A 72,089-nucleotide genomic window follows, 5' to 3' on the forward strand; every position below is an offset into this window, starting at 1 on the left:
CAAGACCCAATCCTAAACATAGCACAAGATCGTATAGTTCGTTTGCTAGAGTTTTTCCAATGTCAAGTATCTTTTGCTTAGACCATGAGATCGTGTAACTCCCGGATACCGTAGGAGTGCTTTGGGTGTACCAAACGTCACAACGTAACTGGGTGACTATAAAGGTATACTACGGGTATCTCCGAAAGTGTCTGTTGGGTTGACACGGATCAAGACTGGGATTTGTCACTCCGTATGACGGAGAGGTATCTCTGGGCCCACTTGGTAATGCATCATCATAATGAGCTCAAAGTGACCAAGTGTCTGGTCACGGGATCATGCATTACGGTACGAGTAAAGTGACTTGCCGTTAACGAGATTGAACGAGGTATTGGGATACCGACGATCGAATCTCGGGCAAGTAACGTACCGATTGACAAAGGGAATTGTATACGGGGTTGCTTGAATCCTCGACATCGTGGTTCATCCGATGAGATCATCGAGGAGCATGTGGGAGCCAACATGGGTATCCAGATCCCGCTGTTGGTTATTGACCGGAGAGTCGTCTTGGTCATGTCTACATGTCTCCCGAACCCGTAGGGTCTACACACTTAAGGTTCGGTGACGCTAGGGTTGTAGAGATATGAATATGCAGTAATCCGAAAGTTGTTCGGAGTCCCGGATGAGATCCCGGACGTCACGAGGAGTTCCGGAATGGTTCGGAGGTGAAGAATTATATATAGAAAGTGCAGTTTCGGCCATCGGGAGAATTTCGGGGTCACCGGTATTGTACCGGGACCACTGGAAGGGTCCCGGGGGTCCACCGGGTGGGGCCACCCATCTCGGTGAAGGAAATATGCCCTAGAGGCAATAATAAAGTTATTATTTATTTCCTTATATCATGATAAATGTTTATTATTCATGCTAGAATTGTATTAACCGGAAACATAATACATGTGTGAATACATAGACAAACAAAGTGTCACTAGTATGCCTCTACTTGACTAGCTCGTTAATCAAAGATGGTTATGTTTCCTAACCATGAACAAGTAGTTGTTATTTGATTAACGGGATCACATCATTAAGTGAATGATCTGATTGACATGACCCATTCCATTAGCTTAGCACCCGATCGTTTAGTATGTTGCTATTGCTTTCTTCATGACTTATACATGTTCCTATGACTATGAGATTATGCAACTCCCGTTTACCAGAGGAACACTTTGTGTACTACCAAACGTCACAACGTAACTGGGTGATTATAAAGGAGCTCTACAGGTGTCTCCAAAGGTACATGTTGGGTTGGCGTATTTTGAGATTAGGATTTGTCACTCCGATTGTCGGAGAGGTATCTCTGGGCCCTCTCGGTAATGCACATCACTTAAGCCTTCCAAGAATTGCAACTAATGAGTTAGTTGCGGGATGATGTATTACAGAATGAGTAAAGAGACTTGCCGGTAACGAGATTGAACCAGGTATTGGAATACCGACGATCGAATCTCGGGCAAGTAACATACCGATGACAAAGGGAACAACGTATGTTGTTATGCGGTCTGACCGATAAAGATCTTCGAAGAATATGTAGGAGCCAATATGAGCATCCAGGTTCCGCTATTGGTTATTGACCGGAGATGTGTCTCGGTCATGTCTACATTGTTCTCGAACCCGTAGGGTCCGCACGCTTAAGGTTACGATGACAGTTATATTATGAGTTTATGCATTTTGATGTACCGAAGTTTATTCGGAGTCCCGGATGTGATCACGGACATGACGAGGAGTCTCGAAATGGTAGAGACATAAAGATTGGTATATTGGAAGCCTATATTTGGATATCAGAAGTGTTCCGGGTGAAATCGGGATTTTATCGGAGTACCGGGAGGTTACCGGAACCCCCCGGGAGGTACATGGGCCTTAATGGGCCTTAGTGGAAGAAGAGGAGAGGCGGCCAGGGCTGGGCCGCGCGCCCCTCCCCCCTAGTCCGAATAGGACAAGGAGAGAGGGGGCCGGCGCCCCCTTCCTTCTCTCTCTCTCTTTTCCCACCTCGCGAGGTCTATTCCAACTAGGATTGGGGGAGAAGTCCTACTCCCGGAGGGAGTAGGACTCCTCCTGGCGCGCCCTATGTGGCCAGCCGGCCTCCCCCTCTTGGTTCTTTATATACAGAGGCAGGGGCACCCCAGAGAGACACAATTTGATCCACGTGATCTTATTCTTAGCCGTGTGCGGCGCCCCCAGCCACCATAGTCCTCGATAATATTGTAGCGGTGCTTAGGCGAAGCCCTGCAGCAGTAGTACATCAAGATCGTCACCACGCCGTCGTGCTGACGGAACTCTTCCCCGACACTTTGCTGGATCGGAGTCCGGGGATCGTCATCAAGCTGAACGTGTGCTAAAACTCAGAGGTGCCGTAGTTTCGGTGCTTGATCGGTCGGGCCGTGAAGACGTACGACTACATCAACCAAACGCTTCCGTTGTCGATCTACAAGGGTACGTAGATCACACTCTCCCCTCGTTGCTGTGCATCACCATGATCTTGCGTGTGCGTAGAATTTTTTTGAAATTACTACGTTCCCCAACAGTGGTATCAGAGCCTAGGTTTTATATGTTGATGTTATATGCACGAGTAGAACACAAGTGAGTTGTGGGCGATATAAGTCATACTGCTTACCAGCATGTCATACTTTGGTTCGGCGGTATTGTTGGACGAAGCGGCCCGGACCGACATTACGCGTACGCTTACGCGAGACCGGTTCTCCCGACGTGCTTTGCACATAGGTGGCTTGCGGGTGACAGTTTCTCCAACTTTAGTTGAATCGAGTGTGGCTACGCTCGGTCTTTGCAAAGGTTAAAACAGCACCAACTTGACAAACTATCGTTGTGGTTTTGATGCGTAGGTAAGATTGGTTCTTGCTTAAGCCCGTAGCAGCCACGTAAAACTTGCAACAACAAAGTAGAGGACGTCTAACTTGTTTTTGCAGGGCATGTTGTGATGTGATATGGTCAAGACATGATGCTAAATTTTATTGTATGAGATGATCATGTTTTGTAACCGAGTTATCGGCAACTGGCAGGAGCCATATGGTTGTCGCTTTATTGTATGCAATGCAATCGCGCTGTAATGCTTTACTTTATCACTAAACGGTAGCGATAGTCGTGGAAGCACAAGCTTGGCGAGACGACAACGATGCTACGATGGAGATCAAGGTGTCACGCCGGTGACGATGGTGATCACGACGGTGCTTCAGAGATGGAGATCACAAGCACAAGATGATGATGGCCATATCATATCACTTATATTGATTGCATGTGATGTTTATCTCTTATGCATCTTATCTTGCTTTGATTGACGGTAGCATTATAAGATGATCTCTCACTAATTATCAAGAAGTGTTCTCCCTGAGTATGCACCGTTGCGAAAGTTCTTCGTGCTGAGACACCACGTGATGATCGGGTGTGATAGGCTCTACGTTCAAATACAACGGGTGCAAAACAGTTGCATACGCAGAATACTCAGGTTATACTTGACGAGCCAAGCATATACAGATATGGCCTCGGAACACGGAGACCGAAAGGTCGAGCGTGAATCATATAGTAGATATGATCAACATAGTGATGTTCACCAATGAAACTACTCCATCTCACGTGATGATCGGACATGGTTTAGTTGATTTGGATCACGTAATCACTTAGAGGATTAGAGGGATGTCTATCTAAGTGGGAGTTCTTTAAGTAAATTAACTGAACTTAAATTTATCATGAAACTTAGTACCTGATAAGTATCTTGCTTGTTTATGTTTGATTGTAGATAGATGGCTCGTGCTGTTGTTCCGTTGAATTTTAATGCGTTCCTAGAGAAAACAAAGTTGAAAGATGATGGTAGCAATTACACGGACTGGGTCCGTAACTTGAGGATTATCCTCATTGCTGCACAGAAAAATTACGTCCTGGAAGCACCACTAGGTGCCAGGCCTGCTGCAGGAGCAACGCCGGATGTTATGAACGTCTGGCAGAGCAAAGCTGATGACTACTCAATAGTTCAGTGTGCCATGCTTTACGGCTTAGAATCGGGACTTCAACGACGTTTTGAACGTCATGGAGCATATGAGATGTTCCAGGAGTTGAAGTTAATATTTCAAGCAAATGCTCGGATTGAGAGATATGAAGTCTCCAATAAGTTCTATAGCTGCAAGATGGAGGAGAACAGTTCTGTCAGTGAGCATATACTCAAAATGTCTGGGTATAATAATCACTTGATTCAATTGGGAGTTAATCTTCCAGATGATTGCATCATTGACAGAATTCTCCAATCACTGCCACCAAGCTACAAGAGCTTTGTGATGAACTATAATATGCAAGGGATGAATAAGACTATTCCCGATCTCTTCGCAATGCTGAAAGCTGCGGAGGTAGAAATCAAGAAGGAGCATCAAGTGTTGATGGTCAACAAGACCACTAGTTTCAAGAAAAAGGGCAAAGGGAAGAAGAAGGGGAACTTCAAAAAGAACGGCAAGCAAGTTGCTACTCAAGAGAAGAAACCCAAACCTGGACCTAAACCTGAAACTAAGTGCTTCTATTGCAAGCAGACTGGTCACTGGAAGTGGAACTGCCCCAAGTATTTGGCGGATAAGAAGGATGGCAAGGTGAACAAAGGTATATGTGATATACATGTTATTGATGTGTACCTTACTAATGCTCGCAGTAGCACCTGGGTATTTGATACTGGTTCTGTTGCTAATATTTGCAACTCGAAACAGGGACTACGGATTAAGCGAAGATTGGCTAAGGACGAGGTGACGATGCGCGTGGGAAACGGTTCCAAAGTCGATGTGATCGCAGTCGGCACGCTACCTCTACATCTACCTTCGGGATTAATATTAGACCTAAATAATTGTTATTTGGTGCCAGCGTTAAGCATGAACATTATATCTGGATCTTGTTTGATGCGAGACGGTTATTCATTTAAATCAGAGAATAATGGTTGTTCTATTTATATGAGTAATATCTTTTATGGTCATGCACCCTTGAAGAGTGGTCTATTCTTGTTGAATCTCGATAGTAGTAACACACATATTCATAATGTTGAAGCCAAAAGATGCAGAGTTGATAATGATAGTGCAACATATTCGTGGCACTGCCGTTTAGGCCATATCGGTGTAAAGCGCATGAAGAAACTCCATACTGATGGACTTTTGGAACCACTTGATTATGAATCACTTGGTACTTGCGAACCGTGCCTCATGGGCAAGATGACCAAAACACCGTTCTCCGGTACTATGGAGAGAGCAACAGATTTGTTGGAAATCATACATACAGATGTATGTGGTCCGATGAATATTGAGGCTCGTGGCGGATATCGTTATTTTCTCACCTTCATAGATGACTTAAGCAGATATGGGTATATCTACTTAATGAAACATAAGTCTGAAACGTTTGAAAAGTTCAAAGAATTTCAGAGTGAAATTGAAAATCATCGTAACAAGAAAATAAAGTTTCTATGATCTGATCGTGGAGGAGAATATTTGAGTTACGAGTTTGGTGTACATTTGAAAAATTGTGGAATAGTTTCTCAACTCACGCCACCCGGAACACCATAGCGTAATGGTGTGTCCGAACGTCGTAATCGTACTTTACTAGATATGGTGCGATCTATGATGTCTCTTACTGATTTACCGCTATCGTTTTGGGGATACGCTCTAGAGACGGCCGCATTCACATTAAATAGGGCACCATCAAAATCCGTTGAGACGACGCCTTGTGAACTGTGGTTTGGCAAGAAACCAAAGTTGTCGTTTCTGAAAGTTTGGGGCTGCAATGCTTATGTGAAAAAGCTTCAACCTGATAAGCTCGAACCCAAATCGGAGAAATGTGTCTTCATAGGATATCCAGAGGAGACTATTGGATACACCTTCTATCACAGATCCGAAGGCAAGACTTTTGTTGCTAAATTCGGAAACTTTCTGGAGAAGGAGTTTCTCTCGAAAGAAGTGAGTGGGAGGAAAGTAGAACTTGACGAGGTAATTGTACCTGCTCCCTTATTGGAAAGTAGTACATCACAGAAAACTGTTTCTGTGACACCTACACCAGTTAGTGAGGAAGCTAATGATGATGATCATGAAACTTCAGAACAAGATACTACTGAACCTCGTAGATCAACCAGAGTAAGATCCGCGCTAGAGTGGTACGGTAATCCCGTTCTGGAAGTCATGCTACTAGATCATGATGAACCTACGAACTATGAAGAAGCGATGGTGATCCCAGATTCCGCAAAGTGGCTTGAAGCCATGAAATCTGAGATGGGATCCATGTATGAGAACAAAGTATGGACTTTGGTTGACTTGCCCGATGATCGGCAAGCAATTGAGAATAAATGGATCTTCAAGAAGAAGACTGACGCTGACGGTAATATTACTGTCTACAAAGCTCGACTTGTCGCAAAAGGTTTTCGGCAAGTTCAAGGGATTGACTACGATGAGACCTTCTCACCCGTAGCGATACTTAAGTCTGTCCGAATCATGTTAGCAATTGCCGCATTTTATGATTATGAAATTTGGCAGATGGATGTCAAAACTGCATTCCTGAATGGATTTCTGGAAGAAGAGTTGTATATGATGCAACCAGAAGGTTTTGTCGATCCAAAGGGAGCTAACAAAGTGTGCAAGCTCCAGGGATCCATTTATGGACTGGTGCAAGCCTCTCGGAGTTGGAATAAATGCTTTGATAGTGTGATCAAAGCATTTGGTTTTATATAGACTTTTGGAGAAGCCTGTATTTACAAGAAAGTGAGTGGGAGCTCTATAGCATTTCTGATATTATATGTAGATGACATATTACTAATTGGAAATAATATAGAATTTCTGGATAGCATAAAGAGATACTTGAATAAGAGTTTTTCAATGAAAGACCTCGGTGAAGCTGCTTACATATTAGGCATTAAGATCTATAGAGATAGATCAAGATGCTTAATTGGACTTTCACAAAGCACATACCTTGACAAAGTTTTGAAGAAGTTCAAAATGGATCAAGCAAAGAAAGGGTTTTTGCCTGTGTTACAAGGTGTGAAGTTGAGTAAGACTCAATGCCCGACCACTGCAGAAGATAGAGAGAAAATGAAAGACGTTCCCTATGCTTCAGCCATAGGATCTATCATGTATGCAATGCTGTGTACCAGACCTGATGTGTGCCTTGCTATAAGTCTAGCAGGGAGGTACCAAAGTAATCCAGGAGTGGATCACTGGACAGCGGTCAAGAACATCCTGAAATACCTGAAAAGGACTAAGGATATGTTTCCCATATATGGAGGTGACAAAGAGCTCATCGTAAAAGGTTACGTTGATGCAAGCTTTGACACTGATCCGGACGATTCTAAATCGCAAACCGGATACGTGTTTACATTAAACGGTGGAGCTGTCAGTTGGTGCAGTTCTAAACAAAGCGTTGTAGCGGGATCTACATGTGAAGCGGAGTACATAGCTGCTTCGGAAGCAGCAAATGAAGGAGTCTGGATGAAGGAGTTCATATCCGATCTAGGTGTCATACCTAGTGCATCGGGTCCAATGAAAATCTTTTGTGACAATACTGGTGCAATTGCCTTGGCAAAGGAATCCAGATTTCACAAGAGAACCAAGCACATCAAGAGACGCTTCAATTCCATCCGGGATCTAGTCCAGGTGGGAGACATAGAGATTTGCAAGATACATACGGATCTGAATGTTGCAGACCCATTGACTAAGCCTCTTCCACGAGCAAAACATGATCAGCACCAAGGCTCCATGGGTGTTAGAATCATTACTGTGTAATCTAGATTATTGACTCTAGTGCAAGTGGGAGACTGAAGGAAATATGCCCTAGAGGTAATAATAAAGTTATTATTTATTTCCTTATATCATGATAAATGTTTATTATTCATGCTAGAATTGTATTAACCGGAAACATAATACATGTGTGAATACATAGATAAACAAAGTGTCACTAGTATGCCTCTACTTGACTAGCTCGTTAATCAAAGATGGTTATGTTTCCTAACCATGAACAAGTAGTTGTTATTTGATTAACGGGATCACATCATTAAGTGAATGATCTGATTGACATGACCCATTCCATTAGCTTAGCACCCGATCGTTTAGTATGTTGCTATTGCTTTCTTCATGACTTATACATGTTCCTATGACTATGAGATTATGCAACTCCCGTTTACCAGAGGAACACTTTGTGTACTACCAAACGTCACAACGTAACTGGGTGATTATAAAGGAGCTCTACAGGTGTCTCCAAAGGTACATGTTGGGTTGGCGTATTTTGAGATTAGGATTTGTCACTCCGATTGTCGGAGAGGTATCTCTGGGCCCTCTCGGTAATGCACATCACTTAAGCCTTCCAAGAATTGCAACTAATGAGTTAGTTGCGGGATGATGTATTACAGAATGAGTAAAGAGACTTGCCGGTAACGAGATTGAACCAGGTATTGGAATACCGACGATCGAATCTCGGGCAAGTAACATACCGATGACAAAGGGAACAACGTATGTTGTTATGCGGTCTGACCGATAAAGATCTTCGTAGAATATGTAGGAGCCAATATGAGCATCCAGGTTCTGCTATTGGTTATTGACCGGAGACGTGTCTCGGTCATGTCTACATTGTTCTCAAACCCGTAGGGTCCGCACGCTTAAGGTTACGATGACAGTTATATTATGAGTTTATGCATTTTGATGTACCGAAGTTTATTCGGAGTCCCGGATGTGATCACGGACATGACGAGGAGTCTCGAAATGGTCGAGACATAAAGATTGGTATATTGGAAGCCTATATTTGGATATCGGAAGTGTTCCGGGTGAAATCGGGATTTTACCGGAGTACCGGGAGGTTACCGGAACCCCCCGGGAGGTACATGGGCCTTAATGGGCCTTAGTGGAAGAAGAGGAGAGGCGGCCAGGGCTGCGCCGCGCGCCCCTCCCCCCTAGTCCGAATAGGACAAGGAGAGAGGGGGCCGGCGCCCCCTTCCTTCTCTCTCTCTCTTTTCCCACCTCGCGAGTCCTATTCCAACTAGGATTGGGGGAGAAGTCCTACTCCCGGAGGGAGTAGGACTCCTCCTGGTGCGCCCTATGTGGCCGGCCGGCCTGCCCCTCTTGGTCCTTTATATACAGAGGCAGGGGCACCCCAGAGAGACACAAGTTGATCCACGTGATCTTATTCTTAGCCGTGTGCGGCGCCCCCAGCCACCATAGTCCTCGATAATATTGTAGCGGTGCTTAGGCGAAGCCCTGCAGCAGTAGTACATCAAGATCGTCACCACGCCGTCGTGCTGACGGAACTCTTCCCCGACACTTTGCTGGATCGGAGTCCGGGGATCGTCATCAAGCTGAACGTGTGCTAAAACTCGGAGGTGCCGTAGTTTCGGTGCTTGATCGGTCGGGCTGTGAAGACGTACGACTACATCAACCAAACGCTTCCATTGTCGATCTACAAGGGTACGTAGATCACACTCTCCCCTCGTTGCTGTGCATCACCATGATCTTGCATGTGCGTAGGAAAATTTTGAAATTACTACGTTCCCCAACACCCGGAGGGCCCCATGGGCTAAAGTGGGGAGGGGAACCAGCCCATAGTGGGCTGGTGCGCCCCCCTTGGCCCACCCCATGCGCCTAGGGTTGGGAACCCTAGGGTGGGGGGGCGCCCCACCTGGCTTGGGGGGCACTCCACCCCTTGGCCGCCGCCCCCCCTAGGAGATCCCATCTCCTAGGGCCGGCGCACCCCCTAGGGGGCCTATATATAGGGGGGAGGGAGGGGCGGCCGCACCCCTTGAGTCTTGGTGCCTCCCTCTTCCCTGATACACCTCTCCCTCTCGTAGTACAACGGCGAAGCCCTGCTGCGGTGACCCCTACATCCACCACCACGCCGTCGTGCTGCTGGATCTTCATCAACCTCTCATTCCCCCTTGCTGGATCAAGAAGGAGGAGACGTCACGCTGACCGTACGTGTGTTGAACGCGGAGGTGCCGTCCGTTCGGCGCTAGGATCTCCGGTGATTTGGATCACGTCGAGTATGACTTCCTCATCCCCGTTCTTTGAACGCTTCCGCGCGTGATCTACAAAGATATGTAGATGCAATCCGATCACTCGTTGCTAGATGAACTCATAGATGGATCTTGGTGAAACCATAGGAAATTTTTTGTTTTCTGCAACGTTCCCCAACAACCCCGACTTTTACATAGCTACGTCCGTCCGTTAGGGAAACTCCAACTCCGTGCATCAAAATGGACACACCAAACACCTATGGACACGTCCAGACAGTGGATAGGGGGGTGACTATCCAATCCGGTGCACCAAATTTCTGACCCTGTTTTTTTCATATGTCTGGAGCACAGAAAATAATTACAGACGAATATCATCCTTTATCCATAATCATGTTGTGCAAATATTCCAATGCAACACTAATTCAAATATAAATATTACAATCCAAACATGGAGTTTCCAATAAAATAGTACAAATTTGAATTCAACTTATTCAGACACATTTTGTAGTTCTGTCCTTGAAGTGCCCACAAATACCCAACCACTTCATTTCTAAGTTACTCATGTGATTCTGCTCCGGAAGTTGTATAAGATCACCCGAACTCCGTCACCCTCATCCTCCACAACTATGTTGTGCATGATCACACAAGTTGTCATCAACTACCACAACGTTTATTCATCCCATAGTTTTGTAGGTCCTCGAACAATCGCAAAACAAGTTCACACAAGTTGTCTACAACATTTATTCATCCAAATATCCTCTCGACATACTTTCTAGCTCCTTCTTGTCTTAGGGTTAGAGACTGTTGGAAATATGCCCTAGAGGCAATAATAAATTGATTATTATTATATTTCCTTGTTCATGATAATCGTTTATTATCCATGCTAGAATTGTATTGATAGGAAACTCAGATACATGTGTGGATACATAGACAACACCATGTCCCTAGTAAGCCTCTAGTTGACTAGCTCGTTGATCAATAGATGGTTACGGTTTCCTGACCATGGACATTGGATGTCGTTGATAACGGGATCACATCATTAGGAGAATGATGTGATGGACAAGACCCAATCCTAAGCATAGCACAAGATCGTGTAATTCGTATGCTAAAGCTTTTCTAATGTCAAGTATCTTTTCCTTAGACCATGAGATTGTGCAACTCCCGGATACTGTAGGAGTGCTTTGGGTGTGCCAAACGTCACAACGTAACTGGGTGGCTATAAAGGTACACTACGGGTATCTCCGAAAGTGTCTGTTGGGTTGGCACGAATCGAGACTGGGATTTGTCACTCCGTGTGACGGAGAGGTATCTCTGGGCCCACTCGGTAGGACATCATCATATGCGCAATGTGACCAAGGAGTTGATCACGGGATGATGTGTTCCGGGCGAGTAAATAGACTTGCCGGTAACGAGATTGAACAAGGTATCGGGATACCGACGATCGAATCTCGGGCAAGTATCGTACCGATAGATAAAGGGAATTGTATACGGGATTGATTAAGTCCTTGACATCGTGGTTCATCCGATGAGATCATCGTGGAACATGTGGGAGCCAACATGGGTATCCAGATCCCGCTGTTGGTTATTGACCGGAGAATGTCTCGGTCATGTCTGCATGTCTCCCGAACCCGTAGGGTCTACACACTTAAGGTTCGATGACGCTAGGGTTATAAAGGAAGCTTGTATGTGGTTACCGAATGTTGTTCGGAGTCCCGGATGAGATCCCGGACGTCACGAGGAGTTCCGGAATGGTCCGGAGGTAAAGATTTATATATGGGAAGTCCTGTTTTGGTCACCGGACAAGTTTCGGGGTCACCGGTATTGTACCGGGACCACCGGAAGGGTCTCGGGGGTCCACCGGGTGGGGCCACCTGCCCCGGGGGGCCACATGGGCTGTAGGGGTGTGCACCTTGGCCTATATGGGCCAAGGGCACCAGCCCCAATAGGCCCATGCGCCTAGGGTTTCAAGAAAGAAGAGTCCCACAAGGGGAAGGCACCTCCTAGGTGCCTTGGGGGGGAGGGAAACCTCCCCTGGCCGCCGCCCCTCCTCAGATGGGATCTGAGGGGGCCGGCCCCCCTCCCCTTGGGCTCCCTATATATAGTGGGGAAGGAGGGCCTCTCAAGACACACCTTTGCCTTTGGTGCAGCCCCTCCCCTCTCCCAAGTCCTTCTCCTCTCCCGCGGTGCTTGGCGAAGCCCTGCAGGATTGCCACGCTCCTCCACCACCACCACGCCGTTGTGCTGCTGCTGGATGGATTCTTCCTCAACCTCTCCCTCTCTCCTTGCTGGATCAAGGCGTGGGATACATCGTCGGGCTGTACGTGTGTTGAACGCGGAGGTGCCGTCCGTTCGGCACTAGGATCTCCGGTGATTTGGATCACGACGAGTACGACTCCATCAACCCCGTTTTCTTGAACGCTTCCGCTTAGCGATCTACAAGGGTATGTAGATGCACTCTCCTTCCCCTCGTTGCTAGTTTCTCCATAGATAGATCTTGGTGACACGTAGGAAAATTTTGAATTTCTGCTACGTTCCCCAACAGTGGCATCATGAGCTAGGTCTATTGCGTAGATTCTATGCACGAGTAGAACACAAAGTAGTTGTGGGCGTTGATTTTGTTCAATATGCTTGCCGTTACTAGTCTTATCTTGATTCGGCGGCATCGTGGGATGAAGCGGCCCGGACCGACCTTACACGTACTCTTACGTGAGACAGGTTCCACCGACTGACATGCACTAGTTGCATAAGGTGGCTAGCGGGTGCCAGTCTCTCCCACTTTATCGGATCAGATTCGATGAAAAGGGTCCTTATGAAGGGTAAATAGCAATTGGCATATCACGTTGTGGTCTTTGCGTAGGTAAGAAACGTTCTTGCTAGAAACCCGTAGCAGCCACGTAAAACAAGCAAACAACAATTAGAGGACGTCTAACTTGTTTTTGCAGGGTATGCTATGTGATGTGATATGGCCAAAGGATGTGATGAATGATATATGTGATGTATGAGATGATCATGTTCTTGTAATAGGAATCACGACTTGCATGTCGATGAATATGACAACCGGCAGGAGCCATAGGAGTTGTCTTAATTTATTTATGACCTGCGTGTCAACATAAACGTCATGTAATTACTTTACTTTATTGCTAACCGTTAGCTGTAGTAGTAGAAGTAATAGTTGACGTGACAACTTCAAGAAGACACGATGATGGAGATCATGATGATGGAGATCATGGTGTCATGCCGGTGATGATGATGATCATGGAGCCCCGAAGATGGAGATCAAAAGGAGCAATATGATATTGGCCATATCATGTCACTATTTGATTGCATGTGATGTTTATCATGTTTATACATCTTATTTGCTTAGAACGACGGTAGTAAATAAGATGATCCCTCATTAAAATTTCAAGAAAGTGTTCCCCCTAACTGTGCACCGTTGCGACAGTTCGTTGTTTCGAAGCACCACGTGATGATCGGGTGTTAGATTCTTACGTTCACATACAACGGGTGTAAGACAGATTTACACATGCAAACACTTAGGTTGACTTGACGAGCCTAGCATGTGTACAGACATGGCCTCGGAACACAGAAGACCGAAAGGTCGAGCATGAGTCGTATAGAAGATACGATCAACATGAAGATGTTCACCGATGTTGACTAGTCCGTCTCACGTGATGATCGGACACGGCCTAGTTGACTCGGATCATGTAATCACTTAGATGACTGGAGGGATGTCTATCTGAGTGGGAGTTCATAAGATGAACTTGTTTATCCTGAACATAGTCAAAAAGGATTTTGCAAATTATGTCGTAGCTCGCGCTTCAGTTCTACTGTTTAGATATGTTCTAGAGAAAATTTAGTTGAAAGTTGATAGTAGCAATTATGCGGACTGGGTCCGTAAACTGAGGATTGTCCTCATTGCTTCATAGAAGGCTTATGTCCTTAATGCACCGCTCGGTGTGCTGAACCTCGAACGTCGTCTGTGGATGTTGCGAACATCTGACATACACATTTGATAACTACGTGATAGTTCAGTTGAACGGTTTAGAGTTGAGGCACCGAAGACGTTTTTGAAACGTCGCGAAACATATGAGATGTTTCGAGGGCTGAAATTGGAATTTCAGGCTCGTGCCCACGTCAAGAGGTATAAGACCTCCGACGATTTTCTTAGCTTACAAACTAAGGGAGAAAAGCTCAATTGTTGAGCTTGTGCTCGGATTGTCTGAGTACAACAATCATTTGAATCGAGTGGGAGTTGATCTTCCAAATGAGATAGTGATGTTTTCTCCAAAGTCATTACCACCAAGCTGCTAGAGCTTCGTGATGAACTATAATATATCAGGGACATATATGATGATCCTTGAGATATTCGCGATGTTTGACACCAAAGTAGAAATCAAGAAGGAGCATCAATTGTTGATGGTTGGTGAAACCACTAGTTTCAAGAAGGGCAAGGGAAAGAAGGGATACTTCATGAAACGGCAATTCAGCTGCTGCTCTAGTGAAGAGACCCAAGGTTGAACCCAAACCCGAGACTAAGTGCTTCTGTAATAAGGGGAACAACCACTGGAGCAGAATTACCCTAGATACTTGGTAGATAAGAAGGCTGGCAAGGTCGATAGAAGTATATTGGATATACATTGTGTTGATGTGTACTTTACTAGTACTCCTAGTAGCACCAGGGTATTAGATACCGGTTTGGTTGCTAAGTGTTAGTAACTCGAAATAAAAGCTATGGGATAAACGGAGACTAGCTAAAGGTGAGCTGACGATATGTGTTGGAAGTGTTTCCAATGTTGATATGATCAAGCATCACACGCTCCCTCTACCATCGAGATTGGTGTTTGCGTTGAGCATAGACATGATTGGATTATGTCTATCGCAATACGGTTATTCATTTAAGGAGAATAATGGTTACTCTGTTTATTTGAATAATACCTTCAATGGTCTTACACCTAAAATGAATGGTTTATTGAATCTCGATCGTAGTGATACACATGTTCATGTCAAAAGATAGTAATGATAGTACCACCTACTTGTGGCACTGCCACGTAAGTCATATTGGTATAAAACGCATGAAGAAGCTCCATGTTGATGGCTCACTCATTTTTGAAAAGTTTGAGACATGCGAACCATGTCTATTGGTGTATATGCATGAAGAAACTCCATGCAAATGGACTGTTTGGACTCACTTGATTTTGAATCACTTGAGACATGCAAATCATACCACATGGGCAAGATGACTGAAAGCCTCGGTTTCAGTAAAATGGAACTAGAAAGCAACTTGTTGGAAGAAATACATTTTGATGTGTGCAGTCCAATGAGTGCTGAGGCGTGTAGTGGATATCGTTATGTTCTTACTTCACAGATGATTTGAGTAGATGTTGAGTACATTTACTTGATAAATCACGAGTCTGAATTACTGAAAGGTTCAAGTAATTTCAGGGTGAAGTTGAAAGATCGTCGTGACAAGAGGATAAAAGATCTATGATATGATCATAGAGATGAATATCTAAATTACGAGTTTGGCACAGAATTAAGACATTGTGGAAATTGTTTCACAACTAATACAGCCTGGAACACCATAGTGTGATGGTGTGTCCGAACATCATAACTGCACCCTATTGGATATGATGCATACCATGATGTCTCTTATCGAATTACCACGATAGTTTATGGGTTAGGCATTAGAGACAACCACATTCACTTTAAATAGGGCACCACGTAATTCCGATGAGATGACACCGTATGAACTATGGTTTAGAGAAACCTAAGCTGTCATTTCTTAAAAAGTTTGGGGCTGCGACGCTTATGTGAAAAAGTTTCAGGCTGATAAGCTCGAACCCAAAGCGGATAAATGCATCTTCATAGGACACCCAAAACAGTTGGGTATACCTCCTGTCTCAGATCCGAAAGCAATAAGGGATTGTTTCTAGAATCGGGTCCTTTCTCGAGGAAAAGTTTCTCTCGAAAGAATTGAGTGGGAGGATGGTGGAGACTTGATGAGGTTATTGAACCGTCTCTTCAACTAGTGTGTGGCAGGGCACAGGAAGTTGTTCCTGTGGCACCTACACCAATTGAAGTGGAAGCTTATGATAGTGATCATGAAACTTCAGATCAAGTCACTACCAAACCTCGTAGGATGACAAGGATGCGTACTACTTCAGAGTGGTACGTAATCCTGTCTTGGAAGTCATGTTGCTAGACAACAATGAACCTACGAGCCATGGAGAAGCGATGGTGGGCCCGGATTCCGATAAATGGCTCGAGGCCATAAAATCCGAGAGAGGATCCATGTATGAAAACAAAGTGTAGACTTTGGCAGAACAGCTCGATGGTCGTAAGGCTGTTGAGTACAGATGGATTTTAAAAGGAAGACGGACAATGATGGTAAGTATCACCATTAAGAAAGCTCGACTTGTCGTTAAGATGTTTTCCGGCAAGTTCAAGGAGTTGACTACGATGAGACTTTCTCACCCGTAGCGATGCTAAGAGTCTGTTGGAATTATGTTAGCGATTACTGCATTATTTATGAAATCTTGCAGATAGGATGTCAAAAACATTGTTTCCTCAACAATTTTCTTGAGGAAAGGTTGTATGTGATACAACCGGAAGGTTTTGTCAATCCTGAAAGATGCTAATAAGTATGCAAAGCTCCAGCAATCCTTCTAAGGACTGGAGTAAGCATCTCGGAGTTGGAATGTATGCTTTGATGAGATGATCAAAGATTTTGGGTGTATACAAAGTTTATGAGAAACTTGTATTTCCAAAGAAGTGAGTGGGAGCACTATAGAATTTTTGATGGGTATATGTTGTTGACATATTGTTGATTAGAAATGACGTAGAATTTCTGGAAAGCATATATGATTATTGGAAAGTGTTTTTTCAATGGAAAGCCTGGATTAAGCTACTTGAACATTGAGCATCAAGATCTATAAGGATAGATCAAAACGCTTAATGGTACTTTCAAATGAGCACATACCTTGACATGATCTTGAAGGTGTTCAAGATGGACCAGTCAAAGAAGGAGTTCTTGCCTGAGTTGTAAGGTATGAAGTTAAGACTTAAAGCTCGACCACGGCAGAATAGAGAGAAAGGACGAAGGTCGTCCCCTATGCTTAAGACGTAGGCTCTACAGTATGCTATGCTGTGTACCGCACCTGAAGTGTGCCTTGCCATGAGTCAGTCAAGGGGTACAAGAGTGATCCAAGAATGGATCACAGGACAGCGGTCAAAGTTATCCTTAGTAACTAGTGGACTAAGGAATTTTCTCGATTATGGAGGTGGTAAAAGAGTTCGTCGTAAAGGGTTACGTCGATGCAAGCTTAACACCTATCTGGATAGCTCTGAGTAGAGATACCGGATACGTATAATGGAGCAACAATTTAGAATAGCTCCAAGTAGAACAGTTATTTGGAATAGCTCCAAATAGAACGTGGTAGCTACATCTAGGAGATGACATAGAGATTTGTAAAGCACACATGGATCTGAAAGGTTCAGACCCGTTGACTAAAACCTCTCTCACAAGCAACATGATCAAACCCAGAACTCATTGAGTGCTAATCACATAGTGATGTGAACTAGATTATTGACTCTAGTAAACTCTTTGGATGTTGGTTACATGGCCATGTGACCTGTGAGTGTTAATCACATGGCGATGTGAACTAGATTATTGACTCTAGTGCAAGTGGGAGACTGTTGGAAATATGCCCTAGAGGCAATAATAAATTGATTATTATTATATTTCCTTGTTCATGATAATCGTTTATTATCCATGCTAGAATTGTATTGATAGGAAACTCAGATACATGTGTGGATACATAGACAACACCATGTCCCTAGTAAGCCTCTAGTTGACTAGCTCGTTGATCAATAGATGGTTACAGTTTCCTGACCATGGACATTGGATGTCGTTGATAACGGGATCACATCATTAGGAGAATGATGTGATGGACAAGACCCAATCCTAAGCATATCACAAGATCGTGTAGTTCGTATGCTAAAGCTTTTCTAATGTCAAGTATCTTTTCCTTAGACCATGAGATTGTGCAACTCCCGGATACCGTAGGAGTGCTTTGGGTGTGCCAAACATCACAACGTAACTGGGTGGCTATAAAGGTACACTACGGGTATCTCCGAAAGTGTCTGTTGGGTTGGCACGAATCGAGACTGGGATTTGTCACTCCGTGTGACGGAGAGGTATCTCTGGGCCCACTCGGTAGGACATCATCATATGCGCAATGTGACCAAGGAGTTGATCACGGGATGATGTGTTACGGAACGAGTAAAGAGACTTACCGGTAACGAGATTGAACAAGGTATCGGGATACCAACGATCGAATCTCGGGCAAGTATCGTACCGATAGACAAAGGGAATTGTATACGGGATTGATTAAGTCCTTGACATCGTGGTTCATCCGATGAGATCATCATGGAACATGTGGGAGCCAACATGGGTATCCAGATCCCGCTGTTGGTTATTGACCGGAGAATGTCTCGGTCATGTCTGCATGTCTCCCGAACCCGTAGGGTCTACACACTTAAGGTTCGATGACGCTAGGGTTATAAAGGAAGCTTGTATGTGGTTACCGAATGTTGTTCGGAGTCCCGGATGAGATCCCGAACGTCATGAGGAGTTCCGGAATGGTCCGGAGGTAAAGATTTATATATGGGAAGTCCTGTTTTGGTCACCGGACAAGTTTCGGGGTCACCGGTATTGTACCGGGACCACCGGAAGGGTCCCGGGAGTCCACCGGGTGGGGCCACCTGCTCCGGGGGGCCACATGGGCTGTAGGGGTGTGCACCTTGGCCTATATGGGCCAAGGGCACCAGCCCCAATAGGCCCATGCGCCTAGGGTTTCAAGAAAGAAGAGTCCCACAAGGGGAAGGCACCTCCTAGGTGCCTTGGGGGGGAGGGAAACCTCCCCTGGCCGCCGCCCCTCCTCAGATGGGATCTGAGGGGGCCGGCCCCCCTCCCCTTGGGCTCCCTATATATAGTGGGGAAGGAGGGCCTCTCAAGACACACCTTTGCCTTTGGTGCAGCCCCTCCCCTCTCCCAAGTCCTTCTCCTCTCCCGCGGTGCTTGGCGAAGCCCTGCAGGATTGCCACGCTCCTCCACCACCACCACGCCGTTGTGCTGCTACTGGATGGAGTCTTCCTCAACCTCTCCCTCTCTCCTTGCTGGATCAAGGCGTGGGAGACATCGTCGGGTTGTACGTGTGTTGAACGCGGAGGTGCCGTCCGTTCGGCACTAGGATCTCCGGTGATTTGGATCACGACGAGTACGACTCCATCAACCCCGTTCTCTTGAACGCTTCCGCTTAGCGATCTACAAGGGTATGTAGATGCACTCTCCTTCCCCTCGTTGCTAGTTTCTCCATAGATAGATCTTGGTGACACGTAGGAAAATTTTGAATTTCTGCTACGTTCCCCAACAGAGACGGTCTTGACGAAATTCGTTCACGTAGGATAGATACCATCACAAAGATAATAGCCCATGTTGTAGGAATGGCCATTGATGATATAGTTGAATGGAGTAGCTTCTCCCGCACACAACCTTGCAACCAATGGAGACCGCTCCAGCATGTTGATGTCATTATGAGACCTAAGCATCCCAAAGAAAGAGTGCCAAACCCACTTGCTTTAGGAATGATGGTGAGCTTCTTACAATGGCTCTGATATTGCCCTTGTAGAGCATATGGGCAATTCTTCCATTGCTAGTGCATGCAATCTAGGGATCCGAGCATACTTGGCCACCCACTTGCTTTCGACACTGCCATGAGCCTTGCGGTGTCTTCAACAACTGGTTCTCTCAAGCACCCCGATCCAAACACCATGGCCACCGTAGTAGCAAACCTGACCATTTCGAGACATGGGCTTTCAGACATCTGAAGGTACTCGTCCCACGAATCTGTGCCCGTGCCATAGGCAAGCATTCTCCATGCATCCATGCACTCTGGTGACCAAAGAATCCAATGTTTCCAGCGACATCCTTCTTCAAAATGAAGAAGTCATCATATGCCCAGACACCATTGTAGAGCGCGGTCGAGCACAGTTCGCCGGATCCGGAATCAACGACGAAATAGATCTCAAATAACGCACCGGGGAGAAATTAGCCGTCTATCAGCACCATATGCCACCGTGCCCTATTCCGGTTCATCCCTCGTTGTTCCAGGATTGGTCCATTAAAATTGAGAACATGCTCCTCCGCACGTTGGGCATCTTCATTAACCCCCTGCATCATTGTTGTTTCATCCTCATATTTGTTCTCATCTGACAAGGACGTATCAATGAACTCGACGTAGAAGTACTTCACATATGAATCCAACGTGTTTGCTTCAAGTAAACAACAAAATGTCAATACATTTGGCTATGGCCTTTGGTCGAACACTTGGCGGACGTGGTGTCCGTCATGGATTGAAAAATGTGCATGGGCGGTACCTGGGCGGCGACTGGACCAGGGGTGGAAGGGAGGCGTAAGCAAATCAGGGCTGGAGCTCAGGTTGCGTGGCAAAGGTTCGACAAGGCCTATGCAGCCGAGTGGGTGGTATGGCAGTAGCGTCGGTCTCGAACTACGCGGATACATAGTAAGAGGGAGGGATGGAATGAGAAAATCGGGGCTCCAAGTGAGGTTTTTGGGTTGGCCGAGGGGTGTCGAAGGCTCGGACGCTCTCCAACTTCCTCCAGCTTTGCTTCTGATTTGTTTGATTTTGAACTTCCAAACCATATCACAGACGTTTGATACTACCTTCGCCCTGATTTATTGGTCCTCTTTGTATCTTGTGTTAAATTTTGACCTCAGATTTAACTAAGAAAAATATTAATGCATGTCATCAAAAAAAAATACTTGGATTCATATTTGAACATAGTTTTCAATAATATTATTTTTGGTGACATGCATTAATATTTTGTAGTTAAAATTAAGATCAAAATTTGGCACAAAATATGAAGGGAACCAATAAACCAGGACGGAGGTAGTACATGACATTGGCTGACAAAAATGTTTGGGATTTTTACGGGGCTTTGATGCACGGTTTTTTTTGAGGAATATCATGCTTTATTGATCAAGTATAATCAAAAGAGAGTGCCTCGCGGATACAATCCGGGGTTACATGAAAAATAGTCACTAGAGGACTCACAAGATCTAGCTAGAATATGTGTCACGACATTTGACAAACGATTTACATGACTAAAGCGAACATACAAGAAGACCGACGCCAACTCCTTGATATCAGCCGTGATGAGCCCCACCGGCGAGCGATCAACCGTCGAAGCATTGGTTCTTTGAATAATTAACAAATAGTCTAAATGAAAAAGGCTTTTGAAAATCCTTCCTCACGGGTGAGAGCCACCGCACGCCGTAGCGGCAGTGCTTCAGCTAATTCTGGGCGGTAACCTCGTCAACATGCTCGCGGCAAGCCAACAAGCAATCTTTGATGTGGTTCCTGATTACCACGCCAATTCCCATCGGTCAAGACTCCTTAAAGAGTGCAGCATCCACATTAACGGCCACTGCATCTGCCGGCAGCGGAACCCATTTAACAGGACATACTGGGTATCATGCCTTATAGCAAATGTAGTCCTACCACAATTCTGCACAATGAAGTCAATATAGGTTGGAGTTGCCCCTAAACCTCATTTTTATCTACTCACATGCCAGGTGTCCCGCATGCCGTGCATATGACTAGAAAGAGTTAAATACATTGGAGGTGCCTCAACTTGTCTTGCGCGATTAGTTTAGTGCCTAAAGTTGTAAAATACATAAAACTGGTGCTTGAACTTGTCCGACTATGCAAATACGGTGCCTTCATCGTATCCAGATGTACGTCCAGCCTGCGTGGCGTGCCCACGTGCTGGTGGCCCACCCAGACGTGAGCTTTTTTTAGAAAACCCCTCATATTTTATTTAATCACATATGAAAGCCCCACAAATTTACAGATTGTGTTGCACGCACAGGCTGTCCACCAGGCTATACTGTGGTTAGTAGATATAGACTAGGTATTGCGTTGCAATGCAAAATATAATTTTGAAGCACCGGCATATTGTGCTCTTTTTCCGAAAGTCAAATAAACGGATTTCTACAGCTAAAAAACTCCGGACATTTTTTTGTAAATGCACACATAGAAGTGCAATATATCCATGTGATTTTTTTTATCAAAATCTGTATTTGTTTGTGAGAGATACAAAAAAGGTAAAATAAATGCAAAATTCAGTTTTTTGCCTGATTTATTTTCTTCTTTTTTGCAGGGTATAATATAACAAAATTTCAAAAAAAACTTGAAAGTCACTTAGAGCACAGGCATACATTTTTTGTGAAATTTTTGAAATTTGTATGAAACTTTTAAGTGCTAATTTTAAATTTTTTAAGAAAAAACATGCTCAGTGGCCACCATGCTCCAAAATTCTGCTTTGGTTGCTATGTACCTCTCAAAAAAATCAAGTTCTTTTTTTATTTTCATATTATTTTTACCATTTTAAAAGAAAATTATAAGAACAAAATACAACTTCCATAAACTTCAAGAAAGTGTTAGTGCATTTGAAAAATGTCAACATGTTTTTGGAAAATGTTTCACATGTATTATAAAATTATAACGCTTTTTTGAAAAATGTTCGTCATGCATTAAAAAAGTTTACAACATGTATTTTTAAAAGAGTTCAACATGTGTGAAAAAGTTATTGTGTAAATTATCCTTATATTTATACAAACACAGTTGACATTTTTTATTCTTAAATTTAGACAATAATTCCTAATATAAGTTTTTTCTTTAGACACAAGCGCTCATATACACGCGCATACACTCACCCCTATGAACGTCAGGAATAAATGCGAGCACCAGAATTTGAACCCTGGTGGGATGGGGATACCACAGTCCCTTCGCAATTCTTAATACAGGTTAAAATATTTAAATCCACATAAATTAAGTTCATGTCTGCCTCTTCGAAGCACAATAATGAAAATTAAAAAAATATTTAAAATATAAAGTAATAGCATATTGATAATTATATTTTTCATATGGATCATATGGAAAAATTTATGTGTTATGAAACTAAATAGGAACTTGGAAAAAAATAAAAAGAAGAAAATTGCAGAGCGATACATGGATTGTATAGCTTTCTAGGTAGGAGTTGAATTTGAAGCATAGTCCGGCCGTCTGGCCAGATCGTGCCGTTGTTATGGAGTTTTTTTTTCATGTTATTTCTCGCTATCACACAATGTATTTAGTGGCTTTTATATTGAGTAAGTAAAAATGAGGGTTTTTTTGTAAAACATATTCACGCGTGGGCCACCGGGCGCATCTTAGCCACTGTTACGTTTGTACGCCGTACGTAGGTCTGGATAGAATGAAGGCACCGTATTTAGAACAAGTTTGAGCACCAGTTTTACGTATTTTACAACTTTAGGCACTAAACTGACCATGTAAAAAACAAGTTGAGGCACCTCCACCGGAGGCTCCAGCGTCCCATGCCGTCAGACACTTGGGTCCAAGACAAGTAGACAGGCACTGCCCGTCCCATTAATTTAACAAATCCAAAACCACGCAAGCAAGCGAGCGAATCGCTCAAGAAGAGATGCTGTCCCCGTGCACCCGCAGGATCTCATCTCCACTCCTCGCCTCCCTCTCCCACTCCCGCTTCCACTCCCACCAGCGCGAGTACCGGGGCAGTCCACTCGCCCCTCGTCTCCCTCCTCCTCCTCTCAGGTTCGTTCCTCCGATCGACTTCGATCCCTCTTCCGGCTCCAGCGTCGATCCGCGATTCCGGTCTGGACCCCTCACCGCGCTGAGCTCATTGCAGGTGCTTCCGCGGGAGTCCTCCGCCTGCGGCCGCGGCGGGGGCGGTGGCGACGATGGCCGCGCCCGTCGGGGAGATGGTCTGGGTGCCCGTGCTGGAGGAGGGGGTGTTCCGGTTCGACGCGTCGGAGGAGGCGCGGTCCGCCGCCGGGCCCAGCCTGTCGTTCGTCGAGCCGCGGCGGCGGGAGGAGCCGCGCGAGGGCGGGGATCGTCCCGCGGTCGTGCCGGCGTGCGAGGTGGCGGGGAACGTCCAGAAGGTTGTGATTAAGGTATGCGTGCTTCGCACAGGCAGTGCTACTGTTTTGCGGTGAGTCTCTGGCTGGTGGATGAGAAGCATGTGAGTGATACTGATGCGCGGGTGCGGTATTGATTTTGGCAATGTCGATGCTTACGGACACCGTAGATTTGTTGCGACATAAGATGCTTTTATGTGTTTGATCTGCGGTGTGGTATTGATTTTGTTAATGTCATGCTTAGGGATACTGTAAAATTGTTGCGGGACGATTTATGTGTTCATTTAAATTTGGTCTTTCACCAAAAAAAAGATCCCCTGATCGACAGAACGTTTCGCTACTAATAACACTTGAAAAAGCTGCTTTCAAGGTATTGTCTCTTCGGTGAATCACTCGGGCCCTGATACATTTACACTTTCTTCGAAGGAAGGCTGCTTCCAGGCCCAACCCCTGGCTGTCATCACCCGATCACTTTCTTTTCCACTAAGTGATCACTCAAGGACCTTAGCCAAAGCAGCCAAAGTTTAGCGAAATGTGGGAATTTCAGAATGAAAACCAAATGAGTTGAAATTTTGAATATAAAAAAAGAACCATTCAAAAAATGTTGCTAAATCTTGGAGTTAAACCCAATAACTTCAATAGGCTGCCCACACCGCTTACATTTGGATAGAGATGTCAATTTATTGAGTTGCACTTCTGAGGCTTTTCGTATGTTTACAGCTTGAGCAGCCAAGCTATTTTGAGCGATTTTTTTTTACCAACGAAATTTGCTGAAACTTTGGAATGAAGCCTGGAACCATGGATATTTGATGGTTTTGGCCTTTTGAGGTAAAGAAGCTACACGTTCTTCCCAGAAGGGAAAATAAGCCCGGGTGTTGATTTATGATTTCCCATTGTTTTCTGTTACCCGCTACAAGTACGTCAGTATTAGCAGTTCATGCTACAAAGTCAGCATGCTAGTTATTTAACTACCAGACAAGATAGGTTAGAAACTGATAGACATATACTAGTTACTTTTGGAAACAAGGGGGAAAAAGTTAGGTAAGTCCAAGGAAAAATTCGGTAGTAGCCAATCCTCGAGTGTATCAATTGGAGCTCATCTGCGTTGGATTGCCTTTGCATGTGCCCTTGTCACTGGTCCAACGAGTCCTTCCTTGCTTGGCATGGTGATGTCCGAGGAACCTGGCGCATCATCTCTCTGCTTGGCATGGCGATGTCCGAGGAATCTGGCGACTGGCGTATCATCTCTCCCTTCTTGAAAATTAGTCGGCCTCGACTCTAAAGGCTTATCACCATGACAGGGAGAGAGATCGGTGGCGTTGAACGTGTCGCCCACGGAGTACTTGTCCTTGGGAAGGTCGATTTTGTAGGCATTGTCATTGATGCGTTGAAGGATTTGGGAACGTCCGTCTCCTCTAGGCATAAGCTTGGACTTCCTCTCCTCTGGGAATTGCTCCGGATGAAGGTGTACCCAAACGAGATCACCTGGGTTGAAGATCATCGGACATCGACGCTTGTTAACCTTGGCAGCTTGGCGTTGTACTTGGTTCTCGATGTTGGCCTTGGTGGTCTCATGGAGCTTCTTGATGTACTCGGCTCATTTGCTGGCATCCATACGTGTCCTCTCTCAGAATGGTAGTGGAAGTAGATCGATGGGTGTGAGTGGGTTGAAGCCACACACCACCTCAAATGGACTCTTGCGGGATGTTGAGTGGAGATCGCGATTGTAGGTGGATGCATTTCTTCTTATGCCTTCAAGTTCTTTATCAAAACACGGCGATGTATGGTGGTGCAGTGCTTACGTTGTGAGCAGCGTTTGGTGGTTCTAGTCCTCGACACCATTGGCAGTCGGAAGCCTGTGGTCCACGATGCCATTGACTTGCTTCTCCAAAGTGGAAGAGGCCCAATTTTGGTCTTCTCTACAGTCAGATTCTCTTTTCCTATGGCGGGGCTTTGGTAGGTTTAGTGCGCTTGAGCTTCTGTGGATGTTATCTAGGCCAGGGTTGTTTCGTGGGTCGGTTGGAATGTCTGTCTGCCTGCTGTTTGTCATGGTCTTGTCATGAGTGTTTGATTGTTTGGCCCAGTCTTCGGCTTGAACAGTTGTAGTTCTATTCTTTCCATCAATGTATCGAGGTGCAAGCTTTTGTTTTCTCAAAAAATAAACAAATAATGAACATTTAGTTTGGATAGAAGGTGGTAAGTGAACTTTTTTTAGAGTTTAGGGGTTTCTGCTGAAAAGTTATTGGGGTTTATGCTTTATCTATAAACTCAGCCCATATTTCAGGAGGGCAATGTGCATTATCTCTTAACATAATCATGATGTGTTTACTGCTTTACGCGCTCTAATACCATCTCCTTGCAACTGTAATATTGTTCAAATAATGAACGTATGTAGTTTATATACTAACTTGAATATCCTTTCAACAAGCAGCTTCCTTCTGGGACGTCTTTCTACGGTACAGGAGAAGCTAGTGGTCCACTTGAACGAACTGGGAAACGAGTATGGGCCTTTGATGAACGTATAATTATGTCCCATTCCTGCTTCTTCAACAAATGAAATAATTTCCTCTCATGGTCTCTTGGTATCTTCCCATTAGGTTTTCACTTGGAACACAGATGCATGGGGTTTTGGGCCAGGGACCACTTCATTATATCAATCACACCCTTGGGTGTTGGCTGTCCTCCCTGACGGGAAGGCATTCGGCGTCCTAGCTGACACCACACGACGATGTGAAGTATGTTCCCTGCATTTCTCTGTAGCTTATGTTTTGAACTGATCTGTTTCTCTTAACTTAATTATCGTGTGCTATATCAGATTGACTTGAGACAAGAATGTACTATCAAGTTTTCTGCCCCATCTGCTTACCCTATCATTACTTTTGGACCATATAATTCTCCAGCTGAAGTTATGATGTCATTGTCCCATGCAATAGGTATTTCTCATCTCATAATCAATCTCTTCCCCTACTAAATGTTTATCAGATGTACCTTTCATGTCCAATGTTTTGAACTTTAACATCATACATACTGTATAGAAACTCTGGAGTTGTATATCTCTGCTCTAGTATGAAAGTAGGCGTGTTTTCTATAAAATTTACAATTCCATTTTGACAAGAAAAAGTGTATAAGTTATGGTACTGGTGAGCAAAATATTCAGTTCTAAGTCTTAACTGATTTTGCACTATTAGTTGGCACTTGGCACTGTTAAAATATATTTGAAGAGAGTTATTCTTTAGAGCAATTGAGCCACTGGAAAATCGAAGTGTTGTAGTAGCTCTTTGGTGGGATCATAGTTCTGTATTGTGTCTGCAGTTTGCTCCCAAAAGCCATGCGCTATCTAGCACATTTTTGTTGCTTCATTTTGCTAATTATTAATTACATTTATATCTAATAGGTCATAGCATAACCCAGAATTGGAACTTAGATGTGGATATGTTACTCCCTCCAATTCGATAAATGTTTTGAATGTCATAAGTAGTCAAAGTTTTGAAAGCTTGACTTTGCCTTTGTCCAAAATAATGACATTTAGGGAACCGAGTATTTAACTTGACCTCCACTTAAAAGTATAAATACAAAAATATCCATTGCAGGGACTGTGGCCATGCCCCCAAAATGGTCTCTTGGCTATCATCAATGTCGTTGGAGCTATGATTCTTCTGAGAAAGTACTCAAGGTATTTTTCTTGACAGAGTGGTTGTTTATTTTCTACATGCATTATTTTCTGAAGGAAATACTAGGGGCAACAATTCCTACCCTTCAGTAAGATGAATAAAAGTGTAATAGTTATTACTGTTTAAGTAATGTCCAGTTCACTATCTTGCATGTCGTGCACATGTGAACTAAGAAGCAGCAGGTGGCGCCTGCTGCAAGAGAGTTCAGTGTAGACTCCATATGTGTTGAGGCTATTCTCTGATTGTTAATGCATAAGTATACAAAAATAGGATTTGCCCACATATTATCTATAATGTTTCCATCTCTTGTAAACCCATTGATGATTGATCTAATCTATGATGGTGCATCATTGTTTCGCCAAAAAGGGGAAAACACAAAAAGTTTGTAATCAAGGTTATCCAAAATGCTTAGTACCTCTTTGGTTCGCAGGATTTGTAAAACGCAGGAATAGGAAAAACACAGGAATGGAGTGGCATATCATCTTCAATACTACAGGATTAGTACGGGTGTTTAAAAGTACGCAGGAGAAACATAGGATTCTTCACATGAGGTTGGAATGGATGAAAAATCTCACATTAAAACTGGTACAGATGAATACCAAGGAAAAATTCATACGGATTATAATCCTACGAGCCAAACAACCCAGATAGGGAAAATTCCTATGGACTAGAATCCTCCAGAATTCCTTTAGAAATCCTTTGAATCAAAGAGGCCCTTAGTGGAAAGACCTCAGATGTCGCATGGTGGGTGGGAGGGGGTAAGTGTTATGAAAACAATTACAACTTAGGCAATGTTTAATTGTGGAATATAACCAACCAGATTTTTGTAAGTTCAGATCCTAAAAAACTAGGCTGAACTAAGTGCACCAACAAGCCAAGTCTACAAAGATATGCAATCATACGAAGCTAAGCAATTGAATCACTATCTACACAAGGCAGTTTCACAAGTAAGAATATGAAGATATGCAATGCAAGTAAGTAGAGGAGACAAGGGAGGGAGATGGACGATGTTTGTTACCGAAGTTCAGAGATCCACTGATATCGTACCTTCATTGAGGAGGCTTTCAGGTCACAAAGACCAAGGACACAGAGTCTTAGCCGTCTCTGAATTGAGCTCTTCCCTTGGGATCCAAGCATGTAACAAGGACTGCTCACTATGGCTAGCTTGTTCCTCCACTCAGGAGATGGTGAGCTCCACAACCACTCTCGGGCCTCTTCATAACCTTCTTAGAGAAGATCAGCGAGCTCGCAACCACCAAGCCATCTAGGAGGCAGTGGCCTCCATCTAGGACGCAATCAACGTGGAGGCTATTAGGTGTGACTGTTGGACACACATGAACCTATCCCGACACCGTATGGGACAGTGTTGGCATTTCTGAAATGCACTCTGCAAAAACCAAAGGGCAAACTTGGAGCTACTGAGTTTGAATCTTGGTTTTACTGAGATAAACAACACATCCCACAGAGAAGAGCCTCGGGATCACCGAGAAGAATTCCCCAGAGCAAACTTTGGTTGCCCGCCTCATAACGGAGGTTTAAACCAACTCACTATAGAGGTTAAAACTGCCCTAACAAAAAGGGGCACAACATAACCAAAACTCGGTACCTCAGAGAAAATTCCCAAACCACCGAGTTTGCGGTTCAAACCACCACAACACTTCTGTTTTAAGCGACCTCACCGAGTGGTGCAAGACATAACCACATCTCGGTCCATTTGCTTGGCTTATATTTTTACATTATTTATTTCTGTCAAGAGGTTCAGTTGCGGAGCATAGTTGTCGGATAGTTGGTCCAACTGTCACTACCATAAATAAATGGTCTCATGTTTCTTGAGCACACACACTCTCTCTCTCTGAATGCACTTTCAGGCATTATTTTTTTGTGCTATTTCCACAGGTTATCAGAACTTTTAGAGAGAAAGGCATTCCTTGCGATGTGATTTGGATGGATATTGATTATATGGATGGTTTTAGATGCTTCACATTTGATGGTGTAAGTATTTCCCGTTCAATCATAATTGCTACATGAAAATAGTATGACAAACTGCATTAACTCCCCCTTCATGTTAAATATGCATATTGCTTGAAAATGCCAAATAGGGCATGTAATTTGCGATCTTGTTTGGGTTGATATTAAAAATATGGATGGTTTTAGATGCTTCACAATTGGTAGTGTAAGTACTTCATGTTCTATCATAATTGGTACATGAAAGTAGTGGTGGATCTAAGGGGGGGGGGGGGGGGGCATGGGTGCCATGGCACCCCCTCTGAAATTGCTAAATAGTATAGATGTATCTAGACATGTTTTAGTATATAGGTACATCCATTTTTGGACAAATGGAAGTCAAGTATTTTGGAACGGAGGGAGTAACAACTTAATGCTAATTTATTTGTTTAGATTATGATAAGATTTAGACCTAATTACACTATTTGTAGTGTAAATTTTGACAATTTTTTATTGTGGCACCCCCACCCCCAATTATAAGGTTCTAGGTCCGCCACTGCATGAAAGTAGTATCGGTGAAAACCTGTATTAGCTTCATCTGCATGTTAAAAATACATATTGCTTCAAAATGGCAAATACGGCATGTACTTTGTTCTGCCTAGTGCTGTATGAATTGCCATGGAGCAATCTTTTCATAATGTGAACCAGAGAATGGTATTCTGAGTGCATTTTGACATGTTTTTTCCGTGGCCATTGACTGTCTTTGCGTGATATTTTGTTTGCTTTTGTCTGAGTAATTTGGCATCTTATCATATTTTACAGAACCGTTTTCCTGATCCGAAATCTATGGCTGATGATCTCCATTCCATCGGTTGCAAATCAATCTGGATGCTTGATCCAGGAATCAAGAAAGAGAAGGGTTACTTTGTATATGATAGTGGTTCAGAAACTGATGTTTGGATTAAAAAGGCAGATGGCAGTCCATTCATTGGTACATTTCATGACTTAAATAAGCTCCTTTGGTCATCTTGATGAACTTATCAGTAAAAGATCCCTCATGAACTTTAAATCCAGGCGAGGTATGGCCCGGTGATTGTGTTTTTCCTGATTTTACCTGTGAAAGAACATGCACCTGGTGGGCTAGTTTGGTCAGGGATTTTGTCTCCAATGGCGTTGATGGAATATGGAATGATATGAATGAGCCTGCTGTCTTCAAAGTATATGTTCTATCATAATTCATTCTTTTTGCCATATGCTTAGTCATAGCTCCTTATTTTATATCCTATTATTTCATTTTGTCCCATGTAACCAAAAGTGATGGTGTCAACTTGCAGACAACTACAAAAACAATGCCGGAAAGCAATATACATAGAGGCGATGCAGATATTGGTGGTGTCCAGAATCATTCTTACTATCATAATGTATCATTTTATTCCTTTATCAGTAAAAGTAATGGAATGCAGTCAAATAGTTTGGCTACTTTACGTGTTTTATGCTTTGATCTTTATAAATTTTCAGGTCTATGGAATGCTAATGGCAAGGTCTACATATGAAGGAATGGCGATGGCTAGTACAGACAAACGACCATTTGTTCTTACACGAGCTGGTTTTATAGGAAGCCAGCGTTATGCTGCAACATGGACTGGTGATAATCTGTCAAACTGGGAGCATATGCATATGAGTCTGCCAATGGTTCTTCAATTGGTAAGTGAAATATTTATCCTAGTCCCAATAGTTCCATCTAAAAAATGTACCAAAACCTAGTCCTCTTCCGTCTTTGACAGTATCCCAGTTCACCTTAAATCATGCTCAGTTATTCTAATAAACAAATTAACAATCAAGCAGTCTATGAATTAATTGTGTTGTGAATATAATCTTCTGACCTAAAAGCAACATACAAGTTTTGTTTGTATTACGCTTGAAAACCGTTGTTTCCTGTATTAGTTTAAAAAGTCGGTTCTTTAGTAAATTGTAGTTCTATTTTTATGACAAGTCTGTTTCTTAGTATGTCATTCGTAATCTGTTGCATAAGTAATTGCAGCATTTTTAGTATATTTTTACATGAAAAACTATCACTGTGTCAAACTTACTATTACTGGTGTGATTTTGAGGAGACAGTAGCATACATTTCTAGGAATCTAACTATGCGGTTATCTTGTCAGGGTCTTAGTGGTCAGCCACTGTCAGGTCCTGATATTGGTGGGTTTGCTGGAAATGCCACTCCAAAACTTTTTGGGAGATGGATGGGAGTTGGTGCATTGTTTCCATTTTCACGTGGTCATTCTGAAACTGGAAGCATTGACCATGAGCCATGGTCCTTCGGTGAAGAGGTACTATTTTTTTTTTCTTTTTTGCGAGAGGTACTGTTTTCATGCCTGCGGCCCCCACCAATGCACATAAAGAAGCCTAGATCTCTTTGCATGATGCTTTTCTGCATTTTACTTGCCATGATGTATGAATTGCTAGCGAAGGTATTTTTCTATTAATATCTTTTTGCTTAGTTGACATGCCAGCCTTGTTAAAAAAAATGCCAGATCTATAAGTGAGTTCTCTTGATATTGAGGTACTATACATTTCCTTCAGCAATCCATTTTGTTGGGTCAGTCAATTAGCCACCCATAACCTTAAGTTTTTGATTCGATAATTGATACTCCCTCTGTAAACTAATATAAGAGCGTTTAGATCATTAAAATAGTGGTCTAAACACTCTTATATTAGTTTACGGAGGGAGTATTACATTATGGGGCCAACTTTTTCTTCAGAAAATGGGTTACTGTCTAGGGACTTTTTCTCATTGTGTATGTTGCATACAATCATGGGTCACTAACCTTGTGATCATTTTAATCTTTTTGGGCTTGTTCCATGGAAGTAATAATATGTTTGGACAGTTTTTCAATTTATTTTCTAATAATAGTTAACAAATAATCATGTGTGATTATTAATCTTTTTGGGCTTGTTCCATTGGAGTAATATATGTTAGTTTTAATTTTTTCCAATAATAGTTAACATATAAATCATATGTGATCATTTTACTCTTTTTGGGATTGTTCCATGGAAGTAATAATATGTTTGGACACTTTCCATTTATTTTCCAATAATGGTTAGCATATACTCCCTCCGTCCGGAAATACTTGTCCTAGAAATGGTTGTATCTAGACTTATTTTAGTTATAGATACATTCGCTTTATCCATTTCTAGGACAAGTATTTTCGGACGGAGGGAGTAAATCATATGTGGTCATTTTAATCTTTTTGGGCTTGTTCCATGGAAGTAATAATATGTTTGGACAGTTTACATTTGGCCCTAAAGAACTCCGGCAGAAAGTCCACAGCTTTACCTTTAAACTCTAAAACCATTTAGATCTTAACTACGCTTGTTCCAATCTGGCACAGTTTCGAGCCATCTAGATCTCAACTCCATGGACTAGTGGACCATAAATTACCTAGCTTACACCTCCTAAGTACCACCTAAAGGGTAGCCTTGTCATTTGTCAATGATCCCTAAGGCTATAAATAGCCCCCATGAGCATGTACTCTCATTCACTCTCACATAAATCAACAAGGGAGAGGCACCCCCCTCCAAGGGGACCTTGTAAGTCTTGGAGCTGGGTGTCGGGATCCGAGGGACCTTTTAAGTCTCGGATCATCAAGAGAAGGGGAGCTTCGGAAATGGCTACGTCTACGGACTTCTGACGAGCTAAGCACTTCTATCGTTGCATCTCCTAACGTGGGAGTACGTCATGCCCCACGAGGTAACTGAACCTATTTAAAGAAACATTGATGTGTCAACTTTGTCCGTATACGGCGACCTTTGCATAAGGCCCCCCTACACACCCACACTAGCTTCACTTTGCAAGTACTAACTGTATCACATCATTATAAAATCTTAGTGAAGGGTTAGTCTGAAAGACTAAAAGAGAGTAAACGCCCAAGCCAACACACTCGGCACTAGAGTGACTTACATTAATCGGAGAAATCTTGTCTATTTTGAGCCTTGATATGATGAGAGATCAGCTGAGTATCCTTCAAGAATTTAGCTTTCCAACTCGCAAACTTCGACCTTGGTATGATAAGAGATCAGCTGAAGATCCTTCAAGAATTTAGCTTTCCAGGTTTGCAACTTCAGAGGGTTGTGTATTGGAGTGTCAGGGCAATACTCTTCTCCACTGTGCTATTGTTTGAAGTTGAACAGGTCTCGTGTGTCAGCGTCTGAGAACCTGAACTGAAGTTGACATGCAAGTTACCTTCTTTTGGTTGTCATGTTGATTTTAGCTAATTTAAAGTCAAGCCCCTTCGATTTCTGGCACTGCTAATTTCTAACAGCTCATATATATTTCAGTGTGAGGAAGTTTGTCGTCTTGCGCTGCTAAGACGGTATCGCCTACTGCCACATATCTACACTCTATTTTACCTTTCACATAAGAAGGGTGCTCCAGTTGCTGCTCCACTTTTCTTTGCTGGTAATAATTGCTGTCTCACTGTCCCACTAATGTATCTAAGTAGCGGATACCCATTTTCTAAGTCACATCCTTTGGTTGCTGAACTGCAGAATACGTTTGTTTGGAGAAATCTTTTCTGATTCTAACCAATGCCAGCTATTTGAATTCTGATGCAAAATTAGATATCTAAAAAAATCCACCCTTTGTCTTCTTCCTTACTAAGACTGTCTCATTGGTGGGCTGATAGAAAGTAATCTTGTTAGGATGGATTTATTTTGTGATACTAAATCATATCCCTTGTTTTCCTTGTAGACTCACAAGACCCAGGATTGAGGAAAATAGAGACTTCCTTTCTCCTGGGACCACTTTTAATCTGCGCAAGGTAACGATTTCACGTCAATGTGCTTACAACAAACTTCTTGCTCCTGATTTTCTTCTGTATATGTGCTTGAATGTTATTGTGCCAATGGGCTTGTCTGCAATCTGATTTTGCATTGTTGGCTGTAAAATACTTGATTTTCTGTCATGTGTTATCATGTATACTGAAATAATAGCGAAATAATTTGTATTTTCCGCCTATGCTTTGGTGTGACTTCAGTTGCTCTGGTATTTTGGCAGCACTTCACCTGATAAAGGTGCTCATGAATGTGCACATAAGTTGCCGAAGGGTGTTTGGTCACGTTTTGATTTTGGAGATTCACATCCTGTAAGTTGGTTGGTAAACTTTCATTGTGCTGTTTTTTTAGGAATCTTTCATTGTGCTGTCATGAGTGCTAGTCTGGAGCTGAACTGATTTTAGTTACAATTGAATGATTATACAGGATCTGCCGGTGATGTATTTACAGGGTGGAGCCATACTTCCTGTAGGCCGTCCTATTAAGCATGTTGGTGAAGCAAGTTTAGATGATGATTTATCACTAATTGTTTCACTAGATGAAAATGGTATGTACTACACACATCATGCATGTTGTTCCTTTAAGTTTTGTCTGGAACGATTTATTTTTTTGGTTTGTTGCGCATCGGAGATTGGTTATGTTTAAGGGAAAATCTAAGTGGGGCATGTTCCCACTTAGTCTACATAGCTAGTGGCCTTACTTTGGTTAAGTCTGTCCTTGTCGCTATGCCTCTCCATCAGCTGGTGGTTCTAGAGCTCAACAAGAAGGCTCAGAAGATCGACAAGATCCTTCGGGGCTTTCTTTGGGCGGGCAGGAGGGCCGTAGTGGGCGGTCACTACCATGTCGATTGTGTCGACCCCTATGGCTTGGGGGTTTCGGTGTTTCGGATCTAGGTAGGATGGCAATCATTCTTAGGGTTCGTTGGTTGTGGAGGATGTGCACTGACCCCATCCGTCCTTGGAGGGGCCCCGACATGCAATTCTCTCGAGAAGAGCACGCGGTGTTTGCTGCATCCACCAGGATGGTAGTTGGCAACAGAGCCTCAACCTTATTCTGGGAGGATCACTGGCTTGATGGCTGCGCTATTTGAGATTGCGCCTGAGCTATTGCTTCTAGTCTTTGGGCGCATCTGAAAGCGGTGGACCATCCAGGATGCCTTGGTAGACCGCCGATGGATCTCTCACATCAGGGGTGCCTTAGCCCTATTGCCTTAGGGCATCTCTAACCGATCCCCAATAACCGAAAAAGGTTTTTTTTGCCAAAAAAGAACCGATCCCCAATAAAGCGTTAGAGGAGGAAAAATCTGGTTTTCCTTCTCTAACCAGGAACTAACCGAACCCCTAAAATCGTTAGTGGAGTAAAAAAATTACTCCATGGTGGCCGCGACTCTTAAATATTCTCGACCAGCCGGCCATGGAGTAAAAATTCTCCACCCCATTCCGCCTCACCTCCCACTGCCCCCGCCGTCCAATCCATGCCGGAGCGCACGCACCTCACCCACATCCACTCTGCAACCGATAATGGCCAGATCCAGCCGCCGCCAACCCATTCCCAACATGAATCCATGCCGCCACAAGTGTCGCCGTGCCGACACTTCCTCCTGCGCCGATGTATCCCGTATCCCCCATCTGCTATCCAAAATACATAGGCGTGCGACAATGCCGGTAGGGGACATGGTTCGCAGAGGTCACCGGCCGTGACACCCACAAGCGGATTTTGGATTGGCTCCTTCCACTCCACAGTGCGCATAGCACGTGAGTACGACATCATGTTAGTCCGCCTCCACTGTGCCAACGCCCGGTGCAACTTCCCCCACGGCCTGCCGCGGTTGGAGCCGGTCGACCCTCGGGTGCCACTGCACAGGAGATGCGGGATGACCGGGAGGTCCGCGAGCGTGTCGAGGCGGAGCAAGCCAGCAAGGCCTACATGGTGGAGCTTCGCCGCCACTGCTCTGTGATGAGCACAAGTCACTAGATCAGGATCCGGGCATCGCCACTGCCGCGACAGAGAATGAGCCCGAGCCCTCCATTGCTACACCCCTCGTCGTCCAGACGACCAAGAGACATAGCCACTATCGTCGCTATGAAGCTAACCATGTGAACCATCACCCAGGGCACCCAACCATGGTAGGAGTGGAAAACCTCCTCCATTCCTAGCTCGGCATCAGACATCAGGTCTGGGGCGCCTCCACGGTAGGAAGCGCCCCCACCCGCCTCACCAGCCAATCTTGGTGGACTGGGGGCATACAACCCAATGACTGCCGACGGCCGTCGCCAAGCAAGCTCGAACGCCACCATGCCTGTGGCCGCCGGCGCCAATCCGTCCAACGACACGACAACGCATGGAAAGACCAACTCGGATTGACACCACCAACATGCAACAGACAAGAGCACAACGCGAAGGCAACCAACCCGGACAAAGTCGGCCCTTGAATCCGCGCGCTGCCGGACGTCACCCAGCACCACGAACCAGATCTACGCCGCCCACCGAAGACGCCAACGACCTGGATCGCGCCGCTGCCAAACCACAACAACCACACCGCCCGAAGGATCCTGGCCCGAAGGATCCCGGCACGTCGTCACCGACTGCCACCCGGACCGAGCCCACCTTCGCCTACTCGGAAAGGAAGCCCCGACTCGCCTTGGGCCTAGATCTGGCCCACTAAAGCACGAACCCTAGGTCAAAACCACCTTCGTTCTGTGAACAGCCTGCGCGCCGCCGGCTCGGACCAAGGAGAAGGACACCACCACCGTCCGCACCCCTCCGCCGAACACCTGCAACCGACGAATCGATGCAACCACTATGACTCAATAGAATCAGATCGGGGCAGAGCTGCCGCCACGGACGAGCGCTCCACCACGACCCAGCCTATCGCCAGACAGGCCGGTGCAGCCGCCGTGCCACTACCATCCCCGTCGCCATGACGCAAGATGGCTGCCACATGAGCCCAGCACCCATGCCCAAGCCAGCCGTCGCGAGGGGAAAGATGCCCCGCCGCCATCCACTGTGAAGGGCTTTGCCCTGGTGGCCCCGTTCGGCTGTGACGGCGCCGCTACCCGCGGGGGGCCTACGCACGGGCTAGGGTTGGGGATGCATACTCACCGGCGGTATGGGTGGAAGATTTTGGCCAATATACTTCCAAGAGCTGCTATGATGTAGTATTTCATGGAGGGTCGATTCGAGCTCTTGGAAGCTTGACTGGAAGACTAGGGCTCCCGTGGAGTCAAGTTCTTCGTGTGGCCAGCTTGCCAGGATAGTTGCTACATCATTGAGCGGCTTGCGTGCTCTGCGATCAGTCGGGTGAGGCGATGGCCCATTTCCTCACTAGTTGCTCCTTTTCGTGGACAGTGTGGCACGAGGTGCACTCCTAGATCTAATCGACCCCTCCCCCCCCCTCGTTCTGGAAAGTCAACGGCTATAGTCCAGGTGGTCGGTGCATCTGAAGCATCACAACACTATCATCTTCGTCAACGCCCAAGCAATAGGCTGCAGCAAATGTGAGGGTTCTCGTGGCTTTGCTTTCGATGGTGGTGGCGTTTAGCGGCATCGTGTTATAAACTCCGGGCATTGCCCTTCTTAGGGCTTGTACAAACTCTTCTTTCTACCAATGCATCAAAACTCAAGGCTTTTGCGTATTCTAGAAAAAAAAACCTCCCACTTTCTCTTTGTGAAGATCATATCTAGTTACATATAGTAATCTGCAGATACTCGTGTATTTTTCTGGGATAAACTAGCAAAAGAGCCTGTGCGTTGCAACGGGAGAAAAACATAACACACGCTCTTAACCCAACAACCATCACTCAAGACCACAATAGGTCCACCCCCTTCATTTTAGCGAGGCATCATATTGTGTTGCCGCTTATCCTCCTTCTCACCCTCGCCGGCGGTGGCCTCAGTGTTCACACAAACCAAAACGTGTTTGAATGTGGTTAATCCTAAGGCGTCTCTCTCTCTCTCGCTTTCTCTCTCTCGTCATGAGAAACCTGTTGTTTTCCCGTACGACGTTTGTCAGAGGTATGCATGTGTAGTTATCGATGTTTTCTTTTCCCTATATGGTTATAGTGGGCGTTTATTTGCAATCCGGATCGCCGCCGGTACGAAAGAAAAATGGATCACGCGCTATAGATTATAAGTTTGCTTCCAAAACAACATTTTAAAAATATTTAACAAGTAAAATTAACATCATATTCAGATTCCACACATTTTTCTAATCAAATTTCATATATAACATGTTAAAATCGGAGTTACGGTTTAAAAGATACGGATAATTTAGAAAATCATTTGTTTGACTTAAATATCTTCTTAACAGGTAAAAATAATCTCATATTCATATTCTACATATTTTTCTAATCAAATTTCATATAAAACATGTTCAAATCGGAGTTATGGTTTAAAAGATATGGATGATTTAGAAAAGCATTTGTTTGACTTAAATATGATCCGCGGATGAATTACCTAAAAGGTCAGGGGGTTTTCATAAAAATGTAAAATAACGGTTCAGGTGTGACTTAAGTCCGGACTGCGGGTTGATTTTAAGAAAACACAGTTTTTTTTTTGCAAGACGGACCGGCAGAACCAATCCATGCTTTATTATTAGGTATAGATAATCGAATATGCTGTCAATCTATTTAATTTGTATTTCCATCATCTCTTATGTGTTGCTGCATTGGTTAGCCCATTTTCTGCGTTCAAGCGACTGATTTAAAACATGGTCATACTGAATGATTCACCCTGCTTTGCACCATGACTGACTTGTTTTATAGGTAAAGCTGAAGGTGTCCTATTCGAAGATGCTGGGGATGGGTACGGGTTCACACAGGGGAACTACCTTTTGACATATTATGTTGCCCAAGTCCACTCATCAGTGGTTTCTGTGAAAGTTCTGAAAACCGAAGGATCCTGGAACAGACCAAAACGTAACTTAAACATAAGTATATTACTTGGTGGAGGTGCTATGGTATGTCTATTGACTTGTTTCTTATTTCTCACTTGATAAATAAACAAATGTTGGCTGTAGGGTTTTAATGACTTCTTGCGAACTCAGATAAGTTCACATGGTGTCGATGGCGAAGAACTACATATTACGATGCCTTCGGGGTCTGAAGTGTCCAGCTTAGTCGCAACAAGTGAACTTGAGCTCAAGAAACGTTTGGGTATCGATCCCACTATTTTGCCATGGATATAATGTTTTAGATCTAGAAGGGCTTATGTCTGAACTTGTCTTATATTGCTATCTTGTGATGATCGTGCAGAGATGATTTCGCCTATACCTGATATAGATGAACCGTCAGGACAGGAAGGTGCTGAACTCTCAAAAATACCTATTGATTTGAAGAGCGGGGACTGGCTGCTTAAGGTTGTACCATGGATTGGTGGTCGTATTATTTCGATGACACATCTTCCTACTGGTATGGTTCACCTCTATTATATTATTAATGTGCTCAGGCCAGGTTTACAATCTCATTGTTACTGATAGGATGTATATGCGGTCAAATAGAGATTGCCCTGAATTGCTGTTGACCAGTACATCTGTTGCAAAAGAGTAGTTTAAGGTTATTCTGAGATGCTTCAACATTTGAGTAATGTTCTTGCAGTCCTAGTATGCCATTGATGATTGCGAATGGATTCTACATTGACCCAAGTCTTGTTATTGTTAACTTACGTATGGTTTATGCTTGATCACTACAGATTCCCAGTGGCTTCATAGCAGGATTGAAATAAATGGTTATGAAGAATACAGTGGGACTGAATATAGGTCTGCTGGGTGCACAGAAGAGTACACAGTCGTTAGGTAAAATAAAACATCATTTAGACTGTTTCTTACTTCTGTTTGATGCTCTTTGACTTGTGGGTGAATAGTTGTGTAGCTCCACTTTTGGCAACAAAATAACTGTTAGTTGAAAAAATACAGGAGGTATCTTGAGCAATCAGGAGAGGAGGAATCTATTTGTTTGGAAGGTGATATTGGGGGTGGTCTTGTTCTTCAGCGCCACATATCCATTTTGAAAGACAACCCAAAGATTGTTCAGATTAACTCTAGCATTCAAGCAAGAAGTGTTGGAGCTGGCTCTGGTGGGTTTTCGAGGTGAGTGCTAAGTTTTATAAAAAAGTAATGTTTGTAATCCTTGATCAGGAATTGTGCAGCTGCGACTTATTAATTACACAATACAGAACGCTCATGTGAATGCCCACACAGATTGCATTGGTGCCACAAAACAAAATGCTTTCAGATTCTATTAAATCTTAGATTTGCTGGCATATGTTCTTTTTCTCCTGGGTATGCTTTGTTCTACCGTTCGGCAAGTTTTATAATTATTCCGATCCAACTTGAGTTAAAATTTTAGGCAGAGGTATCTTTGATTATTCAGAGTGAAATAGTATCTCGGAAAACTGAAGTATGTTCCTCCTGTGAAGGTTGGTATGTTTGCGAGTTCATCCTACTTTCACCCTTCTGCACCCAACTGAGGTGGTTGTTGCTTTTACGGCCATCAATGGCTCAAAGCAAGAGTTCTCTCCAGAATCTGGAGAAGTGACATTAGAGGGAGACCTCCGGCCAAACGGTAAATTAAGCTGTCCAAAGTTCTGAGGTTATTTAACTGATCAGCATTTTTTGCCCTTGATTTGGTTACTTTTCTGAGATTATTTGTTTCATTTGTTATCTTGTAAACTACCAGGGGAATGGATGCTAGTGGACAAATGTGTAGGGGTGAGCTTGGTAAATACTTTTGATCCCAGTCAGGTTAGCAAATGCTTGGTACATTGGGGAACAGGTGATTTGAACATGGAGCTTTGGTCGGAGGAAAGGCCAGTTTCCAAGGACACGCCGTTGACAATTTGCCACCAGTACGAGCTGAGACAAACATGCTAAACCTTGCATTGGGATTTTCAGCATGCATCTTTCTTTGGTGTGTCGGCGTCACCTAGCACCCATGTGTTTAGAACTACTACTACTGGACATCATTGTCGAACCAATGTTTTAAAACTACTGGGCAACATTGTCAAGGTTGGAATTTTCGGACAAAGTGCGCTCTGGTGATGAAACCTAGCTTGTTCATCATTAATAAAGTATAATAAAGTAGAGGCTGCGATCTCACTTGTTTTCTTCCTCTTCAATAGCACAGTGGCCCATTGGATCATTTTAGAGCATCTCTCAAATAAATCATCCCAGTAGGTTCAACATCATTTGAAATCCATACTTTATGAAATTTAATTCAAATATAACTACAACAAATGATGCATATATGGATTGCATAACAATTTCATCGTCGTGGAAAAACAACTCAACAAGGGAGCTTATGTGCACAATATACATGTTCAATCACAATGACTTTTAACAAACTGAATATATTACTCAAAGATAAGGAAAACCGGATCGAAAACCTTAACAAATTGACCTCGTTTATAAGGAAAACCGGGCCGAAAACCGTACAAGGCACGGCCTAGCTGACAGATATAAGACCATAATCATGAGAGATACAGGTAGATGTGGGGTGTCGTCAAGAGATCACAATATCAGGACTTTGCAAACAGCCAAACGCATTGGCGGGTATATCGGCCCCATGGCACAACTGAGGAGCATCCACAATCAACGAGTGTCATCCCAGACATGAACCTTGACTGGGACTCCGCCACAGAAAAACGGAACGAATTGAAAGGCATCTTGCGCCATCCTTGAGCAAAGATGAGCCGAGACAACTCCAAGAGCACCAAGCTCGCCGCAACACAACGGTAACCATGAGAGGGTCTTGAGCAACCATTACCAACCTGAGCCGCACGAGAACACCACCACCGTAGACGAATAGCTCCAATCACCCGAGACCATCCATGATGTCTCAAGGCTATTGGTGCAGCCGAAGGGCAACGAGCGATCGAGTCCACACCCGGACGAAGAGTCACACGCAGCCGAGTCTACATCACAGCAGTGGCACCGCCGGCGAAGCCGAAGGGCATCAAGGAGCCGAGTCTACACCCGGATCGCTTCTCCGAGCAGACCAGCGCAAGCCGACCGCGCCACCACCACCGTCCAACCCGCAGTGAGCAGCCACCACACAATCCACCAACACTACAGGAATCCAGTACTTTGCCGTCTGCCATGGCGGGCAGCAAAGGCAGGGACGGCTGACGGCAAAGCACTTTGCCGTCCGCGGCGGACGGCAAACAGTGACGGCAAAGATATGGTCGACAAACAGGTCCTTCACCGTCTGCTTTTTATGGCGGACGGCAAAGAGCCCTTTGCCTACAGCGGCTGACGGCAAAGAGGGAGGACGAAAAAATGTTGCACGTCCGCCAGCGTTACTCCGTTAGGCGGCTAACGGCGGCCTTTGCCGTCCGCCAGCGGACGGCAAATTTGAGCGCCTCTTTGCCGTCCGCCAGACGACGTCAGCTATACGTCAGCGCCCGCTCTTTTTTGCCGTCCGCCCGGCGGACGGCAAAGGCAAAGTCTTTGCCATCAGCTTTGCTTTGCCGTCTGCCACCGACGGCAAAGGGGTCTTTGCCGTCTGCCGCGGACGGCAAAGAGCCTGCACTGCCTCTTTTTTGTTCTGTTTTTCTTATATCCAACAATTATCACAACAAATATTTCACAACACATATATATCCATCACATAAATATCCAGCACATATATATCCAACATAATAAATATCCAGCACATATATATCCATCCATACATACATAGTAGGTTGCACATAGTTCCATCGATCCATACATATTACAATATGCAAAGTTTCATCATAGCAAGCGAGTAGAATACAAGAAGTGCATCAAATGAAAAAACAGGAAAAAGCAAGCAATCCATCATAGGAAGCTGGCTTCCGTGAAGTGAATGAAACCTGCAAAATGACAAATAAGAAAGTTAGAAAAAGAAGACTAGAAGAAGAATTAGACTAGAAGAAAAAGAATAGAAGAAGAAGAAGACTAGAAGAAGAAGTATATGCCATATATTAGCTAACTTAGGTGAAATGTATCGTTTATGAGCTAACCTAGGTGAAATGGGTAGTTTATGAGCTATCCTAGGTGAAATGGATCATTTTGGAGCTAAGTTAGGTGAAATGGGTCGTTTATGAGCAAACCTAGGTGAAATGGGTTGTTTATGAGCAAACCTAGGTGAAATGGGTCGTTTATGAGCAAACCTAGGTGAAATGAGTCATTTATGAGCAAACCTAGGTGAAATGGGTCGTTTATGAGCTAAGTTAGGTGAAATGAGTCGTTTATGAGCAAACCTAGGTGAAATGGGTCGTTTATGAGCTAACCTAGGTGAAATAGGTTGTTTATGAGCTAACCTAGGTGAAATGGGTCATTTATGAGCTAACCTAGGTCAAATGGGTCGTTTATGAGGTAACCTAGGTGAAATGGGTCATTTATGAGCTAACCTAGGTGAAATTAATCATTTTGGAGCTAACTTAGTTGAAATGGGTCGTTTATGAGCTAACTAAGGTGAAATGCCACGTTTTTGAGCTAACTAAGGTAAAATGGATCGTTTTTGAGCTAACTTAGGTGAAATGGGTCATTTTGGAGCTAACCTAGGTGAAATGGGTCATTTTGGAGCTAACCTAGGTGAAATGGGTCATTTTAAAGCTAACGTAGGTAAAATGGATCATTTAGGAGCTAATCTACGTAAAATGGGTCATTTTAGAGCTAAGTTGGATAAATTGGATCACTTGTAAGTTAACTAAGGTAAAATGAGTCATTTTAGAGCTAACTTAGGTAGAATGGATGGTTTATGAGGTCAGTAAGCTTATTAAGTTATTTTGGAGGAAAAGAAGCTAACTCTAGGTCATTATGGTAAGCATATTGGAGGAAATAAAGCTAAGTCTAGGTCTTTATGCATTTGTTAAGCAAAACACTAGAGAAACTTACCGTGATCACGGAGGTGTAGGAGCGGGCTGGCTCGCACCGGTAGCTGGAGAAGGAGCGGGCTGGCTCGCGCCGGTAGCTGGAGAAGGATCGTGCGATGCGTTTCTGGAGTTAAGCTGCACCAAAGATCATTTCCAATGTCTCGTTAGCATTATGACACTCAAATGTTAAGACTAGCAAGTAATGTCCATTCAAATTAAACTCACCGTGCTCCTAGGAGCAATCACTGGCATCGGCGGAGCGGTCTGACCGGACTTCTTGCACACAGACTGCACATTTGGTTTTCACAACAGAGTCATACTAGTTAGTAATGAGACTCAAATGTTAAGACTAGCAAGTAATCTGCAGAAGAAACTTACCACAAGGAGCTCGTACATGGACCTTGCCTGCATGTCATTCCGTGCCCTCTCCTGCTCCAACATCTTTGTCGTCTTCTCCTCCAACTCCCGCTGCCTCTCCGCTGCCTCCGCCAGAAGTTTCTCCGTTCTATCTCTCTCACTCTGTATAGCAGCCTGCAGCACCACTCACATGACCATTTGTAATCATTGATGGAAGCGCACACAATGTAATGGAGAAAGATAGCTGAGTACGTATAACTAACCTTGAAGGCGAGTTGGACTGGCCGTTCACGAGGCCTTATCTTAGAAGCGGAGCTCGACTGGCGCGCCTTGATCTCCGGGAGAGTGCTAGGACAACAGATAAGTCCATCTCCCATGGCTATGGAACCATGGGACCTCCCGCCACCAGATATCATCAGCAGCTCTGTATCAATGGGACCCTGGCTCGGGTTAAAGTCCTCCCCTTTCCTCGCCTTCCCCTGATCTCTATATTGCACGAGCTTGTCGTGGGCGGAGATGTTGGTGAAGTTCTTTGGATCATCGAGGTCAGACGCGGAGAATGCCTTGACTTTCTTGTAAGGGCCAGTGTGGGCCATGGTATACAGGTCGTACACCTCTGGCACCTTATCCGCCTTATTGTAGCGTGCCTGAAAGAGAGAAACAAAGTAAATTAGTAATTAAAGGGCTAAAGCTAGCATGATGAATGAATTGCATGAATCATGAAGCAAACCACATACCCAGTTCCGCCCGTACTGAAATAAGTTGGAGCTGCCTTGGTGGTGTGGCACACCTTCCATTTGGGCACGTTTATCCTTGGCCTCTTTGTGGGTGGCCAGCCATTCTTTTGAGCACCACGCACTGACCAACACCTCCCAACAATCCATCCAATCCGCACACCATCTCGAAGGGGCCTAAGTTAGCAAATAGAAACTTGAGCGCTACGGCTATGAATTACTAAATGAAGGAAGTAAGTACAAGGCCTTAAGAATTACCTTCATGTACTTCTCCTTACTCAAGAACTTATCGCGGCACTCCTGCTTGGGCTTCTTGATACCACGCCCGGCGTAGTAGTCTCGAACAGCCTGCACCCGAACCTCATGCCGTAAGTTCTGAAGTAGGCGCTTGCACTCCTTGTGGATAACATGATCCGCCTCCTCCTCGTATCCCTCCTCACACCTGTAGAATGTCTGCAATCAAATGAGACAATATTGATTAGTACAATTAATAACTAGCTAGTTGAAGATTTTTAATTGTGTAAAGGAGCAATTACCCAGAACTTTCTGATCACGACATCTGCCCTCGTCTTGCACAAGACACCGTCGATAATCTCACCCGGCGGGGACGGGGCAGCCAAGTAGTGCTCCCAAGTCAATCTAACCTCTGGAAGCCGACCCTCACCAGGCAACGTGACAAACCCCGGGAAGTTTTGCCGAATCAGAACTCCAAGGACGGAGTTGGGCCGGCGGACACTTTCATGGTGGTCCCAACCCCTGCAGCATGACAAGGCCAACACATCAGTTATTTGAAGAAACGTGAATGCAGAAGGTACAAAAAGATTAAATGCACTTACCTCTCCCCATCAGGGAAAATCAACCACCTCTGCTCGCGGGTCGCCGGCACGGACGGGAGCCGTGTAGCACCACGCTGGTAGACGTTGCCCCCCTCCTCCCCCTCCTCATCAGTCGGCTCCCCGCCATCATCAGCATGGCCACTCGGCTCCCTGCCATCATCAGCGTGGCCACTCGGCTCCTCAGGCTGACCCGACTAGGTACCCCATCCAGACGTGTGCTCCTCCGGGGTCTCGTGGGCCCAAGGCCCGTCGACCCGAGGCTCGTGGGCCGAAGACCCGTGGACCGGAGTCCGTGCAGCCTCCTCCTCAGACGAGTCCACCCTAGCAGTCACGTGCTCGGGTGAAACAGCTGGGGGCAGCGGCGAGGAAGGCGCCGTAAGAGTCACCCTACCTCCTCTCCCGCGACCACGTGCTGCACCTCCTCTCTTCTTCTTACCTCGTCCCCTGCTGGGCACCGCGGTCGACGAAGAAGGGCCCAGCGGTGTTGCCATACTGTCTAGCAACGCTCGGCGGAGAGGTGCGTGTGGAATGGAAGACCTCGCACCACGCGCCGACGAAGAAGGGGCCTCGGCGCGCTCCCGACCAGCGCCCACCATCTTTCAACACCTGCCATGACAAAGAATAAACGAAATTAGTACAACATAAAAAAAGTACCGACATGAATAATAATATGTATACCACTTAAGTGTATCATCATCAAGTACAACATAAAAAAATTGAATACCTAACACTACTAATAATCTCGATCAGTATCATCAATAAATGCATAATCATCATCATCATCATCACTATAATCAATGATGGGCTCATAGGGTTCATTGGCATCAACATGTGCAAGTCCACCTTGACGTAATCAGTCAAGCATTGACAGGTCATCCGCAGCAGTAACCTCTTCTTGTTCCGGCTCTTCTTGTTCCTCCTCTAGGGTGATGTCGGATTCATTGTCGCTGTCTACTTCAATGTTTTGGGGTGAAGTATAGCGGTTCTTGAAACACTTTTTGGAAAGACGTGTCTCTTGGAAGATTTCTCCTTCATATGTGTCTGGGTTAATGTGAGGTTCATAATCCTCTTCCTTTGGGGGAGAAAGTCTAGCACGTGGCGGCACTTCATAAACGACATCCCAACCTTTCAGATTTGGATTAGTTTGGCAGGCCCACGGTAGATAGAATACTTGGGTCGCCTGTTGAGCCGTAATATAGACATTAGGAACATCTAAATGGGTGCTTTGGTTGATTTCAACTAGCCCTATATGTTCATGAGTCCTTCTAGTCTCCTTCGGCTGAAACCAATAACATTTGAAGACTACGACATTCGGTGGGTTTTCACCATAGAACAGAAGTTCATAAATTGCTTCAACTCTCCCATAATACTCGGTACCTCCTTCGCCGATAGTAGATACACAACAATTTGTAGACTTTCGGTCGGCCATAGATAGCTCTTTGCCATAGGTACGAAAGCGATACCCGTTGATGTCGTACTTGTCAAATGAACATACCTTATAGTCAAAACCATTAGCGACTTGTCTCAATTCGGCGTCCATAGACTCTGAATTAGCCTACAAGTTTAATATGAAAGGATTGTTGCATTATGCACAAATTAGCGAATGAAATGAAATTATCTAATAGAAATTACCGTTTGTTTGAACCAAGAGATGAAACCGGGATAGCCGCCTCCTTGCTTTGCGAGAAGCTCATACTCTTCGATGGAATCCTTTTGGATCTCCGCTCCATACAAGAATATGGCGACGTATCGACTGTATGACATATCCAGGAATAAGAGCAGTTCAAAGGAAATAGAAGTTGCGAAACAATGTACCGTGAACTTACTCGATGTACGGCCGCACTTCTATCAGGTTGTTGAAGATATACAATGAAATGGTCCGCCATTCTTCGTTATCCAAAGATATTGGATGTGAAACACTAGCTGGTGCGAGATTCCCTTTGAATAGGCTGAGGTTGGATCCACCCTTTTTAGGCTCGTCAGCATTGTACCGAGGCTTCGGATTATGCAAATGACGATTTTTGGCTTCGTAGTGCGCTGTTACGAAGTTTGCCGCCTTCTTTGTGATGAATGCCTCAGCCATCGATGCTTCAATTCTACGTTTATTTTTACATTTTTCTTGAAGCGTCTTCTGCATCCTCTCAGTTGGGTAGCACCAACGATTTTGCACGGCCCCCCCAATCTTGCCTCGGTCGGGAGATGCAAAATCAAATGCTGCATTGGATTAAAGAAGCCCGGTGGAAAGATCTTCTCTAACTTGCAGATCAACTCCGGCGCCAACTCTTCCATTTCTTCTAGCACGCCAAGCGATAGTTCTTTCGCACAAAGAACACGGAAGAAATAGCTGAGTTCCTCTTCTTCTTCTTCTTCTTTCCTAAACCTAAACTAAACCTAAACCTAAAACTAAAAAAACAGAAAAAGGAAAAAACTAAATCTAAACCTAAAACTAAACTAAAACTAAACCTATAAACCTAAAACTAATCCTAAAACTAAAACTAAATCTAAACTAAACATAAACCTAAAACTAAAAAACAGAAAGTAGAAAAAAAGGAGGCAGAGAGCTCACCTGGGTGGAGGAGGGGGGCGGGGCGGCCTGGGGCGGCGGAGGAGGGGGGGCGGGGCGGCCTGGGGCGGCGGCGCCGGGCGGCAGTGGCGACGGGGACGGGCCCGGCCGGGGCGGCGGGGCACGGGGGTGCCGGGGCGCCGGGGCGTGGCGGCGCCCAGACGGCAGGGCGGCGAGGGTGGCGGGGGCGACGGGGGCGGGGGGGGGGGGGGGGGCGCCGGGGCGGCGGCGGGGTGGTGGGGCGACGGGGCGGGAGGGCGCTGGGGCGGCGGCGGGGTGGTGGGGCGACGGGGCAGCGGCAAGTAACTGGGGAGAGAAAGAGAGAGAGGGGCGGGGTGGGGCGCGGCCGTTAACGTTAGTGGGGCCCTCCCTCTTTGCCGTCCGCTAGCGGACGACAAAGAGGGGGGGCCGTTAGGTTTTTTTTAGCAGCTCGTCAGTGGGGCCCCTCCCTCTTTGCCGTCCGCTAGCCGACGGCAAAGAATCTTTGCCGTCTGCTAGCCGACGGCAAAGAACTGGCTGATGGCAAATTAGATCTCCCTCCACCGCGCGACCCAGCCGGGATCGCCGCCCAACCGCCGCCACGACACACCAGATTCACCCACGGCCGCGGCCGCCGGCGGAGCAGCGACGCCAGGGGAAAACCGGCCGCAGCCAGAGCAGTCCCACTGCTGCCAGCACCGCACGGGCTTTGCCCGGCGGCGCACGCCGGCGGCGGCGGGGGAGGGAAGGGGAGGTTTGGCCGAGGGTTTCTAGGTTTGGGCGCCCCGGTGCCGCTCGGGAGCGGCACGGGAGCGGGAGCGCTCTCCTCAGATTTGTTACAATGGTCAATTATTTATTTTTTGACGTGATGATGTGGGCAAACCATAGGGGTGGCCCAATCTTCTCGAAGAGGTGGATTTGAGAAAGAACACGAAAAATCATGAGGTAGCACAAGAGAAACTAGTACAAATGAGCACACAAGTGGAGGGGCTAGGTCATGAATTCCCAGCTTATAGACGAGTCGGTTCATCCTGTATTCGCGATCAACCGCTAGTAAATGCATGACTCGGATTCTAAAACCCTACACACAACATGCACTTTATAAACATACATGCATCATGCACAATGTGTGTTAGACACTATATTTTTTTAGAAGAACACCGCACTTTATTTCATTCAATAATGTTTAAAGGGATACAAATGTGATCCGGTGGATCAATAAGCCATACACGTCTACCAATACAAAGTGTACTGGATGATCTAGCTAATCTGTGTGCCTCATCATTACTTGTGCGGTGTTCGTGGACAAACTCGCAACTCTGTAGTCTCGTCTTTCTATCGTCAATCTCTCTAAGGATCATGCAGTACTCCCCTAAGTTCCGCTCGCTCTTTAGGTCGTTTATGACTCTTAGACAGTCAGATGCAATGCGTGCTTTTGAGACGGCCAGGTCCTCCGCAAGAGCTAAAGCTTCTCTACACGCGCACGCCTCCAGAGTAGCAGGTTCTGTCACACCTTGAAATACTACCGCGGACGCCCCCAGGAATACGCCACGGTCACTTCGACAGACCACACCAACAGCACCAATGTTAGAAGATTTCGCCACCGCTGCATTAAAATTCATTTTAACTTCCCCAATGCTTGACGGTAACCATTCTGTACCTCGCGAGCTAGGTGTTGCGTTTGTTATACATCCGGTTCATCGCTTGGGTAGTTCATGTATCTCCTGCAAGTATCGCTCAATAAATAAATGTGTCGACAATGGACTCTGGAACTCGTGTTCATGGATAGCCCTTCTTCTTGCCCACCAGATTGCCCATAGTGTGGCTAGGACAGAGATGAATTTATCCTTGCTCAATGTATTACACAGACTGAAAAGCCAAAGCTTGGGGTCCAGTGTCTCGTCTCCATAGACCGGGAGTAGTGCATCATCATCCCAGAGTGACCACACTCCTTTGGCCATGTTACAGTTGAGGAGAGCATGCCTCCATGAGTCGACAGCAGCCAAACAGATCGGACATGTTGCATCTTCTGTCATATACCTCCTCCCCGCAAAAAAAAACCTCCTCACCCGTTCTTGGCCCGTCGGGAGAGACGCCCGGGCCATGTGTTAGACACTATATGAACTCTACGACTGAAACATCTAAGGTATACCTGGCCATGGGCAGCCCTACCCGAAAAAGCCGGACCCGGTCCAACCCGACCTTGCCCACGGGCCGGGCCTGTGCCTAGATTTTGAGCCCGATGGTCGGGCCGGGCCCATCGTATTTGTTGTTTAAGGAAGAGGCCCGAAGCCCGACAGGCTTTTTAACTGATGGGTCTGGCTTGGGCCTGATTTGTAGGCCTGACGGTCAGGCCAAGGTTTTTTGTGTCGGGCTTTGGTAGGCCCAACCCGAAGCCCGGCCCGGACCAACGGATGGCCAGGTATAATCTAAGGCTCTTAGAAGAGCAAACATAGCAGTTTAATATACACATAGGTCACATGACCCAGCATGCACATGCAACAATGAAAGCGAACTATTGTGAAACAGACCAAGTTAACAAAAACTTAAGACGCTTAAAAGGAAGAGACAACGACCCTCCCAAGGCACTAGACTACCATCTAGGACCTCCAAGCTACTCGTCAACGTCGATCTTCACGTAGAAATCACCCTTGGGTGCGGTGGCTTCCCTCTACAACAAAAATCAACGAAAGCAAGGGTGAGTACAAATTAAAAATCAACGAAAGCAAGGGTGCGGTGGCTTCCCTCTCGGGCAAGGGTGAGTACTACAAATGTAATTTTTTGCGGGGAGAGTATAAATGTACTCTCCCTTTTTTGCACTGAGAGTATAAATGTTCCAGTGTCAAAGAGGGTGTATGTGAACTAGCTTCACATAACGCCAGTTTTACCCTTGAAGGCTACTTTAGGCTATACCGAAAAAGGCTTTCGCCCCATTTTATATATAAAGCACCGATCAACGAGCACCCAGTACAAACGCACCCCACCACTACACACGCACACACCCAAGGTAGGATACAAAGGCGCTGAGCGCAGCAACACCACCCCTAGCACTACCACTATGAAGAGATGAAGCTACATATGACGATCCATGAGTTCCAAGGCGGCGCCTTCAGGAAGGGTACGACACCGGCGCGCCGCCACCGCCCGATCCAAGGATCAGAGTTTCCCCTGGGGCTGCATGATGGGCAATGAGAGCCGCGACGATGCCTTCAAGAAGGGAACGATCTTCGCCACCGCCGGTCCGTCCGAAGATAGAACAGGTTTTCACCTCGGCCAACACTCACCGCCACCGAATGCCACACCCAGGCTACCACGCCGCCCACACGGCCATGGCGAGCGGGCAGCACCAAGCAACGGGCTCTGTCCAAGAGCACCGCGCTACCACCACCAGGGCCGCCGCCCCGGCATCCAAGACCTTGACACCACCTCACCCGAGACCCGTCGCTACCCCAACCAAAGAGACGAGCGGAAAGGTCCCACCTTTCGCACCACCGGGCGACCCCCATCGTCGAGACCCGATAGGCCGGCCAGAACTGGCATCCATCAGCCCGTCCTGCAGCCCCGAGCGCGAGACGAACTCGATCCTGCAGCACCGTGAGGGGGACAAGGTCAGTCCTACTGCACCGTGCGCGAGACGAGCTCGGTCCTGCTGCACTGTGCGCGAGATGAGCTCGATCCTGCCGCACCGGACGCGAGACAAGCGATGGACCACGGCTGGGAGAGGGCCAGCCCTTCGATGGAAGTAGTGCCCGGACGACGAGGAGATGGGGCGAAGGTCAAGACGGTCCGAACGCGGACGAGCCGACGCCGGAGAAGCCGACCGTCGCCGCAGTCAGAGCCGCCGAGCCACCGTGAAGCCGCCACGACACCGAGAGGCCACCACCAACGCCGGACCTCCCGCGCCGCCGCCCACGGCCAGAGCAACGGCCACGCCCGGCTGCTGCCCACCCGCGTCACCCCACAAGCTCCAAGCGTCGGAGCAGCCGAGCACGCACCACCGATGCCACACGCCGGAGCGCCAGCCACCACCACAGAGCATGCGCATCCACGCCCTGGCCAACACCACCGAAAGCCCCACCACCCCACCGGAGAAGCACAGCCACCAGTAGCACCACCACCACCTTAGCAGGGCCGCCAGCCGTCCCCGCCGCCACCAACCCCCAACACCAACCAGATCTGGGCAGAGCCACCCAGATCCGCCGCCAGAGCAACCCGCCTCCTCGGATCCCCACAAGCCGCCGCTGGAGGGAGGAGAGGGGGGCACTCCTGCGGGCCACCACGACGCCAGAGAGGGGAGGGAGCCGGAGCAGAGGAGAGCCGCTGCCCGATGCCGACGGGCAGGAGGGGGCGCCCCGCGACGCCGGCAACCTGCGCGCGGGAGGAGACGCCCCGCCGCCGCCTGCGCCACGCGGCCTTTGGCCGGTGACGCCGCCGGCGGCAGCGAGGGAGGAGAGGCTGAGGCGAGGGGCTGGGGCGGCGGCGCTAGGGAAGCCGCCCGGAGTCGCCCGCGGGAGCGACTCGGGGGCGGAGCGACTCAGGGGCTCTAGGGACGCTTTAGGCTATGACTACAAGTAGTTTTGCAACAGGGGTAGGAAGGCATCTAACTCGAGTCCATCTAGCTTAATCATCACATCAATACACCACAATGAATCCTCCCTCGACTCAACCATGAGGAATCAATCCATGTCAGACACACTTATTTTGGCAATGTTAAGTTAGATGTTAAAGTTGTCTAGTCCAAGCTTAGATCACCAAGTAGTCACATGGACATAACCATGGACACGACCATTCGAATAGATTTAACAGTACATGGGTGAAACTTTGCCCACAACATGTCGACCATCTCGTAATGCTGGTACCATTAGCACACTTCACATTGTGTTCCAACAGAGGGTGATGGGCCATGACCCTGACCTTAATTACACTCGAATCTAGTCCATGGAGTCGCCCATATGAATTCTATCCATAATCGCGAGTCCGACCGAGTATCTCCGATGCAGACTCAATGTCGCGAGACACGACCCAAGCCTGTTGTATAGGATAGTTTGTCCACTTGACAAGCTAGCCCACTCCTAAACATGATATGCTTAGTATATATTCCATGTATATGCCGAATGGAAAGTACAAATCTTGGTGCAACTCATGGACCAGTCCAAGGAAAGTTAGTAGGTCGAGAGGGGACCGGTTTGCCCTCGTGTAAGTAGTGCACTTAGTCTTGGATCAAAGAAATGAGAACTCGGGTCCTAAGAGCGGAGCAAATGAGACAACCCACCATGTTCTCCAAATGGACTCTCATGTTCACCTTAAGTCATATTCTATACCGCACCCTTTTTAACTCCTCTATCATGAACATGACAACTACCACCTTCGATTCATTGTCCATGATGGAACAAGACTTGCACAACACCAAGCATGGCTAAGCACGACAATAAGTAGGGCTACATCATGAATGTATCAAGCAACTCCTAATCATGCTAGGATCATTAGTAAAGCCATATGTGGTTACAAGGATTGGTCATGCGGAGGATAGGTTCCATCTAGCTATCGAACAAGAAGTAGTTGAATCAATAAACCTAATGCTATTGAACGGGTGAAGGAAATATGTCCTAGAGGCAATAATAAAGTTGTTATTTTATATTTCCTTATTCATGGTAAAGGTTTATTATTCATGCTATAATTGTATTGATTGGAAACCTAAATACATGTGTGAATACATAAACAAATACCGTGTCCCTAGTAAGCCTCTACTAGACTAGCTCATTGATCAAAGATGGTTAAGGTTTCCTAACCATAGACATGTGTTGTCATTTGATAATAGGATCACATCATTAGAAGAATGATGTGATGGACAAGAACCATCCGTTAGCTTAGCATAATGATCATTCCGTTTATTGCTATTGCTTTCTTCATGTCAAATACTTATTCCTTCGACTATGAGATTATGCATCTCCCGGATACAGATGTGTGCTATCAAACGTCACAACATAACTGAGTGATCATAAAGATGCTCTACAGGTACCTCCGAAGGTGTTTGTTGAGTTGGCATAAATCAAGATTATGATTTGTCACTCCGAGTTTCGGAGAGGTATCTCTGGGCCCTCTCGGTAATACACAACATAAGAAGCCTTGCAAGCAAATGAGTAATGAGTTAGTTACAAGATGATGTATTACGGAACGAGTAAAGAGACTTGCCGGTGACGAGATTGAACTAGGTATAGAGATACCGACGATCGAATCTCGGGCAAGTAACATACCGATGGACAAAGGGAATTATGTATGTTGTCATAAGGTTCGACCGATAAAGATTTTCGTAGAATATGTAGGAGCCAATATGGGCATCCAGGTTCCGCTATTGGTTATTGACCGGAGAGGTGTCTTGGTCATGTCTACATAATTCTCGAACCTGTAGGGTCCGCACGCTTAACGTTCGTTGACGATATAATATTATATGAGTTATGTATGTTGGTGACCGAATGTTGTTCGGAAGTCCCGGATGAGATCACGGACATGACGAGGAGGTCTGGAATGGTCCGAAGGTAAAGATTGATATATAGGATGATATGGTTAGGCCAAGGGGTTAAGCCAACGGGGCTTTAGGTCGGTGCAAAAGGAGTTTTGCGGAGGCCAGGGGGCCAAACGCCAGAGACCCTGGCGTCTGGCCCTGGGCCAAATGCTGAGGCCCATGGCGTCTGGGCCAGACGCCAAGGACTGTGGCGTCTGGTCCTGGAAGTCCGAGAAGCACTACAAAAAAGACACACTTCCGTGATGATACGTGTTTGTCACAGTAGGTCGCATTTTTTGTCATGCATGTACATCCATGACAAATTTATGACAGAATCAAGATAGTCATACCTGTGCTGTCGTAGAAGTGTTCCATGACATTACCAAAATTATCATCACGGAAGTGTCCACTTCCATGACGATAAATCGCGCGTCACAGAAGTGCTTTCGTCAAGGGTGACCGACACGTGGCATCCACCGTAACAGAACGCCGTTAAGCTATCGGGTCGGGTTTTGGATCCGATAACCCGTTAAAAGCCCCGACCAATAGGGATTTTCCATGTGTAAAATCATCATTGGCTGGAGGAGACACGTGTCAGGTCCGCGTTGGCACAGGTGTCACTCATCCAATGGGCGAGACGCGCCTATTGTATGTTGACACATGGACCGGCCCATCAAGTTTAAATGGGCCGGCCCAACTAAAGGCCCACAAGTTTTTGCGGACCATAATGGGCCGGCCCAGCTAAAGGCCCACGAGATTTTGCGGACCATAATGGGCTGGCCCAGCTAAAGGCCCACAAGATTTTGCGGGCCATAATGGGCCGGCCCAGGTAAAGGCCCACAAGATTTTTGTGTGCCATAATGGGCCGGCCCAGGTAAAGGCCCACAAGATTCTTGCGGATCATAATGGGCCGGCCCAGCTAAAGGCCCACGAGATTTTTGCTGACATTAATGGGCCGACCCAGCTGTAGGCCCACAAGATTTTGAGGACCCTAGTAGGCCGGCCCATTAACTGGCTGCCATGTTTTGGGCCAAATGCCGACCCATATTTGATCCGGTCCATTAATGGCCTGCCATGCTCCGGGCCTAATAGTGGCCCATATGAGATCCGGCCCGTTAAAAGCCTACCACGTTTTGGGCCAAATTACGGCCCAGATCAGGTCCGGCCCTTTAAGAGGCTTTGGGCTCAATTATGGCCCATATCAGATTCGGCCCGTCAACTGGACACTATGCTTTTGGGCCCACTTGCTAAAGGCCCACTTAGTAATTCGTCCTGATATTAGTTTTGGCCTGTTAAGGGCCCGTTTAACATTTCAGCCCTATATTAATTTCGGCCTGTTAAAAGCCCGTCATATAGTTGGGCCTAACTACGGCCCGGTTTGCATCCGGCCTGCTCGCAGCCGATATCTGATTGGGCCAAACAAGGACCGAGACAACTTTGGCCTGTTAAAAGCCCGTGATTTGATTCGCACAATCATGGGCCTAGGTTCATTTCGGGCTGCTGCCAGCCCGTGAGCTGTTCGGCACGTTTCAGGCCCAACCTACATCGTGATTGCATGACGGCCCGATTATGTACCGTAATTTTACGGTTTGGCCGGTTTACTGCGAAGACAGGATATATATACAGTAAAATAACTGCAGCATCGTGAATAAGAAAAAACCTAGACTATACAATAAAGAAATTATGGCATATTACATCCACTGGGCATCAAAGTTCGCCACTATGATAATAAAGCACAAGCAGAGAACAGATTACATACACTGGGCATCAAAGATCGCCACCAGTGCAAATAAACACGCCGACAAAATAATATACAAAACCGACAACACTTCAATAGAGTTCAAGAAAGGTTAGCCCTGCTGGGGAGCTGCAGCGCAAGCAGCTGAGCAAGATGATGAGACTGCGCTTGTTCAACACTTATATCTTCCTCACTCTGAAAGATAAACAAGCAGACAGATGACAGGTTTTGCACATAAAAGTATCAGTGCTGACAATTCATCACATTTCTTACTGACGAATAAAGTGACACAGTTTAAAATTGCATTAACACAATATGGTATTGTTTAGGTCAAGACATGGCAGGAAATGACATTGTGAAGGAGTTGGCAGCTTCACGACACCACTGGATTACAGATCAAGAACTCATAAGTATCAATGGTTAGTGTGCTGTCAATTTATACCATTTCAGATTGGCAAATAAAGAGACGGTTTAAATAATAGTAGAATGATATGACATTGTTCATAGTTAAGACATTGCAGAATATGGCATTGTGCTGTAGTGGGTAGGTTCACCACACCACTGGATTACGGATGAAGAATAGAAGCATACATGCAGTGCAAAAGAAGATCACTTGCTATGTATAGTTTAATTTACATGGTATGAAGAAGGAACTTGGTTGTACAACTGAAAACTTAAATTGAGAAAGGACAAACTTTTGTTTATGAACTACATAATAAACTTTAAACAAGCAATTTGATGCAAACACCAAAAATAAACAACTATTGCAGTCATGCCTAACCAAATATATACAACAAAGTTTGAAGGCTTGAGATGGACAAACTTACATTATTGGTGAAGACAGGCTCTATAAAGGCCTTGTCCATGCTGATGGGGGGGGCAATTCAAGAAGTTTACCACAGAATCTTCTTCAAAAGCATTGCCTTTATTCTACATTTTGTTAAGAGTAAATATAGATGTGATAATATACGAAAAATGGAGAATATTTAAGATAAGACGAAGAGTGATGCTACATAACCAAGTAGCTATAAATGTAAGTGCAGTGATATAGGCGAAAGGTACAGCCAAGAGCAATGCACAGCTAAACTTCTTTAGTACCAACCTTATGGTAAGAGTAAATATAGATCTGATGTGTAGAAAATGGAGGGCAAAGGAAAATAAGCTGCAGAGTGATGGTACATTAACAACTACCTGTTATTATAAGTACACTGATAAAGGACAGCATGTACTTACAAGAACAATGCAGAGCTAAAAAAACATTGGCATTGGATATATTCTACACTAATGTAACCATTCATACAGATCAGATAATTTGGAACGAACAATTGATAAGCAAGCTATCATGGATACTGCTGTCACATAATGAACCAGGTATGTATGCAAGTACAATGATACAGGACAATAGGTACTAACAAGAGCAAAGCAGCGGGCAACATATTTGCATATCCTATCATTCTTGTCAAACCAGAATTCTTCTTCGAGCAGATTTCCTGCAAAAAAGATCCGTAAGGCACATGCGGAAAAGTAGAAGTTCAAATTGTCATGTGATTTCATAGACAGTATCTCATCCTGGGAACGAGACCAGTGCATAACAAGGTTTTTCCATTCAATGTCTTGTAAATTTAGCAGAGGAGACTTCGCCAAAAATTCGTTTATAGACTTGCCATCAAAGTGTGATTTCCTCAGGTAACACCGATACTGCTGCAATGCTTCCTTGAAAAGCACAAGCAAGCTTTGCTCGTCATGACTATCCAGATTGACCCTCGCCTAGTTACAACAATGTAATGTAAATCATTGATGTGTTCAATCAGCAGAAAACAGGAAAATAATAACCATGAATAATAGCACTTACACGTAAGTTGGACAGGAAGATGTGAAAATGGTGTTTGTCTTCACAATAATCTTCCCATGATGGGAATATATGCACGTAGTCCCTAACAACATTGAAAGCATTGCCTTTTAAACTGGGAATAAATGGAATGGGGTTCCAATCTGCACGAATTGGCCGTCTCTGCAGTTGGGATAGGTCTTCGGCTGGTGGACTTGCTATACTTTTTGCTGGAGTGAGATTTTTCTGTGGTACAGCTGGTGCTATGGCAAATGAAATCGGTATACCTTTTGCTGGAGTGCAGGTCCTGTGTGGTGGGGCTAGTGGTGTGGCCAGTGAAGTATGGGTACAGTCTGCTGGAGTCGGTCCTACGTTTTGTCGGTCCTACGTTTTGTGTCACTGGTTGTACATCCAGTATAAGTGGGGTGCTGTCTGATTTCTCCGGCACCACCACATTTTTCAAGGACTTTGCTGGTGCTCCTTCAGGTTCGGCAATCACCCTCTTCCTTTTTGATGTATGATGCACAAGAACATCATTTGAGTGGAAAAACATGGAATGATGAAAGATGGAATATGTATTGATAATGGATGGGCATGGCATCTCGACATATATGATGAGTAAACTAAGCAGGTGGCGGTGCAACAAAGTAGATGAAATGCAAGACAACATATGAAAGATACCCGCAATCAATAAAACATTGCCAAATTAGAATAGGCACCTTGATGGGTGAACAGGACAGACCATCTGCCTTTGACTCCTCGAGGTTAGAATAGTCATTAGGATCATATTCTGAACAAGAATCAACAGGTGGGGAGCGTATGAGTTTCATTGCATCCAGAATGGCACTCAATGCCTTGGTGCCAATTTTGTAAGTCATTGTAGTGTTTAGCTTCAAGAGTGGACTGCTGCTAGTGCAACACAAAGCAGCTACACAGATCATAGTGTAGATATAACGGGAAAACCTTAAGCATCAGAGTAAAATCAGCAAAGTGGAACTTGCTGGAATATATGTGCTAGTATTGCCGGTACAGCTAGAAAGGCTTCGGATACCAGCTCTCTTGAAGTGAAGGTGCGGTACTGTTAATATCAGTGTAACTCTCAAAGGCGACACAGCTCCCCGCATTTCCTTGCTATTCTTATAGGATTCAAGTGGGCAGGCCATTACAAATCCTATTCCTATGTTTACAAGATCCTACGAATCAAAGAGGCTCAAAGTGTCCATCACAACCGACCATATAGACCTCTACACTGCAAATGTCCCTGCTCATCTTCAGTACAAGAAACATACTGTACTACTATCATACTCCCTCCGTTCCAAAATATAAGTCTTGGTAGAGATTTCCATTATGGATCACATACAGATGTATCCAGATACATTTTAGAGTGTAGATTCACTCATTTTGCTCCATATGTAGTCCATAGTGGAATCTATACAAAGACTTGTATTTAGGAACGGAGAGAGTACATATTAAAGAAGAACGGAAGAGGAACATGGTAAAGAAGAGCAAGCAGATTTTGGATAATAAAATGTTGGTTGCGCAGTGCCCACACATGATGAACCAGAGCGCATTAAGAATGCAACTCCCAGCTGTCTCTTGACCATTTCAGGCGGTTGGATGAAGATCCTACGTCTCCTAACCCTTCTTCTTCCCCGTCTCTGATTCTTCCCATACAGAACACCGCACGGGCCGCCAGCCGGACCATCGGCCCCCACCGCCTGTGTTCCTCCGCCACCCCCACCCCCAGCCCCGCCCCAACCCCCACCCGCGTCGAGTTTTCTTCGTTCGGCGAGGCCCCACAACCACCCGAGCCCCTTCGATCGCACCGACGAACTCCGGCGAGCTCTGAAAAATTGACTGACCCAATTTTGAAATTTAGTCTACTGTGATTTAACTAGTGTGGAATGTAAAAGGGGAAAACCATAAGCATTGGGAGTATAGTGTTGAGCGTGCCATGGAGGATCTGAAGGTGCAAACCGGACAAAGGCAACTTCGCAACCAAGACAAGAAATCAGAGTAAAGCAGTGGCGATCTATTTTCTTGCTGCGATAAATAAGTTGAGCAGATACAAAAGAGTACCGCCTCTGGTGCGGCGCCGTGTACGCATCTGCTGAGAATTTGACGGTGCTGCGGTAGCGATGGCTGTTGGCGGTGTGGAAGCAGATCTAGGAGGGTAGACGGTGGCGGCAGGGCGCGGTGGACGAGACGGTCGTAGGAGCGGCGCCGGCAAGGTGGACGACGGCGGGGATGAAGCGAGAGGACAGGATGCAAGGATCCCGGTTGTAGGATCGAAAGTATGTCTAGAGGGGGGTGATTAGACTACTTGACCAAATAAAAACTTAACCTTTTCCCAATTTTAGTTCTTGGCAGATTTTAGCTATTGTAGGACAAGTCAAGCAATCATCACACAATTCAAGCAAGCATGCAAAGAGTATATTGGCAGCGGAAAGTAAAGCATGCAACTTGCAAGAATGTAAAGGGAAGGGTTTGGAGAATTCAAACGCAATTGGAGACACGGATGTTTTTCCCGTGGTTCGGATAGGTGGTGCTATCCTACATCCACGTTGATGGAGACTTCAACCCACGAAGGGTAACGGTTGCGCGAGTCCACGGAGGGCTCCACCCACGAAGGGTAATGGTTGCGCGAGTCCACGGAGGGCTCCACCCACGAAGGGTCCACGAAGAAGCAACCACCCACGAAGGGTCCACGAAGAAGCAACCTTGTCTATCCCACCATGGCCATCGCCCACGAAGGACTTGCCTCACTAGCGGTAGATCTTCACGAAGTAGGCGATCTCCTTGCCCTTACAAACTCCTTGGTTCAACTCCACAATCTTGTCGGAGGCTCCCAAGTAACACCTAGCCAATCTAGGAGACACCACTCTCCAAGAAGTAACAAATGGTGTGTTGATGATGAACTCCTTGCTCTTGTGCTTCAAATGATAGTCTCCCCAACACTCAACTCTCTCTCATAGGATTTGGATTTTGTGGAAAGAAGATTTGAGTGGAAAGCAACTTGGGGAAGGCTAGAGATCAAGATTCATATGGTAGGAATGGAATATCTTGGTCTCAACACATGAGTAGGTGGTTCTCTCTCAGAACATATGAGTTGGAATTGTGTATGTGTTCTGATGGCTCTCTCCACGAATGAAGAGGAGGTGGAGGGGTATATATAGCCTCCACACAAAATCCAACTGTTACACACAGTTTTCCAATCTCGGTGGGACCGAATCAACAAACTCGGTCGGACCAAAAAGGTAAACCTAGTGACCGTTAGAGATTTTCGGTGGGACTGACATGCAACTCGGTAGGACCGATATGGTTAGGGTTTGGGCATAACGTAATCTCGGTGAGACCGATTACACAAACTCGGTGAGACCGAGTTTGGTAATAAGCTAACCAGAGAGTTGGTTAGGTAAACTCGGTGGGACCGATTCGCTCTTTCGGTGAGACCGAAAAGTTACAAAAAGGAAATAGAGAGTTTACATTGCAATCTCGGTGGGACCGATTCGCTCTTTCGGTGAGACCGAAAAGTTACGAAAGGGAAACAGAGAGTTTGCAATCCCATCTCGGTGAGACCGAGATCCCTATCGGTAGAACCGAATTGCTAGGGTTTGGCAGTGGCTTATGACAAGTGAAACTCGGTGGCGCCGGATAGAAAGAGTCGGTAGGACCGAGTTTGGCTTAGGGTTTAGGTCATATGTGGATATGGGAAAGTAGTTGAGGGTTTTGGAGCATATCACTAAGCACATGAAGCAAGAGGCTCATTAAGCAACACCTCATCCCTCCTTGATAGTATTGGCTTTTCCTAAAGACTCAATGTGATCTTGGATCACTAAAATATAAAATGAAGAGTCTTGAGCTTTTGAGCTTGAGCCAATCCTTTGTCCTTAGCATTTTGAGGGTTCCACTTTCACATCCATGCCATGCCAATCATTGAGCTTTCCTGAAATAGTCATCTTGGAATAGCATTAGCTCAATGAGCTATATGTTGTTATGATTTACCAAAACCACCTAGGGATAGTTGCACTTTCAATCTCCCCCTTTTTGGTAATTGATGACAACATATAGATCAAAGCTTCGACAAATTATAATAAGCATGAAATATATCGTCGCTTTGAGAAGTATGTGACAAGTAAGAGCTCCCCCTAAATTTGTGCATATTTAAAATTTGCTTTGGACTGCAAATGCACAAAGAGTTAGAGTCATGGGTTACTCTTCCATGTCACATACATCTTGGTGGAGCGCTTAAAATGATAAGAATGAAATACATGCACTCATCACCAAGAATAGTGAATGATCACATAAGATAGATAAGATGATAATATTAAGCAAACATTAAGTGTAGCTTATGATCAAACACATGATCATCAATGTCTCATGAGCAATGACATAGTATCTCACACAAAAGCAAACAAAGTTCGAAAGACCACCAAATAAAACAAGAGAGAATAAAAGCAACACTCTCTCTCGAAGCCTATGATCTATACATTTTCTCCCCCTTTGGCAACAAGTTACCAAAAAGTTCCTAGAAAATGCATAGTGCTAAGTCGACACTCAGGCTTGATCTTCAGGTGGTGGTGGAGTCCGGAGCACTCCAAGGACGAAGCCTTCTGTAGACGTGGTCGGAGTCGAGGCTGAAGTGGACGCTGGAGCTAGTGGAACTGAGGCTGTAGCTGGTGCAGACGTGGTGGCTCTGGGGTCAGCAACTGGCACTGCAGACGACCTCGGACCTCGTGGCACTCTGGCAAAGGCATCAGTTGTAGTCTTGCCTCTCCTCTCCCGCATGTCATCCTGGAGCTGCTCCACTGCAGTCTGAATCTCTGTCACTTTGACATCCAAGTCATAGAACTTTTGTTCCATGATCCTCTCTAAGCTTGCCTGGTTCTGAGTTAGGGTGGCTAGTACTTGCTCAATCCGTAGGGTGGATGCAATCAAGTAACCAAGCTGCTCTTGTTTGGTTTTCAGGAAATATTCAGATGCCTCCTCTTGAGTAGGCATCTTGGCAGCTTTCTCCTTCCTCGCCTTCTCCTTCTTGGCTTGTGCTTGGGCAGATGATGTCTCATTCTCAGTCATGACCACTTGATTATCTTCAAAGTCTGGACGGATGGGCAGGTGTTCCTTGTCCAATAAGTATATGCCCGTGCCCATCTTACAGTTGATGAGCTCCTGAATCTATGGGGCATATCCACAGCTCCTCTTCTGGTCTGCTGCTGTCCTCTTGATTGTTTCAATCATAAGGCTCATGACTTTGAATTTCTGTGGCACGTCAAAGATATGAAGCAAGTTGATCGCGTGGCCCCTGATCATCTTGTGATCTCCAGACTTGGGCAATAGGGTGTGCCTAAGAATCCAGTTGATGGTTGGCAGCCCTGACAGAAGATAGTGTACTGAGCCAAACTTGAACGTATCAAGTTCTTCATTTGGAATCTCCTTGTACATGTTTGACATTGAGTTGTGGTCCATCTTCTTCTTGGCATAAATGTCCAAGTCATCGTCATGCTCTTCTGGGGCATTAATTAGCTGAGCCCATTCAGCAACTGTAGACTGGTACCTCGTACCCTCTGACATCCATACAATCCTGCCATCTGGATAGAAATGGGCTGTGGAGTAGAACTGCATGATGAGTTCCTCGTTCCACTTTGTGAGCTTCTGCCCAACAAAGTCCTCTACTCCACATGCCTTGAAGCTGTCCTGCACTCCAGGGTAGTACTCTTCGTTGTCCTTGATGTATTGCCAATCAACCCATCTCATATCACAGACAATTGGCTTCTTGTCTAGCAGCACTGTCTCATAAAAGTCTTGCTGCTCCTTGGTGTGAAACCTGTAGTCAACTGCAGTCCTTCTCCTTGAAGCATACGGGTCTGCTTCTCTCCACTTCCGGAGCCCTGAATCTCTCCTGAGTTTCATATCCTCAGCCACAGGATGAGCATCGTTGTGGTCTGGGATCTTGGGCTTGAGCTTTCTAAGAACATTCTCTTCTTCTTCTTCTTCTGCAGCTTCAGGCACTGGGGCCTTGTTCTTCTCAGTAGCTGGGATGCTTCTTGTGTTCCTCTTTGGCTTTGGCTTTGGAGCTGGCTTGGCCTTGGAAGCAGTTGCCCCTGATCTTATGGCATCACCCATCAGCTTGGGTGCCTTAGGTGCTGGTGCAGCCACCTCTTCTTCTTCCTCTAGGGTTGACATGGAACTGGGGACCCTCGACACACAAACACACCCCTAGTTGCGAGTCGACGGTTGACATGCAACTGGGGACCCTCGACAAACACACACAGACACACACCCTAGTTGCGAGTCGATGGTCGGCTTGCAACAGGGGGCCCCGACAAACACAAAACACCCTTAGTTGCGAGTCGATGGTTGGCTTGCAACTGGCAGCCCCAACACACACACACACACACACTCTAATTGCGAGTCGATGGTCGACATGCAACTAGGTACCCTTGACAAAACACACACTCCCCTAGTTGCGAGTCGATAGTTGACATGCAACTGGGGACCCTCGACAACCACGGACACCCCTAGTTGTGAGTCGATGGGTGACTTGCAACCAGGTACCATGACAAAACATGCAACTGGGGACCACGACAAACACACACACACACACACACACTAGTTCTGAGTCGATGGATGACTTGCAACTGGGGACCCTCGACAAATACACACACACCCGCTAATTGCGAGTTGATGGTCAACATGCTACTGGGGACCCTCGACAAACAGACACTCCCCGTAGTTGCGAGTCAGTGGTTGACATGCAACTGGGGACACTCGACAAACATAAACACCCCTAGCTCTGAGTCGATGGTTGGCTTGCAACTAGGGACCATGACAAACACACACACACAAACACAAACACACACACACACACCCTAGTTGCGAGTTGATGGTCAACATGCAATTGGGGATCCTCGACAAACACACACTCCCCATAGTTGCGAGTCGATGGTTAACATGCAACTGGGGATCCTCGACAAAACACAAACACCCTTAATTATGAGTCGATGGTCGGCTAGCAACTAGGGGCCATGACAAAACATGCAAATGGGGACCATGACAAACACACACACCCCCTAGTTGCGAGTTGATGGTCAACATGCAACTGGGGACCCTCGACAACACACACTCCCCGTAGTCGTGAGTCGATGGTCGGCTTGCAACTAGGGGCCATGAAAAAATATGCAACTAGGGACCACGACAAACACACACACCCCTAGTTGCGAGTCGATAGTCGGCTTGTAACTGGGGGGCCCTCGATAAACACACACACACACACCCTTAGCTGCGAGTGGGGGCCTCGACAAACACACACACCCCCTAGTTGCGAGTCGATGGTCAACATGCAACTCGGGACCATCGACAAACACACACACCCTTAGTTCCGAGTCGATGGTTGACTTGCAAGTGGGGATCCTCGACAAAACAAAAACACCCCTTAGTTGCATGTCGATGGTCAACTTGCAACTAGGGGCCATGACAAAACATGCAACTGGGGACCATGAAAAACACACACACCCTGTAGAAGCGAGACGATGGTCGGCATGCAATTGGGGACCCTCGACAATTGACACCTAAATAGTCGCGAGTCGATAATTGACACCTAAATATCCAACTGCAAAAAACTAGTGGCGAAATGATGGTGAAAAAACTAGTGGCGAAACACTTAAAAAAATTTATAGTATAGAAAAAAAAGAATAAAAGAACACAATGACATAACAAAAATATCCAAAGCACACAGACAAGTCAGGTCGTCTTCTTCTTCAGATTTCGAAACAAATTAGTGGCAGAACACTTATAGAAAACTAGTGGCGAAAGGAAAGCAAAAAACTAGTGGCGAAACTCTTACAATTTTTTATAGTATAGAAAAAAAGAATAAAAGAACACAGTAACATAAAAGAACACAGTAACATAAAAGCACACAGACAGGTCAGGTCATCTTCTTCTTCAGATTTTGAAACAATAACAAACAGAAAAATGGAAGAACAATGGAGGGAACGGGAGAACAGGGGAAGTGGAACAGGCGAAAGGAGAGTGACAACTCGGTGGTGGCTAACGTATCGATCTATTGTACTCTGGGGCTATACTCTGCGTATATTCAAAAAAGCCCATATCAAACAAAGGAGACGCCGGCCCAACAAAAAAACAAGAAAACAATTCCTCTCCGTTGTAGGCCTCCCGGCCCGACAAGACGATACGAGGATCAATAGCGATGCGGACAAACACTCGATCAAAACAAAGCAAACAGATCGGAAGGCTCGACATTTAGATGTGAGATCACTAAAAAACATCTAGATGTGAATTAGTCATTCTGATAGTATTATGCAATTATGTTTGGACAACGCTAACGCCCATATGTCTGGTGGAAGCCAAACCCATCCACACGCCCTATAGCACACAGACTACGCCATGTCACCGCATGCATGCATGTGGATTTTTTTTGGATTTTCTGTTTTTAAAATATTTTATCTCTCAAATGAAAAATCCGATTGAAGATCCGTTTTCACCATTAAATCCCTCGCGACGAGATATTTGAAACTAGATCTCATATCAGTATATTTCGATGATTTTTTTGGTTAAAAGTTGCTGTGTCCATTGCACATGAATTGCCATGATGTTTACACGGAAGTTGCCATGATATGTTTTAGCTATTTTCTTCTACATTTAAAAGTAAATTTTGACATATTATAAAACGGGAAATTAAGAAACTAGACTTGCCATGCACCATAAATTAAAATTGCCACGATACATGCACTTAAAATTGCCATGGTTCTGTAGCGACCCGACCCGAATGGGTCAAGTAGTCGAAGGATTTATAACAGAGGTAAATCACATGTATAGAGTAACGTAAATACTATTACCTCAATCCATATAGCGGAAGCAACAAGGTTGTGGATTCCCATCAACACCAACGGCAAAGTTGAGTGTAGAAATCGTAACCCTAACGTATCACTTACTCGTCGTAAGATAACCTGCAACATAAGACGTTGCAGCCCGAAACGGGTCAGTACATTGAATGTACTGGCAAAATTCACACCATAGAGAATGATGAATAAAGACTATCACTACATGCATATTTGGCTGGTGGAAAAGCTCTATGGTTTATAAGGTTTTTGCAAAAAGCCAATTTTTCCCTACTGCAAAGGAATAAATTTATTTAACTATCATGGTGGTTGTTGAACATTGAGAATGGTTGACAGCATTCTCAATCCCAATTAAGTAACATCATTAAAACCCAACAATATTCATTTAAAGTAACGTGATGAGATCAACAGGATAATCCAAGAACTAGATACTCAAGATGTCCATAACCGGGGACACGGCTAATCATGATTAGTTTGTACACTCTGCAGAGGTTTGCGCACTTTTCCCCACAAGACTCGATCGCCTCCGTTTGGTTTCTCGCACTACAGGGTGTTTGAGAAGACGGATGACCGAGACATAGTCTTTCAGAAGCGCTAGCACCTTACGATCGGGTAGACCGTACCACCTACATCCCCTACATCTGCTAGTCTACCACTGTAAGAGTTCGCACAACTTAGTCAACTATGCCAGAGCCCATAATGGCTTGTGGCTGCACACGGAAGTTTCTAGTATGAATAATCTCATGATCCCTTTGAGCCTGGGTGGCGGTCCAAAGAAAAATAGGCAAGTCCTGATAGACATCAGGTGCCTCAATCCACCCAGATGTGTGTTTAAGTTGCCACCTTAGATAAACCATTAATTAACAATACTCACATCTGTCATGGATATCACTCACCCAATCCACGTCTACTAGCATAGCATGGCATAATAAGCAAACGTAGAAGTAACTCCCAAAGGTTTAATAATAAAACAGGTAATAGGTACTACCTCATCTACTTCCCATCCCACAATTTAATTAGATCCTAATCATGCAATGTGTGAGGATTGATCTAATGCAATAAAACTGGGTTGTAGAAAAAGGTATGATCAAAGTGTGAACTTGCCTGCAATGTTGATGAAGATGATTCGCACTCAAAACTATTGATAGATCTACTCGTCACACTCCGGTCAATCTATCGTAAGCAAGCAATAGTAACCACACATAAGCAATCACTCAAAAGATCAGAAAGAACGAAGAAAACAATTCGGAAAACATCGAAACCAAGCAAATAACTCTTGCAACATAAAACAATTTCTAACAGTACCAAAATTATATGAATTTGGCCTTATCAGAATGTTTAGGTCAAGAGCTTCGATTTGCAAAAAGAATCAACTCAAACGGAGCTACGAAACTCAAGTTATGATCAAACGAAGTTTGAATTCAAATCTGATCTAATTCAAATTTTAAACTTTTCAAAAACATGTTTGAGTTGGATTACTGGATAGAGGGGATCATAACGAAGACGTGGGCATTGGTTTCATCTAATTCCGACTAACGAGCAAAAAGTTAGGGTCGTTTGAAAACCAGGGGCTGATCTGTAAATAATTATATTCACGGATAGGTCCCTGATGAAATTAAAACAGAAAAGAAAAAGACTAAATAGCGGACGTTCGTTACCGAACGCTAGCGAACGAAAACCGTTCGCTACAAACCCTAAACTAGCGAGCGTTCTCTAATTAGATCTAACTAAAAGAACTAAACCAGTTTTTTTTAACAAAAACCAAACCCTAAAAAAAACCGGCGAACCGGGCGGTTTTATTACCGGTTCGGCAGCGGGTCGTCGGCGGCGGCAGATCGGCGACGGCGGCTTCCGGCGAGGCGAGGAGAGCGGCCACGGCGGCGCGCGGCAAGCGGCGCGAGGCAGCGTGGGCGAAGCAAGGCGGCGGCGCAGGCTAGCGGGCAGCGCAGCAGCAGCGGCGAAGGGCGCGGCGAGGCGGCGGGCAGCGGCGCGGATCTGTGGCGGCGCGGCGGCGGCGAGATGCGGGGCGGCGCGGCGAGTTGCGGGAGGGGGCGGCGGCGCGAGCAGCGAGAGGGGTCGGGGTCGGCCTTAAAAAGGGCGAGGGGAGGCGTGGAGGAGGGGCGACGGCGCCGTGGAGGCGGCGGACTCCGGCGAAGTCCCGGTCGTGCACGGGAGGGAAGAGGCGGCGGCGAATTGGGCCGGCTGGCTGGGCTTCGGCCCAGTTGGCCCGGGGATTTTTTTTAAGAAAAACATTTTCCAGACAAATTAAAATAAAAACAAATTAAATGAAAATATTATATAGGCATATAATATATCAAAATTTTTAGAAAAAGATTTCCTACAACGTGAACATTTTTGTAGCACCAAATAAAATACGCACAAATTCAGATAAATCAAAGAGTGCTACTGGTCTATTAAAATCCAACAAAAATCATTTTAAAAATACCAAAATGATTTCAAATTAATTTTTCTCCAATTTTCTGTTGTAGGGAATCATGTTACCCTAATTTCCATATATTTTATTTTTGGAGAAAAATAATTTGAATAAAACTCAAATAAATCCAAATTGAAAAATTAATTCCAAAAGGACTTGAAATTGATTCTTTGAAACTCCCAACTCATATTTCATAATTTGAAGAAGTCATTTTATCTTCTCTCGTGAAAATCATTGAGTTACATAAAGTTTCTGAAGTGGAAAATATTTCCCAATTGAATTCAAATATTTTTCAAACACCCTTTTCATTTTAAATGGAAGAAGTCATGTCATCTTCTCTCTAGGGCTTTGTGTTGAAAAGAATTTGAATTCATGGAGATCAGAAAGCAAATATGAAAGTTTGGGAAAGTCCTTTTATTCCCTCTCATTTAACTTTCAAAAGTTTCGAATTCACTCACTTTCAGACAATCAATCAAACAATCAATCAAATCTATCTATTTATTATAACATTCCAAAATTTAGAATTTTGGGATGTTACAAACCTACCACCCTTAAAAGGAATCTCGTCCTCGAGATTCGGAGAGGCTAGCAAGAAAAAGGTTAGGGTTTGGGGTCTTCTAAAAATCCATCAATCATCAACGGGGTCTGGGGTGCTACCACCCTTAGAAGCATGGTTACTGTTCCATCAAAACTCATATACTCCATCCTTATTCTTGACAGTGTCGGTCTTCTTAGATCTTCAGGATAATTCCTTATCTAGCCCTTCCGGTAGTGGCATAACCTTTTCCTCAATTCTTCTGTCCTTTCCTCTTGGTAAGGTTATTCCGAGATTGGGTCTTCTTAGCTGACGGGTCTGGCGCCAAGACTAAACAACTATCGATATCTCATGGTGGTCAACAATTTATGGTTTCTCCTGCAGGAAATGGGTCTGGGTTGATCCTCACCGTATAACCTACGGTTGGCAAAGCTGCCGTGTACAAGGGAAAAATTCTTATACCATTCTAAGGTTTAACAAGGTTTAATATCATCGTCTCTCTACTATAGGCAAGTCACTCAGATTTACCATTCCATATAGCAAGGCGAACAATAAGAGTAAGTCGGTATGGTGATCAATCCATCCCGCACCCAAATCATTACCTTGTATACGGTTTAGCGAATGTCGCATTCTAACACTCGGTCATCCTCACAAGCGTTGCAGAATTTCTCTTGTCGACGAACCAAGGTTCGGATAAATCCATTGATTCTGCAAGCCAAACAAACATCTATCGTTCCTTCACAACCCTCAGGTTTTGCGTTACTCCTCTAAGATCGTCTATCGATAAAATCGTAACTTCTTCCAGGGTTTTTCCTTCAGCAAGAATGTGCTTGCTTCTGGGCAGGTCCTGGGGCCTATGGGTTATGGCCCATCTCATCACTTGTAGTCCTTGAACTTATCATTGGGCAACTGATCATTATTCCAACTTCCAACTTCCTAGTATTCTTAAATCCATCCAATTGTATTGTCTTCCTTCATTATATTGGTACCAAACTAAGACCTGATTACTCAGACTCATCATGGAGTTTCCATTGATCCATATTTCCAACATCATACCTCCTTTATATCCAATAGTACTTCATCTCTTCATCCTCGTGGGATTTCCCTCATACCGGGATAAAAACTTATACTTATGAAGTCCATATTCCACTTCGTGGAACATCATTATCCTTTCCAGGGTCAAGCGTCCTTACAGGGGAATATTGGCCATCTCTGCATGGCACTTCTTCAACTGGGAATCGAGAAACACATCCTGAACTCCTGACAGTCCTTCGGGTAACTCAAACTTGTAGGCCACTTCTCTCTTACGCTCCAAAACTCGGTATGGTCCTACAAATCTCGGGGCTAACTGTCCCTTAACTCCAAATTGTTTAACTCCTCGCAGAGGGGTCACACGAAGACATGCTCTGTCTCCAATTTCATAGACTACCTCCTT

The 72,089-nt window shown here is 45.3% G+C and overlaps 1 protein-coding gene across 1 annotated transcript; it reads left to right on the forward strand.

The window, feature by feature from the left end:
• Nucleotides 1-23,507: 23,507 nt before the first annotated feature.
• On the forward strand, nt 23,508-41,562 carry LOC125515572 (uncharacterized). Its single transcript, XM_087523815.1, has 23 exons — nt 23,508-23,685; nt 23,780-24,044; nt 26,440-26,508; nt 26,606-26,743; nt 26,824-26,941; nt 27,599-27,681; nt 29,576-29,671; nt 30,446-30,614; nt 30,698-30,840; nt 30,958-31,044; nt 31,142-31,327; nt 31,786-31,953; nt 33,962-34,082; nt 34,374-34,443; nt 34,680-34,767; nt 34,883-35,003; nt 39,220-39,413; nt 39,501-39,609; nt 39,709-39,864; nt 40,145-40,247; nt 40,368-40,541; nt 40,871-41,016; nt 41,131-41,562. Exons 1-23 carry the CDS (start codon nt 23,555-23,557, stop codon nt 41,322-41,324), a joined length of 3,129 nt encoding a protein of 1,042 aa, XP_087379941.1. The 5' UTR covers nt 23,508-23,554; the 3' UTR covers nt 41,325-41,562.
• The last annotated feature ends 30,527 nt before the right edge of the window (nt 41,563-72,089 follow it).

This window comes from Triticum urartu, chromosome 1A, assembly GCF_056163025.1.
Source record: "Triticum urartu cultivar PI428250 chromosome 1A, HENAU_Tu73, whole genome shotgun sequence".
Lineage (NCBI taxonomy): Eukaryota > Viridiplantae > Streptophyta > Magnoliopsida > Poales > Poaceae > Triticum > Triticum urartu.

Excerpts from the sequence above, each read along its gene's own strand:
- LOC125515572 (XM_087523815.1), top strand. The coding sequence starts at position 23,555 with ATGCTGTCCCCGTGCACCCGCAGGATCTCATCTCCACTCCTCGCCTCC. Across the intron at positions 23,686-23,779 it reads CTCCCTCCTCCTCCTCTCAG|GTGCTTCCGCGGGAGTCCTC; the intron begins GTTCGTTCCTCC and ends AGCTCATTGCAG. Across the intron at positions 30,841-30,957 it reads ATGAGCCTGCTGTCTTCAAA|ACAACTACAAAAACAATGCC; the intron begins GTATATGTTCTA and ends GTCAACTTGCAG.